This window comes from Miniopterus natalensis, chromosome 4, assembly GCF_054644295.1.
Source record: "Miniopterus natalensis isolate mMinNat1 chromosome 4, mMinNat1.hap1, whole genome shotgun sequence".
NCBI lineage: Eukaryota > Metazoa > Chordata > Mammalia > Chiroptera > Miniopteridae > Miniopterus > Miniopterus natalensis.
Window position 1 is genome coordinate 21,074,918 of NC_142084.1, and position 70,607 is coordinate 21,145,524.

General features: G+C 53.1%; 1 protein-coding gene across 1 annotated transcript; it reads right to left on the reverse strand.

Moving 5' to 3' along the window:
- Positions 1-1,761: 1,761 nt before the first annotated feature.
- On the reverse strand, positions 1,762-48,888 carry JADE2 (jade family PHD finger 2). The gene is made up of 12 exons (XM_016197549.2): positions 48,515-48,888; positions 39,614-39,671; positions 37,508-37,596; positions 26,179-26,336; positions 21,499-21,659; positions 20,600-20,811; positions 19,245-19,412; positions 17,679-17,795; positions 16,040-16,504; positions 10,159-10,276; positions 7,484-7,612; positions 1,762-6,409 (listed from the first exon to the last, which is right to left on the reverse strand). The coding sequence occupies exons 2-12, from the start codon at positions 39,669-39,671 to the stop codon at positions 5,595-5,597; spliced, it is 2,490 nt and encodes an 829-aa protein (XP_016053035.1). The 5' UTR covers positions 48,515-48,888; the 3' UTR covers positions 1,762-5,594.
- Positions 48,889-70,607: the final 21,719 nt, after the last annotated feature.

Genomic DNA, 70,607 nt, shown 5'->3' on the forward strand with positions numbered 1-70,607 from the left:
CTCCACTGGGGCTTGAGGTCATCCCAGTGGCCTCAGGGCCCAGTAGGTGCTCAGTGAGTGCTGAATCAAGGCAGGCATGACTGAAGTGTGGATGAGTGGGCTCTCCCCTCCTGGGAGAGGCTGGCAGAGAACTGTCCTTCCATGGGAAGCTGTAACCAGGTCAGCCTACGCTTGTCCCGTCCTCAGGGGCTCTCAGAAGACAGGGATGGCAGGGGCAGTGACAGGAGTGAAGGCCTAGGAGCACTGATCAGATATGAGGCTAAGGCAATCCAAGGTACAGGTGACTAACTCCGGGGCTGCACCGCCCAATGGAGTAGCTGTTAGCCACATGGATATTGAGCTTGAAATGTGGCCAGTCCTTGCTGTAAGTGTAAAATACACACTCAGCACAAAAAGAATGTAAAATATTTCATTAATAACTTTTATATTAATTACATGGTTAAGCGATCTTATTTTGGATACAATGGATTAAATAAAATTATTAAAATTCATTTTCCTGTACTTTTAAAATGTGTGGCTACTATTATTATGGGTGCTATATTCCTATTGAACATTGCTGCTTCCAACCCACAGGTGCCCCACAGCTAACAGCTGGGTGCACTGTCAGGTGTGGGTCTTGCAGGAGTGTGGGGGGACCTTGCATGGCTCTTCTGGCCGTGGGAAAAGGGAGGCTACAGTGCTGAGCCCAGGGCAGCTGGCTGAGTGCTGCTCCAAACCACAGCGAGGTGGGCTGGCCTCCCAGGAGCCCCCAGGCTTATTTCCAATGCTTGTGGAGTCACAAAACTTTGAATCTGGAAGTGCCTTTGGGGACCTGCCACCTACTGCACTAGTGAGAAAATGGGGCAAATTTGCTGTCTTAAACAACGAAGTCAGTGGCTCCAGAAGCTAGATTCCCAATTCAATCCCCTTTCTACATAGCCTCCCCTTGGGCTCTGAGGTTTAAGACCCCCTCTGCCCATAGCTTGACCTACCTTTGCCTGTGCCAAGCCCTCTACCAGGAATGCTTCTTGCCCCTTTCTTCTGTCCAGCTTCCTTTGGGCAAGCAGCTTTTATTTTTCAGGTCTCCATTGTCTGGAAGCTCTAGGAGGGCAGGGTCCTGATGACATGCACAGTATACAACCCAGCACACTGGCAGAAACAGGTGTGTGGTCAATAGATTCATTGTTGATGAATGAATGGTGTTACTTCCTGCATGCCCCCTGCATCAGCCCAGGCCTCCATGACTCCCAGCTCCCTCATCTGTGTCCCTGCTGGACTGTGAGCTGCCCTGGGCAGGAACGGTGACATTTCCCACAGTTTCCAGAGCCTGGAGCAGAGTCGGTGCTCAGAAAATAATGAAACACAAACCTGGGCAAAATCCTTACTGATGTAGGGACAGGTGCCAAGCTTCCTCCCAAACCTTCCCACTGTCCCTGGCAGGTGGCTCATGGGGGTGGCAAGAATCCAGCAGTCTTGCCTGTGATCCAGGACTTCACCTCTTACCAGAGGTGTGGCTTTGGGTATATTGGGTGTATCCTTCATCTGCTCTGAACCCCAGGGGGCGACAACGGTGAGGAGCAAAAGAAATCCAGCCCTTAAGCACAGCCCCTGGCGCATAGAGTGGTCCCTACGACTATCATTATTATGACTCCTTAGGAGGTAGCAGCAGGTCCCTTGAGACACCCAGGGAACACTGCTATTTCACTGAGCCCAGTCGGGTGCATGCACAGGATTCTTGGACCCTGTGCCCCATTCAATGCCACGAAGCCTCACACCAACCAGCACAGAAAACATTGCTTTATTAACTGCATTTGCCAACACATGAGGAGTGCAAAGGGCTCCTTGAGACACAGGCCTGGTGGGGGCCAGGTCTGGAAAGCCCCATGAGTGAGCAGGACAGGATGGGGCTGAAAGCTACGTAGCAGCGGCAACACAGAGTCATGCAGGGCACGGTGGGCGCTGGCCACAGCAGGGCGGCCATACATTCTATTGCTCATTAAGGGTAGCGAACACAGACAATGTACAAAAAGGAGAAATAGGTCTTTGCGTTAATGAAAAATACATTTTTTCTCTACAAAGGAATCTTTTCTAATACAAGAAAATAAATATTGCAACATAAGCCAAAAATAATTTAAGATTGCTCTTTTCAATATATTTTCAATATTTCTCTTGTATATTAACAAATGGCACATCACTTTCTTTGAAACAAAGACAGAAGGTGTCTCCTCCTGTGACATTCATATCATCTCCCCACCCCGAGCCGACGTGGAGCACAGTGTTGTGCATCTGAGGGACAAGGTGGCAGGAAGTGCCCTAAAGAACAACCAAAAGTCCCGGACTCCGGCCCTGGCTCTTTGACCAATGTGGCCAGCAGGGCCAGGGGCATGGGAAGTGGCCTCCCCGAGGGCCTTGCTACAGGCATCCAGACCATCCTGCAGAGCTTTGGACATGGGCAGAGGTTGGCCACATCTGGCAGTGAGCAAGGAAACGCCAAGTCCAGCTGGTGCCAAAGTCTGTTAGAGTTGGGCAGTTGGTTCTCTAGGAATTGCCCCAGAAAGTCCCACAGTGTGCCCATCCACCACACACAGAGACGCGTAAACACGGACACACGAGACGTGCCCTGGCACACACACATTCACATACCAACAGTCCAACCCCCGTGTGGAAACCTGGGTGGCGTCTCCAAGGACGCCGAGATCCTTACAAATGCTCACACACTGTCACCAAGTCAGAGCTCATTTAATAAAATAAAATAAAATAAACCCTTCTACCTTTCTCCTCATTTGCTGTAAAATACATTTATGATCCATAAAAATACTTTCCTTGACAATATCTTTTCTCACTGTGATGAGGGGAAGGTGACCGTGGGCAGCTGGGACTGGGAAAAATGAGGGTGACAGACAGAACGAGTCACAGAGCAGCTTCTCCCTCCCTGAGGGCCAGTGACCGAGGGCCGTTGTGGTCAAGTACAAGCTCTGCCCAGCCTCTGGGCCGGGAAGGCCTCTTTTCTTCTGCTCTCTTCCCACCTCACCCTCAGGGGCGGCAAAGCCGTCAACACAGTGGACAGGAGGCCGGAAAAAGAGTGAAGGGGCTGCGGCTAATGGTGAAAAGGAAAGGAGGGGAATCGGCACCCTGGTCCTCCTTGCAGCCTGGTGGGCATCCTAAAGGTGGATGCTGCCCGATGAGGAAAGGTTAGGGCCTGGCCTGGGAGGGAAGGGGCCCCCACCAGCCATCCTAACAAGACCCCTGGGCTCTGTGCAGGACACGGCCCCAGGGACAATCCAGTCCAATCAAAGCAAGAGCCAAGAGAGAAGAGGGTCAGAATCTAGAGGCCAACTTGAGCAGAGGCCCCCCGAGTGCTGGCTGCCCCGCCTGGGCCAGCCCCACTGCACTCCCTCCCTGCTGCTCTCCTGCCTCCAGGGGGCCCAGACTCGGCCTCGGGACAGACGAAGGGGCCAGGGGCCGAGTGCTAAGTCTACTGGACCTGAGCCATTCCTGGCACCCCGACCCCTGCGCCCCACGAAAGTTTGGTTGTTCTTTTAAGCTCATCCCTTTGCTTCCTGCGAGGTCAGACTGAGCATCCAGCACAGACAGGGCTGGGACCCGAAGCACGGGGAAGGAAGGTCTGTTCAAAGGCAGTAAACAGAATGGGGTCGGGACGCTGCTGCGGACACTGCCCTGGCCGCTGCCACTGAGGCGGCAGACAGACTAAACTGCACGGCAGCTCGTGGCACCCCAACACCCAGAATCCTCGAAGCCGGCTGCGTCCATCCCAACTGGACACACTTGTCCGATCCCCTGAACTTAAGTCATTATCTCTGTTTTCCGTTTTGCTAAAATTCACATAAAACTGAGTGTCGATGACAACGCCACTGTCGTACCTTGATCGTTTTGGAGTCGGGGGTGAGTGGTCAGCTGCTCCCCATCCCACTGATTTGCGCTCTGCGTCTGCGCGGGGGGAACCTCGCAGTCAAGGCGCTGGCCCTGCTGGTTTCGCCGCATGTTCCTCCCCCGCCCCGCGAGTCTGAGTTTCTGAGAGCTCACGGCGGCCCGTCCGGGATGTGAAATCCAACCCCGATCCGGTTCCCGCAGTCGCAGAACGGCATCCTCTCCAGGAGCTCAGGCTCGTCTCCTTGGGTGTGTGCAATGAGCATGTTTCTGTACTTTGTTGCTAAAGAACTCCATTAAAAAAAGTCCAAGTGACAGGTTGTTAGGTCCAGGCTGTGCTGTGTTATGGTCAAGATATTCTTTGGCATCCATAGAATGATTCGACTGATTCACTGGACTTTTGCAAGGTTCTTGTTGGAGAAGTTCTGGCTTTACCAGTGGCAGAAGTGACCCAGGAGTAATTCACAAATGTAAAAAAACCTTGTTTTCACTGAATTCCTTTTGTGTTTGTTCCCTGAGCTATCACCCTGGGGCCACTCCACTAAAACTCTTCAGGGCAACTACCTGGGACCTAGAGGGTGGGGTAGGAAAGGCGGGTAGGTGGCGGAGAGGGAGGGCACGGCTGGGAAAGGGGGTTAAGGCTCGGAGGGAGAGGAACCAGGAGCCTCCAGCAAGACTTAAAACAGCCCCAGCAGCCAGCATGGCCGCCTGGGCCCCGGGATCCCACTGCTAGTTGGAAGTAAGAGTTTCCAAAAGGAAACCGAGGAAGCAGCTCATCTCTTAGCAAGACTGGGAAACTTGAAAAGGCAAACGGTCTGGTCAGCTGTCTGGGAGTGACCAGACTTTGGCCAAGACTGGCCCCTAAGGAAGAAAGGAAGTTGGAGCCCCAGAGGGATTCTCTGCAGCAGGCTAGTCTGAGCCCCACGCCCCCATCTGGGCACTGGCCCTCCCTGGCAGCCCTCCACTGGCACTGGTGGCTGGCTGCTTGGGAGTCCCCTGAGTAAGTGGCACAGCTCAGGAAGGATTCTGGAAACCCCTTCCCAGAGCTGCAGGGCTGGGCGCTGGCAGGGGCAGAGCAGCAAGGGAGTGGAGGGTCACGGGGTGGGCAGGCAGGCCTTAGATGTGGGTTGATAGGAACGGCTGTGGTTCCCCTGGAACCAGCGGGGCCCTCTGCGCCCCCTCAGTGCTTTCTCATATAAGCTCGTTGTGCTTGTGACAGTGAGTAGACTCTGGCTGCGAATCACTTACTACATACTTCCTTGGGGATCAGTGGAGTGCAGCAGGACCCCCCAAATGGACTCCAGTGGAATTCAAGGGCAGGGTGGGGCTCGCCCATCTGCCATGAAATAATGCCCAAACGACAGTCTGTGTCACCCAGTGGCAGCGGGCTGGCGTCCTGAGCTCCTTACCACCTTGCCTGCATCTAGCTGGGAGCCCAGCAACGCCACATGGAACAGGTGGGGATGCTGCTGCAACGGGGGTGCTGCACAGGACCTGGCCTGGTCCTTGCAGCCAGAGCTGTGGAAGGAATCCTAATGTCCTAGGCCAGCACAGAGGAAAGACAACAGTGTGGAATTCACAACTCTCTCTATATTAAAAATAAAACCACAACGGAGTGGCAGCCTTGAGGGTCTGGGACACTCAGCAGATTGGAAATGGCAGTTGTGACTGGGCTGAGGCCTCATGGGGGAGACTAGGGCAGGGCCTGAGAGAGGGCCAGAGGTGATTTAGGAGGCCAAAACCCCCATGCGGACCACCTCCTCAGCCCCTGCTTCCCGGGGACCCCGCTGCACCCCGCCGTCCTCCGCCTCCACATCTGAGTCGCTCATCTCCCCATCAGAGAAGAAGCCATCAGTCTCAGGGTCAAAGTGTAGGCTGACCTTTGGCCTCTCGGCCACAGCAGGAGGAGGTCCTGTCCCGGCATCAGGCCTGGCACCCGATGATCTCCGGGTTGCCTTGCTCTCGCGGGCCGGCCGCAGCCGGCCTGAGGGCTTGGGGCTCGCCGTTGGGCCAGGCACTTGGACATTCGAGTCGGCAGCCATTGGGGCTGCCTCATCGGGGGTGTCAGGGGCCAGCGGTGGGGGGCTCCTGGGGGCTGCTGGGATGGGACAGTCCCCAGCTGTAGGACTGGACGGCAGGTGAGAAGGCGTTCGCCGTGGTGGTTTCCTGGGTGGTCCTTGACCTTGACCCCCCTTGCCGCCACCAGCATCCTGGCCCCAGGGCTTCTTGGGGGGCTTGTCCAGAGTGGTCCGTGAACCAGGCCCATCCTGTGGTGGTTTCTTCTTAGCAGGTAGGCGGGTGGTGCGGCCACGGGCCTTCCTGGCAGGGTCGCCGGGGCGGAGTGAGGGGTCCCGCATGAAGCTTAGCAGCGTCTCCTCGTCTTGCAGCAGCTCCTCTGACAGTAGCCCCGGAGCGGGGTCCTCACGGTGCCCGTTATTTAGTGACCACTCGCTCATGGCCATGTTCTCTGCTGTGATCTGCACTGACTGTGCCAGCCAGCTGTTGAAGAAGGTGCCATCGATGGGGAATGAGGTGGACAGGCCTGGTGGAGGGGAGAGAGGAGGAAGGTGAGATACCAGTAGGTGTAAGTGCCACCCTCTTTCAGGAATCCCTCCGTCCCTCCTCAACATGCTACTGCAGGCTTCCTGTTAAAAAATTATTAAGAATTTCAAAGTGGCTACAGTAGAACATTAAAACAAGTATGAGCCTTTGACACTGCACAGGTGCACACCCTTGAGGCAGGCCCTGCCCACCTGCCCCCATCCTGGGCATGCAGGGAACGGAGGGAGGAAAATGCCCGAAGGCCACCAGGGGGCGCTGGATTTCTATGCACGTTTCCTCCCAGAGCTTCCAAAACAAGGAACCTGGGTCTCGGTGCCTGGCATGAATAGGGTGGCAATGTATCAGCCTATAAGGTTCCTCTTGGATGCCAGGGTCTGCTCTAGCTATGCGCCATCCCTCCTTTACTCAGGTCTTGGGACAGATAATTAGAGACCCAAGTTGTCCCCTTCCTAGACTGAGGGACATAAAAAATGACCTGGGGCTTCTGTGCTAGAGGTGAGGTCTAGAAGGAGACCCAAGGGGGCTCCCCCACGATCCCTGAGAAGTGCTCTAGGGGAAGCATGTGACATCCTGGGAGATAAAGCCCACTGCTGAGGTCCCCTCAGGGCTGCTTGGCTTAAGGGGGCAGCAGTAAGAAGGTCTGTGACAGTGAAGATGGGTTGGGCCAGTGCCTTCAGCCAGTCCGTTGGGTCTCTCTGTCATGAATGTTCGCTGGGCTCCTAGAAGGGCCCAGATGGCCTAGAGGTCCCTTCAGGGCGTCCAGGGAAATCTACTACCCAGGACGCTGGTGAGTAGAATGAGCAGTTAGTTCCTGAGCTCCTGGGCACAGCCTACAGGTCTACAAAAGGGGAATTTCTGGGGGTGGCAGCCAGGGCTCTGAAACCCTAGTCTGCTTCATGGCTGGGAGGTGTGAGTGCCTGGGCAAAGGAGGGCCTGGCTACCCCTTGTGGGCCTCCGGCTCTGTGCGGGGGGAGTACTGGCCTTACATGGAGGGCTGGCAAGCAGAGCCACTGTGTGAGCCCGGCCAGTCTGCCAGGCCAGCATGGCCACTTACCCAGCTGCCCCAGGACTGAGTCGGGCCCTGCCTTCAGTTTCTCTTTTTTCTCAGGGCTCCCCCTTGGGCCCTCGCGGCCTTTCCTTTTTGAGTCGCTCTTCTTGCCCTTTGCTCTTCTCCCAGACCGCTCTGCGCCAGGGAAAGAGAAAGCAGGTGGTTACCCCAAACCGCCTCAGCCAGAGCCCAGGCCACTGCACATCACCCCAAGGGTCCTCCCTCGCCTGGTGCCTCACCATCCAGGTCACCTTGCCTTGCCTCTGTACCCCAGGCTCAGAGCCCCCGGGGGCTTGGGATAATTGGGGTTCCCGTGAGTCAAGGGACAAGCGGTGTGGGGGGCTGTGTGATAACTGCCCACTGCTGCTCTGGCAGGGCTTGGGGAGGGCACAGGGCCACAAAGAGGGTGGAGGACCACCTTGCAGGATCTGGACCACAGCCTGATCTACATGGCCCACAGATCCTGGGAGAGTCCTGGTGGCTGGAAGGCTGGCTGGAGGTGAATGGACAGGGGAGGGCATGAATGCCAGGCCGAGGAGCTGGACATGAAGGTGGGCAAAACACTATCTGAGGAGTCATGAGGTTTTGGTTACAGTCCTCACACTGGTTAGTCCCCTTGAGCAAGTCTCCTGGTCCGCTTTTGAGGTCAGACAGATGGGAGACTGGCTGCACACCTGGCCTTCATATTCCTTCAGTCCACAATCACAAGGGTCTAGGGAGCCACAGAGAACACTGAGCAGGGAGGGACATATGGGGGGGGGGGACAGCTGCCAGGAATATTCTCCCAGCTTCTCTGGTGCAGGCTGGAGGGCTTCCTGAGTAAGGGTTTAAGGGTGTTAGGGGTGTGGTCCCAGCTCTGCTGCTGACTCCCTGTGCAACCTCACACTGGGCCTCAGAGGTCCCCACTGTTCTCAGCATAGTCTGAGCTCCTTCTGAGGGTCACAAGACCTTGCATAGCCGGCCTTGGCAACCCCTGAACCTCACGTTAGACATCTTCCTTCTGCCCAAATTGCACCGATGCCAGCCTCCTTCCAGTTTCTCTAACAAGGCAAGATCTGGCCTCTAGGTCTCCAAAAATGCTCCTTCCTTGTCCCGTCCTTCACCTGGTTCAGCTCAAAGCAAATACCACTGCCACTGGGAAGTCTTCTCAAGCCCTCTGGCCAGACAGGCCTTGGCAACATGCCTGTAGCCCACGTCCCACCCCAGGGGTCAAGTGCACAACACCGAGGGTGTGAGCTTTGGGCAGAGGCAAACCGGTTTCTGCCCTGAACAAGGGCTGCCTGTTGTAGCCACTCAGGGCTAGGAGCTGCAAATGTTCCAACTCGAACATGTTTCTGGAATCCTGTGCCTCAGGGAACTGCTGCCTCGGTTGTGTCTCTCCTGCAGCTGGGTGTGTGGTCACAGTGAGGTCCTAGGAAGCCTGAGACATTGTTCCAGAACCTGCTGCCATAAAGCCATCCTCACACCTCTGTCCCTGAACCAGCACCACCGCAGTCCCCTGGGCACCACTTCCCTTTATCTCTCCAGGTGGCGAGCTCCACAAGGGTAGGAACCTTGTCCATTCAGTCTATAGCAGTGTGCCCCGCAGTGCCCAGCACAGGGCCCGGCATCCTGTCCACCGTCATTTAGTGCTCATGGAACCAATCAACAGATGAGAGGGAGCCTGGGAAAACTCTGGAAGCCAGGAAGCTGCCATAGTCCTGGGGTGCATGGTGAACTCTGAGCTCTGCATGACTGTGACCCACCATCTTTACTTGACATTCCTGGTTTCTTGGGCCAGAGTGGGTGGTGATCCCAAAGTACAGACAAGGCAGCTTGGCTCTCAGGCAGGGGTGGGCAGTACCAGGTCCTCAGTCATCGGCTCTAGTGGTGGCCTGCCAACTCTCTTCTCTGTCCACTCCAGGCCTAGCCTGACCCAGAGGCTGAACTGGCAGTGGCAGACCCTGGCTCAAAATCTCTCTCCACCCAGCTATTTCTGCCGCATATAATCCAACACGAGAGCATCATTTTTGGGTCAAACATTGCTCTCCTTAACATGTGAACCAGGAACTCCAGGAAGGGCCCCGTGTCTGGCAATATCCCCACAACCAACAGATGAGATCAATGCCAGAGCTTCTCTGGCCTTTGATTTCCAGATCAAAGTGCACATGATGCAGGAGAATACGAAGAAAACAGAGGAAAAGCGGCCGGCACAGGGCCTGAACCCCCTGAGGTCAGAGCGAAAGAGCGCACAGGACTTCTCACTGGGCAGCCGCTTTCTTCAGATCAACACGCAGGCACCAGGTCAGGGAAGCTGGCCGGCTCCCGGCCCTTCCTGCCCCAGGGCCAGCACAGAGCCGCTAGGACCTCTGGTCCACCCGTTTACATGCAGCTTACTCCTGAACCACTGTGGTCCTGGCACTACCTGGGTGTCTTCAGGGAACTAGAAAGCTCTCTGAGGACAGGCCTGATGCCCACATTCCAATCGCTAGCTCCCCGCCTAACAATACATACATGGGACCCTGGGGAGGTCCCCTTCTCGGCCCAGTTATTGAATGACGGAGGGTAGGGGTAGGGGCTGGTGGCCCCGGACCCCATGCACATGCCCCCAAACCAGGCCCCACAGACACACCCTCCTTGGGACCCAGCCCCTTGAGAGTGTGCGCACGAGGTGGCCGGCGTCAGGCAGGGCAAGCGCCTACCTCGACACAGATCCTGTTCAATAAGTTTCATCTGCAGGTGGAATATCTGCTCCTGGAGTTTGCAGAGGGCGTGTTTCGTTCTCTCGCGCCTCGTCACCATGTAGCACAGATTTCTAACCTGAGGAAACACAAGAGACAGTTTCCACCTTACTCCAGGGCAACCACCCCTGACTGGATCGGGGGGGGGGACACACCACTGCCTAACCTGCCCAGGACATCTGGGAATCAATTCCCAGACCCTGAGTGTCCTTAGCCCTAAGCCACAATTCTCTGATCCAAAACACAGGGCTGAGCACAGCCTTGACCGTGTGGCCCCGGCTGAGCCACAGTGAGCAGAGAGAGCATCTGGTTAGCTCAGGCTGGTGATTCCGCCTTCCTGGCTGAGTCGGCCACGCTGCTGCCCAAGGCCCTTCTAACACGGCTGCTCTCCTCTACAAACAGTGCACCACGGCTCATCGGGGCCTCGCGAGGTCCCCAAGTCCACCCCTCTGCCTCCTGTCCGAGGCCTCTTTCCCACCAAAGAAACTCTTCAGCCATGGGAAAACCCACCTCCTATCCTCACACACAAAAGGCGATGGTGCATAGAGCGAGATTCCAGCACAGCAGATTCGTGCAGACAGGGATTCTCCAACCCACTTGGGTCTACCTGCTGCTCTGGGGCCTGAGCCAGGCCCACCCCTAAGCTGGCCCAGGCCCCCATGTCCACATGGCCATGTGCGCTCAGCCAGAGACAGAGCTCCTCACAGGGAAGGGCAGGGGCCTCTGACCCCCTGAGGCCAGCTAGCAAGAGCCTCTTAGGGCCTGGGAGACAGACACTCCCTGCAGCTAATCTGGAAGCACCTGAAGGACGGGCCATGTTGCTGTCTGTCCAGGTGGCAACTTCCTCCAGCGTTCCCACCCTCACCGGCTGCTCTCTGGGCCAAGACCAGACCCCCTTCCTTGAAACACTTTCTTGTTCTGATGTCACCTTCGGTTTAGGTCAGAACCTGTTGTAACAGGGACAGCTGGCCAGGAGCTGCTGAGCTGAAATCCTGGGCCCCACCAGGGTCTTTCCAGCTGAAACCAGTACTCTGTCTCCAGCTGGGTTTTCTCTTTAAGGGCGAGTTCAGGCTTCATGTCCTTAAGCTGCCTGGGAGTGATCTCTGGGTTTTAGAGCCCCTGGCCTGCTGTCATGAGCACCATTCCCTCTGGCCCGGGAGTGGCCGCGATTGGACCTCTCTGTAGGCACGAGTATCCTCACCTCCTTCCTGGGCCTTGTGAAGGAGGTCCCAGAACGCCTGCTCCAGTCCTGACCTTGCAGGACAGACTCTCATGGCACTGCCACCTGTGTGTGCACCCAGGCTAGACCATGGGTGCACACCCTACGACCCAGCCTGACTTCCTCACCTCCTCCCATACGTCCCTGTGGTTCTGTGAAATCCCATTGTGTTGGGGCCTGGGTGCAGCAGTGAGCAAGGCCATCTGGGTCCCTTTCTTCTCAGGACTTGCTGCCCACTTGGGCAGACAGATGCTGACCAAGTACTGACAGGACCAGGCAACTCTGCACCAGGCTTGGGGGTGATGAGGAAGGCTTCCTGGAGGAAGGGGCAGCTAAGCCAAGAGGGAGTTGATCACAGAGAGGGGGACAGGCTGGGGACAGGAATCCAGAATAAGGCCAGGCAGGGGAGAGGCAGAGTGAAGCTTGTGGCTAGAGTGTGAGGCTTTGAGGCCTGGCTGAGCCAGGCCAAGCAGAGCTGTGCAGAGATTTTGATGGGGGTGGGTGTAAGTGCTGAGACCCCAGAGTGATCCTTAATGTCCTAGGTCCTCCTCATCTGCCTCATAGCTGCCCCGTCAGCATGCCCATCAGTCCTTCCCAGGGAACACGACTCCTTGCCATCAGCTCCCTCACCTCTTAGTCACCCCCCCATCATCTTCAGCTGGACAACCAGCCATTTGGACCCTCTGCTATCCCAGAGCAATCTTCTTAAAATGTAAACGTAAACCTTCTGGAAATGTAAATCATCCAATGGCTTCTGTGTGGGGTTGAAGAGTGTCTCCCGCCTAAGTGTATGTCCATTTGGAACCTCAGGAGTAATTAGTTAGCATTCATGGAGATGGAGGTCGTGGGAGGAGCGGCTTTGGGCCTGTGGGCATGCTGGGCATGAGATGCTGGAGCTCAGGAGGGACGTGTGGGCTGGAGCCGTCCCACTGATGGGGAGCAAAGCTGTGGAGCTGATGCAGCTTTGAGAGGTCAGGCTGAGTGTGGCAAATGCTCACTAGACCGAGGAGAACCCAGAAAGGGAGAGAGAACGGGAGGATTAAGGGAGGATCTGGTCAGAGCATCAACAGGAGAAGTTATTCAAGAGCAAGGGCATCACTGACTGTGGCAACCACTGCTGAGAGGGCTAGGGGACAGGATGGAGAAGTGGCTACTGGACACGGGGAGATGGACGCTGTTGGCCCTGGTTCTGCAGTGCTGTGGTGGCAGGAGCTGGCCAGAGGGGGAAGCGAGGAAGTACGAGCAGTGAGGGATTATGGGAAAGGACAGAAGGGGATGGGAATGGGGGAACCCACGGCTAGAGGGAGATGGGGAGGGAGGATTAGCTTTTGAAGATGGGAGATGGTAAAGTAGATTCATATCCTGGTGGAATCCTGGAGACGAAGGGGGGAGAGACTCCTGTGCTGCAGGGTGGGGGCTGAAAAGGGACCCTTGGGGTGGGAGAGACGGGAGGAGATGGGAGGAGATGGGAGGAAAGCCAGCGAATGGGCACAGAGGGATCTCTTGGCATGAAGTTGGAGGGTTCTGGTCTGGGGAATGGGAGATGAGGTTTCTGTTGGCAGATGGGGGCCCTGAGTGAGGTGGGTAGGAGTGGAGATAGGTGGGAGTTGGGGAGCCCAGAATGTTGCTGCCTTGGGTCCTGCCGAGGCTTGGGGGCAAGCACCTTGAGGAGCCACCTCTTCACTGCTGTGGGATTGTTCCTCTGGGCAGAGAGTGGCTCCTACTGGGGGAGACTCTGCCAGGGGTGTAGCCTCTATACAGGGGCAGGGGCCCGGGCAGTGAGCTAATGCCAATGAAGAAGAGACAGTGAAGGGGAGAGGGCCTGGGAGGCGAGTGAGCAGGAAGAACCCGAGGCTGTGGTTAAGGAGGGGAATGTGGGGATCTGGGGAGCAGGGGGTGTGGGGACTTGGAGGTGGTGACAGGGTTTGAGTGGGGTGGGGCACTAATGGGTTGGAAAGTCCCAGAGATGGGAGCCATAGGGATTGAGGAGCCAGAGTGCTGGAGGCCAAGGCTGCTTCAGTGGGAGGTCAAGCAGACTGCAATCCAGGCACTGAGGACACAGTGAACGGGGAGTGAGCAACGGAAGGGACGCAGGTGCAGGATCTTCCTCTCTCGGGAGAGCTGTGGAAATGAGGCCTGGGGGAGCCCCCACACTGCCAGCCTCCGCTGAGGTGTGTGTCTGAGGGCTGCCCCTGCCCTCTGGGCCCCACCCGGCCAGGTCAGGCTCTGGCATACACCCCTGTAACCAGACCCAGGCCCCCAGCAGCGAGCCCCGCGCCTCTGGTTGCTAGGGGACACCCGCGGCCGAGCTGCTCGTCAGCACTGCAATTTTTCTGTCAGCTGAGAATAACTCCGGGAGGCTGCAGTGGCCACGCCTTCCCGAGCTGCCTACCAGGGCCGAGGCCTATGGCTAAACTGTTAGAAAAGCACATCTTGGAGGCTGACCATAAAATGAGATTTCATGGTAGCGGCAGCATGGCCTCGGTTCTTGCTTCTTTCAGCAAAACTCCTGCCTGGCCTTGGGGACAGATCAGTCAGGGAGGGTGTCCTGTGGTCCCAGGCGCTGGGCCTGCCTTTCAACTCTCCGTGGAGCCCACCCTGAGAGCCGGCCACCCTTCCACAAGCCAGAGCAGCAGTGATAACCACCACTAACAACGGGGGGCGCTGTGCTGAGCTCTGTCCCCCATCTTCACTGGGACCCCAAGCTTAGCGCCATCCTTATTCCCACTCTAAAGACCAGGAAACTGAAACCCAGGGAAGTGGAAACTGAAACTCAGAACACACAGAACTAAGAGCTGAACCGAAGGCAAACCCTGGCTACCCAAGGTCTCAATCTCAACTCCTACCCTGCATCCCCCAATGGGTCCAGCCCAAGCTGGCTCACTGCCCAGTCGTGGGCTGGATACTCTCAGCCACTGGTACTGAGCCATGGCCAGAGACTAGGCCTGCTGGCCAGGCCTGGATCTTTGCAGAAAGCCTCCTCAGTGGCACAGTTCTCAGCTCTATTCACTTACTCAGGTCACCCACACAGGGCTGTGAAAGATCCTGAGGCTGGACCTGGAGGGGTTCGACCTGGCACATGGCCGTGCACACCCACACTTTGCTCCCAGCTGGTGCCAGCAGCCCAGCTCCATGGCTGCTGGAGAAGCAGCATTTTGACAGGGCCTCCTGAGCCCTAAGAAGCTGCACAGATTAAAGCCGGGTGGCACCCTCTTCCTGGAGGAGTAAGTGGGCTAGCTCACACCTGACTCTGAAGGACTCTGTCCCCGACCGGAGGGATCTGTGCGGCAGCTCTGGTTGCTCCAGAGCTGGCATCCTAACCCTTGGCAACCTTGACCCTGGGAGCACCTATACCAGCTAACAAGGGGGGTGGGGAGGTTCAGGGACTGATAAGCTAAGGACAGGTACAGAATAGAGACTAAGCCAACAGTCCTTCTAACAACCCCCTTCCCCATTCAGGTCTAAATCCATCTCTTAGAACACACACTGTCCTCTGAAGCTTCCTGTCACTTCACCTCTCAGAACCCCAGGTTCCTCATCTGCTCATTAGGACTGAGTATCCACCTCTCACCTCTCGTTCTAGGGTGATGATTAAATCAGTGAGCCTGCCCCCTGGCCTCCCCACACAGCCTAGCCTAGGGTTGCCCCCAACTCGGGGGTTGTACTTTATCAGCTGGAGGTGGCAGAGGACGGGTGCCAAAAAAGCCAAGTTCAAGGGCACACCCCAGAGAAGGCAGGACCCCCTCACCTTCTTTCTGGGGGAATAGGAGGGGTTAGAGGTTTGGGGGCCTCCATGCTCTAGGAAAGCAACTCTTGCTGCTCCCCAACCTCCATAGCTCAGCCCAAAACCATGGAGTCTGCACTCCTTCCTCATCTTGGGTTCCTGGACCAACCCAAGATCTCCAGTCTCTCAGCTCACAGCTGGGGGTTTTGGCCAACCCGCCAGGCCCTGTGATTCCCCCCTCGGGGTGAGTGTCTGGAAGTGGCAGTCACAGCAGGACAGTGCTCCTTAAAATTCTTCCTCAGCTTCTAGAGCACTATGGTTCACTTACCCAGCTCCATCCTTTCATGCCATACAGACCGCTGCGGGTCTCCAATCCACCCTCACCCCTCTGCTCACACCATTTCCTCTGTCCAGCAGCCCTGGCAGCTGCGTTCACACCTGTCTTCCCTGCCCTGGCCTAGCAAATACTTATTGGCTGATTCAACTCACTCGTCATTCCCATTTTCTCTCCTGCCTCTGACTCTAAGCAGGAGCTCACGTGTTGGGATCAGGCAGGGCCCACAGAGGCCACAAATGGGGCTGGAAGCCACAAGGAGGTAGAAGCCTAGGTCCATGCCCCAGCTCTGTTATCTCCCAGCTTCATGACCCTGGCAGGGCCTCCACCCTTCACCAGGCCTTCAAAAGGGCTGGGACAAGAGGGACTCAGACCCAAGAGCTGGATCCTTCCCTGTTCTGCAAAGTCAGTAACCTCCACCCTGCCTGAGACCTGGAGGCCCTCAGCCCCCGGGCCAGAGCGCAGGGTGAGTCCTGGTGAGCCACAGCTGCTCCAGAGCAGTGAGCGAGGGGTGGAAAGGCCTCCTGGGCTGGCGGCCGGGCAGGCGGGCCACGGGTGCACTCACCCTCTCCAAGTCCTGCCGCAGGTGTGTGAAGAGCTTCAGGCGGCGGTACAGGACGTCCTGCTCCTGCTGGGCCAGGTTGTCCACCTCGTCAGTCTTGGGAGTCAGCAGCGGCTGGTTGGCATTGGCTTTCCTCTTCAGCTTCCAGTACTGGTAGATGAAGTCGACCAGCGCCTCGGCCAGGTCCAGGCGCTCGGCCACCTCAGCCGGCTCCACCAGCTCATAGAAGTCTTCCTCCAGCTGCTGCAGCCGCTGCTTGCGGAGGGTCACCTTCTCCAGGTCCTCACCAGCTGAGCTGGGCTCCACCGGCTCAGATGTGGGCTCAACCCTTGGGCCCCCGTCACTGTGCTCCTGGCAGAATGATTTGAACTTGACCTCATCGTTGTCTGCTAATATAGTCCGCATTTCCAGACCATGGTCAAAGGCGCATGTGACGTGGAACGCCGTAATGCAGGAAGGCATGGAACACTGGAGGGACAGGAAGGGCAGTGTCAGGCAACGGAGGGAGCCCTGATGGGAGGTAAGGAGCATGTGGGCATCCCCCAGGGTTCCGAGAACGAAGGATGCGGTGAGACCCTAAATAAAATGGCATGAGCTCCTAACATTCTTCAGGGAATGGAGGGAGCTATGGCAGGTGGGAAGGGGGTGCTGGAAAGGAAACAGGGTTCAGCACCTTACACCCTGGGGAAGAAAACAAGCAGACGACTGGACAACCCCTTTGGGGGCAAGCTGCATGCCTGTGGGCAAAATGACCTTGGAATCAGAGGCATGGAAAGAGACTGGTGATGGGTCTCTGCTTCCTCTGCTCCTGCAACGTTATCTAAGATGGGGAGCTGTGCCCCTCCTTTGTCCTCAGGGAAGAGAAGCTGGACTTGGATCCCTTTCTTCTCCTCTTGCCCAGGCAGCTAGGGCCAACTCAGGACCTGCCCAGGGCCAACTCGGGACCTGCCCCTCCCCCCTAGCCTCGGACGATGGCCGTGGGCAGCTGATAACTGTGTCAGCAACAATCCACCCAACTGTAGTGACCATTTCCGCTGCACTCACAAGCCATTCTGAGAGCCTTACAACCGGGTGGAGGCACAGCTAGTGTTTGCAATGACAACTGTTCCTGGAGAGACGAATGAGAGACAGGATACTCCCTACGTCCCAGCCTGTAGTCCAGCAGCAGCATTATCACCTGGGAACTTGCTGGAAATGCAAATTCTCAGGTCTACCAAATGAGGACCTATGCGGGTCGGCCCAGCCATCTGTGATCACAACTGCTGTCCGTGGAGTAGTGCAGCCCTGCCCTGTGTGGCAAGAGCCTAAGTTGGATTCCTATCCCTGCCACATGTCATGTTTGATGACAGAAGTCAGGTCAATGTATTTATTAAGCATCAAGACATTTGGTCTTGAGCTTAATATGTCAAGGCCCCTAGCACTGCAACGGGGTGGTGGGCCTTGGCTTCCCAGGCCTGTACCCCGTGCCTAGGGGCACTGAGGACGGAGAAATGCCCCACAGTGGGGTTCTGGCTGGTCCCAGCCTCAGGCTTCCTTGGCCCATCAGTGGCTCTGTCTGCAGCACCATGGGGCGGGCGGAGGGTGGCGGCACCTGGCTCCTGCATGGGCTCCCGGGCGGCAGCGGGGTGAAGCGGCCATGTACCTGGATGCAGGTGCCCGTGCACTCCTTGCACAGGCTGCAGGACAGAGCCCAGCGGCTGGCTGGGATATGGGAGATCTTGGTGATGGGCTCCATCTTCTCGGGGCAGCCGATGCTGACCTGGGCAGGACACAGGGAGCTACATCAGGCCTCTTGTCCTCAGCCTGCCCCAAGGATCCCCAAACGGGGGGCTGTCTGCTGAAACCAGGCGGGGGGCAGACAGGGCGGTGGGAGATCCCCAGGATCCCAAATCCTTCCTGACTGTCCCAAGCTGACCACTGGGTGAGTGTGAGCTCACCTGTGACAATCTTACATTGTTTGTGACTGTGTGAGACAGTGCACATCAGTAGTGTAAGTGAGTGTGTGTGCCTATGACTACGTGGCCCTCAAGACAGAGATGCTTCCGGGTGTGTGTGTCCGGATGAACATACAAGATTGCCTCTCTTCTGTACCTCAGGCCTTTGTCGATAGCAACTTCAAAGTTCTTATCATAATTTGTATTTATTTTGTTTTTCTGGGCAGCAAGTAATGGTCTCAGGGTAGCATCTCTTCTTGGAGGCCTCCAGGGCTTTCCTGGCCAATGGGGATGTGCCTTTGTTTAGACCCTTCTGTCACTCCTATGGGGACAGGTCTACACCCATGTCCACATCTCTGGGGCACAACTCGCCCCTCTCCACTGCACATGCCTAAGGATGGAAGAAGGTCCTGTCCAGAGGTCCCAAACCACAGGGCCCCCACGATGGGGTCCTTGTTGGTTCTCTCTGTCCCTGCTGTGCCCAGTCCAGGGTGTACTCAGTGGGAGTCCCAGCCTTCCAGAAGTTGATCTGGGAGCAAGTGACCATTGCTGGCACAACCACCATCATCACAGAAGACTGCAACGTGGGTCCTTCAGACTGGGAGCCCAGGAAGGTGAGGGCCACCGGCTGACAGGGCCACCTGGCTTGCTTCCAGGCACAGGCGGCATTGGAGTGAGGCCTCATTCTGGGTCAAGGCACATAGCAGGGCTGGGGCTGAAACTCCAGTGGATTTCAGCATTTCCCATTTCAAATAAAATGGGATGCCCCTGGTAGCCCAGGGCGTCTGCTACCTCACTGTGGGCCTCGTCTCTAATCCATGGCCCCTCCCCACCTAGACTCAGACCCACAGCCACAGCAGCAGGCCCACTATCCAACTTTTAATTAGGCTTGCCACCTGGCTTCCTTTTAGGGCAGTTGGCTTGCTTTTGTTTTAAAGAGGCGGCTTGACTTTGGTTGGAACAACTGCCTCGATGGGGGTGGACCCACAACCTGCCTGACTTTGTCCAGCTCTCAGACCAACCACTGGATCCCCCAGGAGCCCATAATCCCATTTTCCCATGGAAACCACCACCTGAATTCTGCCCAAGTCTATAGCAAAGCTCCCTGGGGGCCACTCCCCCGGTTTTCCCAAGCTCGACACCTGAAGTCCAATTTTATGTGGGCCCATCATCACCTTCCTTTCCCAGTGCTCTGCTACCTGAGTTCTGAGTTCCACGCAGACCCACTTCCCCATGGCTGTTCCCCAGGGCCACCTGCCCCCACACCTGCCCACCTCAGGAATCCACAGAGCGCAGCTGACGTGCACCCACTTGGTCCCACTTCTGGTGGGCTTCAAGGCTCCTCCTCGCTTGGGGCAGAGCAGGCACTTTGGCTGGACACCCAGGGCACACGTCCGGCACAGCCAGCTGCCTGTGGGCACCTTGAGGATCCCGTAGCAGGCCTGGGAAGAGAGCAGGGTGGTCACAGGTCAGGGGCATTGGTCAGTCTGCATCTGGTCAGCAGTCAGCTGTGAATGGTCCCAGCCCCAGTCCAGCTAGGAGCTACAATGCTACACTGCTACCAGGCTCTGGCAAGGAGACCTGAGGGATTGTCTGCGTTGTGCGCCTGAAATGTCATCATTTCAGTCCTCTGTGAAAGGGCTCAGGTCTGCCTTCTGCTGGGAGGACAGTCACTTTATCCAGAGGGTCCTAATCAGTGAGGGACCTCAGAAGGGTCCATGAACTGCCTTCAGTGGAGTGTAAGTTTTGGTGCGTATGCTGCCAGAGACAAGGAGCAGACCTTCCGTCTTTTGCCACAGGCACCTGTGAGGGGGCCCTCCTAGTCATGCCCAAGGTTCGTGAACCTAAGAGCTGCTGAGTGTAAGGGATGTGGGTGAATGGGGGTGCACTGCCTTCCACTCATCAGCCAGGCAAAGCCCCTCTGAGCTCCCACAGCAGTGCATGGGGGGGGGGGCTCAAAGTCAGAGCCAGAGTGGGTTCACTGTGTTCTAGTCAAGTCTGCTGCAAACAAGGCCCAGGGATGCCCAAGATCAAAAGGCGTGGGCCTGGTCAGGCCAGACCCAGTTTATAATATCAATAATGGTAACAAATACTAGAGCCCTTAACGGTACTGTTCAAAGCAAACAACTCAGACCTTACAACAACTTACTTTTATGTATAGCTGAGGACAGAGAGGTCCAGAGAGGTTAAGAAACTTGCCCAAAACCACAGAACTTGTAAAGGGCAGAGCCACAATTTGAAACTGGGCAGTCTGGCTCCAGGCTTTGCCCTCAGTCACTATACTGTGCTGCCTCTTTGTAAGTTCAGCACAGTGAGGAACAAGAGGAAAGCAGGGGGGTTGGGTGCTTAGTGGGGAGTCTGAGGGAGGCTGACAGGAGAGCACAGAAAGATCATTCGATGCGCGTTTACTCAGGTCTGGCTGATGGTGCTGAGCCAAGGGGCCCTAGGTGTCCCCGGGCACCACAGGGCACCCATGCCAGTCCCTTCCTCCCACCTTGCCCTCCTTCTTAGGGGCTATGCCCACAGTACTGCTACACTCCTACAGTCTGGATGGCCAGCCCCAGGCAGGGGCCCCCCAGGCTGCGTGTGAGGACACAATGTGGATGGGGGCAACTGGGGAGCTGGCCACCTGGTGCACGCAGACGTTGCATTTATCACAGAAGACCATCTCGTTGCCATCTTCGCCCTCGGGAGAGCGGCACACATCACAGACAACGTCCTCGTCATACTCGATGCCCAGCCCCTCCTGCGTCTCAATGGCTCTCGCCATATTCTGGTGGCACAGCGTCTCCAGCTCCTCCAGCACGCGCTCCAGTGTCAGCTCATCCAGCTCTGGCCTCTCTGTGAGGAAAACAGGGGAGGGAGTAAGAAGTCCGGCTTTTCCAGGCAGATGGATGGGAAGGTTTTCATTCATCTGATGTGGCCTGGGAAAACAGGTCGACTGTCATGAGCCTCAGCTCCATTGTCTGAAAACTGAATGGGCTGGACCATCCGATCTCACAGGCCCTGGGGCCTGTTGTGTTCTGACTCTAGACAACCTGCCTGTGACCACACACATACTATGTGTACATGCAGATAACATCTCTGGGATGTGGCTGGCTCCATGGGCAATCCACTGCTTGAGCTGTGGACCTCTGAAGGTAGTGAATATGACAGAGCTGGCCCTGATAACATGTTAGTGGACTCCAGCCAGGAAGTCCACACCAATTGTCCCTGGGCACATTTGTCATCCTACACTCACTGTGTGCTCCCTCACTCTTCCTGTAACAGTCATGCTTATTAACGCTATTCCCAAGAAGTCAATTACATGCTATTATCACCCTCACCTGACAGCTACAGAAACTGAGGCACAGAGACACCAAATAACTTCTCCAATCAGCAATGCTGCAGGGACTATCACCCCAGATCCATTCAGTACCAAAGCCCAGTCATGGCTACTGTCCTTCTGAGGGCAAGGATGCTGGGGTACAGACGAAAACCCTGCCTGGCCTGCCCCCAATCCCATTCTCAGCCTGGCAGGTCACCTACCCATCTCCTTGAGCTCCAAGTTGATGAGCTCCAGCCAGTAGGCGTCAATCTCGTCCAGGTCATAGCGGCTGCCCCCTGGCCAATCAGGCTGGGAGCCCTCGCCAAGTTCGGAGCTGCTAGGGGACACCTGGGTAGGGGGGCCTTCCAGCGGCGGGAGGATCCTAGGAAATCAAGAGGGGGTGGTGTCACGAGGGGAAAGACCCTCAGCCTGCTGCCCTGCTAGGTCTGGAGGCATCCAGTGATTTGGCCAGCCCAGCTGAGGACCTAGTGGGCAAGTGAGGTGTGAGACTTTGATCCAAATAGGGCCCACCTTTTATTCCCTTCTTATATTTCCTTCTCCCACCTGCCCACCCTGCAGTCTCAGATGACTATGAGCAAGCAGGACAGGAAAGTAAGGGCTGTGGGGCAGAGTGGAGGATGGGAGTGGGGGCTGACCCACAGCCCTTGTACATCCATCTGTACACATCCATTCCGCTCAGAGCACACCTCTACCTCCCCTCCCATCAGGGCACCTGGGCCTTAGCTATGCCCCAGGACCTGGATCTGCCCTGCCTGGCCTGTAGGAGGCATTCCAAGTGCTGTCCTAGGCAACTTCTAGTGCCAGCCACTCTGGGACAAGTGGAACAGAGCCAGGTGGACTCCAGGTCCTCAGCACACCCCTCAAGGCTATGGAGAGGCCAGGGATTGTCCCCATGCTTTGGCTCCTCCTTCACCAACAACCTGAGAACTGAGGTCAGGTTTCCTCTGGGGTTAGGAGGAGTCCTCCCAGCTATATTATTGCAGCCCAGGGTGGCCTTTCCACATAAGAATGATCTGCTGACACAGAGAACAGTGTTGTCCACACACCTTGTTCTTCCCCCGAAAAGAATGTTACCTGAGCAGCGAGCCTCTGTCTACAGTGCTCCCTCCACCCCAAGACAGAAACCATCTCCTCTGGATACTAACATGCACCTACTATAGTCCCAGATCACACTCGAGGTAAACCCTCCCTCAGGCCATGGCTCTACCTCTGAGGCAGCTTGGAAGGGCCCTGGCTGCAGAGCCCAGACTCAAAGCCCTGCTCCCCCACATAATGTGTGCCTCTGGGCAAGCCACTTAATTTCTCTGTGCCCAGTGACATCATCCAAACAACGGGCTAATAAGAATAGTATTTATCTTCTATGATTGGTGAGGAAGAAATGGATGAATGCCTGCAGAGCTCTTAGAACAGTGCCTGGCACGCAATAAGCCCTATACCTGTGAGTGTATATTTTAAGACCTCTGGATATCACTTTGCTCTTTCTGAAATGGAATAAGAGTGCTTTTGCCCTGGGAGGGCACATTTCCCCTCTTGGTTCAGCAGTGTGCTGCCCCTCAGTTCCTGGTACCAGTTCAAAATGCCAGCTCTTCCCACCCCCCGCCGGTTGCCATGGTTATTGCTGTGGAGCCTGGCCTCCATCTGGCCAGCCCTGCCGGGGCTGAGAGGCCCCTTACTTGCCCGAGAGGCCTCCTGGGGTCGGAGGCAGGGCTGCCAGGGGCTGTGACTCAGCGCGCAGACGGGAGAGAGGAGGGCAGGGCCCTGGACTCCAGGAAATGCCCCGGGTGTCAGCAAGAGAGGCAGGAAGGGTGAAGGAGACAGGGGGCAGGGTGGCCTCCAGGCCAGGAGGGAGCTGAGGGGGGCAAGGAGAAGGAGAGGGCTTGATGCCACTGTCCCCACACAGAGCCAGCCGAGATTAAGGAAGGCCTCAGGGAATGGTGATGATGATGGAATGGCTCCCCACTTCCCCCAAAGGTCATTTCAAAGAGAAGCAAGACAATATTCTTAGTCCTACAAAATTCCACCTTTCCCCATGAGGCCCTTAATTGAATTAATAGGTTCTTTTCAAGAAACAGGCTGATTCTGTCATGAGCCTGCTTTGTTTGTGCCCCCAGCATATGCTTAGCTGGGATTTTGGATAACCTTTGCCCGAATGCCCAATACCTACTGGCATTAACTGCCCACACCTGTATGAACACTCAGGCAGGTGTCACCTGGCCAGAGCTCTTTGGCCAGTATCACATTCCTTTCTCTGGGAAGCTGGGGTTAAGGTGCTCACCAGAAAGGCATTTCCTGTGCTTCCTGGGCCTCTCACCTTCTTCCGCTTGGCCCCTTCTGGCTCTGGCTATAGAGGAAACTCTTGCACCAGGCATGGACCAACCTGACCCTAGGTCAAGGCCTTAGTCTCAGCTGCAGCCAGCTGTACTGTTAGCCGGAAGGAGCTGGGTGGTTGGGCTGGGATCTGGAAGAGGGAAGGGGTCTCTACTCCAAAAGACCAGATAGACATCAGAGGTTGGTTTAGCCTTGTGCTGAGTCATTTGGACACACTGAGGGAGCAGCATAAGCCCTCATTCAATTCACGATCTAGAGCAAGACAGATAGTTGTTACCCAGATAAATTTCAGACCATGAGGGGGGCAGACCTGCCCAAGGGCCAGGGAGGCCTGGGCAAGCAGAGAGAGACAGAGGGGACCAGCTTGCAGCCAGGGAGGGCAGTCAGAGCTGACATGCAGGGTGATCAGGGCACAGGCTCTCTCTGGGCCTCACAGGGGTAACCCAGGGCTTGTTCCCATGGCCTGTGATTTCCTGGCCCCGCCCACTAAACCCTGACAGTCATGCAGGGAATTCCCCAGAATTTCCCAACTTCCTCATCTATAAAATGGGGACAGTATATGTACTTTATAGGGCTAATATGATAATTAAATGAGAAGATCAACATAAGAGGCTCAGCACAGCAAGTTCACAGAAAGATGGTTCCTGTAAAAATTCTGACTATAGTGGCTGCCATGAGGCTTCCAGACAACGGCTGGGCAAGTAAGAAGCACTGAGGAAGGTGGAGGGACTGGGTGGGAGGGAGACAGGGGCAGAGGGGCATGGAGATCTCTCCGAGAGCTCACCCCTCCCTGCCTGCAGTCTATTCTCTTCAAAGAGCATGGACAGGACAGGCTGCCTGGCTCCTGTCAGCTTACAGCAGTGTGCGTATGTGGGGAATGCACCTAGCAGAGCCAGAGCTGTCTGAACACGTGCTCTCCTCTTGATGTCAACAGATAAAGAAGACTGAAGCCAAGCTACTGGTGTGGAAGCATCTGCAATTAATTACCCAGGCCAGTGGATGCTTCCGGAACCACCTGACACTGACATCAAGGAGAGGGGACAGATTGCTGGGCCACATCTAATCAGGACTCACCTCTCTCTACCCAGCTGGTGGCCCACCCTCCCCCTCATTACCCTGGGCCCTGGGCCCATGTTTTTCATTCACCACCACACCACCAGGCAGGTACTGCTCTTAGCCCCATTTGACAGGAGAAACAGGCTCAAAAGGGCAATAACAGTTCTTCTGTCTGCAGAGGCGAGGGTGTGAAACTGGCTAGCAGCTTGACCCACATTTTTGGCCCTGGGCAGGGGATGTGGAGAATAAATTCTTTCTCCAAGTCTCATGTGTGCTCTCTCCCAGAGAATCTGGAGCGCCCTGATTCTCAAAGGGCCCAGACAAGCGCTGGTAGGCACTCGGCCCTTAGGAGCCACAGGAGGATGAGCCCTGCCCAGGACCCAATCCTGCCTGAGCACCCGAGCAGAGATTAGCCTGCTTTTCTTTGTACTCCCATGGCCAGCACAGGCCTGGCAGCAAGAGGGCATTGGGTGTCTACGAGCCAGTCATGGGTGTGGCTGCCAGGAAGCAAGAGTGCCAATGTCACAGGAGGTGATGGCTGAGATCTTCATCCCAGGCCTGGTCAAATGGGCTTAAGTGAGAGCTATGGGGCTGCTAAGGCCAGGAGTGGGCTGCCAATAACAAGCTGCCCAGCCCTGGCCGGCTGGTGGGTGGGGGAGGCCAGGACAGCAGGCCCCTCTGCCCCAAGACATGACTTGGAGGGTTTCCCAGGGTGCAGAAAGAAGCACTTGGCTGAACTCTGTTGCTGGAGGCAAGGTGCATGGCCACGAGGCCACCTCCTGACAAAAGCACCAGGGGTCTCTCTGACCCACAAGCCCAGCAGGCTATGAAGCCCAGAGAGGACTCAGCCCTGACCCAGACCTGGCAGGGCGCCTCCTAGGAGGCTGATCCCAACAGCTGCTTCCTGAGCATCTGCTGTGTGCACACGACTCCTTCCCACTAACAGCTCCTTAAAAAGGTTTAAGAAGTCAAGAGCATGGCTTATCCCTATCTTAAGGACTTGTTAAAAGTCTGCAGATTTCCCTGATTAAGATGTGCTTGTGGGACCCAGTTTGGATAGACATCAAGCTAACCCATGGCCAGATTTTACTGAATACTTGTGTGCCAGGCCCTGTGCCAAGTGCCTGTCATGCATCATTTCCCTACATCAACTCCACCACCATAGGAGGTAGGTATTATTGTTATCATTCCTATTTCACAGACAAAGAAACTGAGGCCCAGGGAGACTGCATTTCTGACCTAATGTCATACTGATTGTGAGTGGCCATCTGAACCTAGGCTGTCTGGCTCCATAGCTGAGCCCAAGCCCAAGGGCTTAGTCTCAAAGGTAAACTGCTAATATTTCTGGAATATTTCAATGGTTTATGGGCCAAAAGGATCTAAGGCAAAATAAAGCTAAGCTAGAGAGGCATCCCAGGACTAGTAGGTCCCATGCGGGGTGCCCTCGCCTCTCTTCCTCCCCTGTCTGGGCCCCTAGCCTGGGCTGCCCAGCTCACCTCACCACGGGCTCTGGAATGGCCTCTGCCCCGGCGGGCACCTGCACACCTTTCTCCCATTCTTGTCGCCATGGATCCGCCAGGATGTAGTAGTCATCCGGGCTGAGCTGGTATGAGTCTGGGATCTTCATCGCTGTGATCAAGTCTGTCCGGAAAACCTGTGGGGAACAAGGGTGGAGAGAATGGCTTCAGACTGCCTCCGGGTGGTCTGCTCCACAGGCCAGGGGAGGAAAAGGCAAATGCAACTCAAGTGGGCTTTCTGCCCACTCACTTCAAGTCCGAAGCCAACACAAATGCACTAAGTACAATAACACATCTCCGAACCCAGCAGTGCTTTGCACACAGCAGATACTCAATAAACGTGTTGAACTGAATTCACATGTGTTCTGACCTAGGAAAAGACAGAGTGATGGATGGGAGTGGACCTCAGAGGGAAGAGGAAAGGCTGGGAAAGGCCCAAAAAAGGCCTCTGTGAATGCAATACCGCCATTAAGTGACTGTTCAGGGAATCTCTTTCGAATGCTTAAAATTATGTGTGTAGTAGCAAACATAGTGCTACAGGCACAGTGGAGCTGTAGAGTGCAGGGCACCAGTCCCAGGCAAACGAAATACTAGGACCTTGTGCAAACAGCTGAGGGGAGGCGGGGTGAGGGCAGCCCCAGAGAAATATTTCCCACAGATCAGGGTCTCCAAGGTCGCTCTGAGCGAGGACACCAGGTCCCCTGCTCGGCAGGGGCTCCACATTCCATCCTCTGTGCATGAGGGAGTAAGAGGAGCATGGGTTGGATTCCTTCTCAGTCAAGCCCACCCAAGTTCCCTTAGAGCCAGGGACGCACCCTCATGCTTTGGTTTTCTTCTGGTCACTCAGGAAACTGTTAATCCCAACCTTCTGTCTGTTGCCCCCCTCATCACCCCAATACGATCTCCAAGCCCCAGGGGGACTGGCAGTGACTCTTGTGCCCTGGTTGCCTAACCTCACTGTGGCCTCCCAGGAAGGGCTGCTGCAGGACCTGGTGGCAGCTCCAGACTGTGACTTGCTTAGGTACCAACTTTCCCAGTGATCATCACATGAGAATCACAAGTTAAAAAAGTGATCGCCTCAACGAGACAAGAGAAACCACTTCAAGGAGAGCTCCAGGCTTCAGACCAAACTTCAAACCCACCACTCCCTAGAGAAGGCAGCCTCTGCTGGCCTTCCAGAGGCTCATGACAAACTCATTCATGGTAACCTCTGCCTGATGGGGGCCCAACTCACTGGGTGTGCGGGTCTCACTCGAATCTAGGGCCAGAACAGCAAGAAAGAAACTGAAATGGGTGTGCCAAGGGGGTTCGGGACAGCATCTTGCAGAAATCTAATTAACATTCACATCTAGCTAGAGAGGGCCCTGGCTTGAAAAAGGTCAAGTTTTTTGAAGACTCTATTTGCCAATATAATTTAATTGTTAAGATGAATACCCTAACATTTAATTAGGGTGCCAGTGTGAAAAAATTAAAATGAGATTACAATTAAATGCTAATTAAACAGAAGATGGAATGTGGTGAAGATTTTACAGCCCTGATAATTTGCATATCTCATTAGCAAGCAGTACGCCCGCTGATACAAGAACACAAACTCAGGCAAATAGTGCTTTTGTGGGGCCCCTTGCTAGCTGTGGCCTCAGCCAAGCCCAGCAGGTCTGGGGCTGGGTTACTTCTCTCCAGGCCCCAGTATAAGACCTGGCGGGTAAACTGAACCCACAGTGGATTCATCACTGCCTCAAAGTTCTCCCACGGCCTACGCACACCAAGGGGCTTGACAGTCAAAGTCCTGCTGCTCTGATGCCATGGGAAGCTGCCCACCTGGACAGTCCATCTTCCTGTCCCAGGTATCAACCCTTCAAGAGCCCAGTGTCACCGTGTGCCTCTCCAAAGAGGCACAGGTGAGTTTGAAAACTCTTGCTGTTCCCTCATCCTGTGCTACAGCTTAAATGCCACCTCTTCCAGGGTTCCTTCCCTGATCACCCAACTTAGGGAGTGCCAACTGCACAACAGAACCACTTTCCATCCCATTATCTTGCCTCACTCCCCATTATTTTCAATTCTGAAGACTAACTGGTGTACTCATGTTGCCTGTTTCACGTTGTCTGCCCTGCCACACCACACCCGTTCTCTGAGGCACTCTCAGTCACGGTGACTGGCACATAGTAGGTGACTGAGCAAGTGAATGAAAGGGCTTTTCTGAGGAATTATCTGATAAATCTGAGCCCCCCAGCAGTGCTTTTTGAACCCCATTAACAGGGTGAGACACCTCATGGATATACCCAAAGTTGAAATCCCCATGAACCTGAACAAAGCAACACACCACTTTTGGTCTGCAGGGTTCCAAACCTAAGGACCAGGGTGCTGCCCAAGCTGCAGTTGGAGAGGTCAGAGTGTCCAGCCACACCAGAGAGGGAGAAGTGACCCTGACCTAGGAACAGGCTTGGCACTGAGAATTCAGAGCAGGAAGGGGTCCTGGGCTCAACTCAGCCAGGCAGATTCAGGAGAGAGAGGAGTCTGGTCTCAAGAGAGTTCTGTGTCGTCCTGGTTCACTCAGGGAGCAGGCAGGTGGCAGACTGGACACCAGTGACCCGTTTGGGCAGAGGACTCATGGAAGCACAGTAAGGCAGCATTGTTATAATGGTGCCAGCCAACACTTAAAGAGCACTGTGTGCCCAGTACCAGTGTAAGGGCTGTTCTTGAGTTAATTTATTATTAGACCCTATACCAACTCTGGGTAAGAGCTACCATCATTCCTATTTTACAGCTGAGAAACCTGGACTCAGTTTAGCGAAATAACTTATACAAGGTCCCACATGTTGGGAGTGGCAAAGGGACCCAGGCCAAGACCACTCTGACACCATCCACACTCCCCAATAGGCCCTCTGGCCCTTTAGGCCACAGGGCTCACTGTCAATTCCCCAGAGTTAACCCAAGACCAAATCAAGCTCGAATATGCAAATCAGATGGAAGCTTCTGCAAGTTGTAACTGCCCTCAAAAGCTGAGCTGCAAGACATATGAGGCCTGTGCCTGCAAGGATGCAGTACCCAGAGCACTTTCTCCCTTGGCACACTGGAGGACCTGCTGAGACACTTCTCCCTGGCCAAGGTGGGGCTGGCCTGCTTCACCCTTAAGGTCTCAGTTCAGCCCACATCTGCTCTGGCAAGCCTTCCCCAATCCCGGGCTGGGTTCTGGGCTTCCTCTGAACTCCCACTGCCTCAATACAGGACTCGTCTGGTTTCTCGCCATGTGTCCCCATGAGAAGGTGATCTCCGTGAGGTCTGGCCGGGCAGCAGCCTGCAGCCCAGCAGTGCACACGGGCCTCCGCACATGCTAGGTGCTAACAAAGGCTGAAGGGCTCGAATGCCTTCCACGGATCTGCCTCCACCTTGCTGGGTTGCTGCCCAAGGCTACAGCTGGGCACCCTACCTTTCAGAGGAGCCCCTGTACATTCCTATAAAACCTGCCCACAAATACGGTAACTCTGCTGTAACCCAAATATCTTTATGTTTTGAGTTGCCAGAGGTTAGGCTTGAAAAAAGGCTCAATTATTCTCCTAAACTGCCTCTGAATTATTTATGAAAACTAAATAAAGAATAAAATGGACACCGATAAACTGTGGCAAGAAAGTTAGAAGCTGGAAAACAAGCAATTTCCTAAGAATGTGAATGTTTACTATTTTTCTCTCTTTTGGCGGAAATTGACAAATTGTTGTTAAAGGTCTGCTGCCTAGCAACCAAGTTCTGCTGAGCTGCTTAGATGTTAATTGTAGCTTCTTCAAACAGTCTGAAAAATGTTTAAAGGTCTAAAACTTTAATTTAATAACCAATCTGAGTGCCTGAGGTGCCAACGCAAACTCTGGAGGGAGCTGAAGACCCTGCCCTGTCTAGAAGTAGGGACAGTTCAAGACCTTGCCCTTCACAACCATCAAAGTCTATCTAGCTTTCTGCACCCATTTCTCCAGGGAGAACCAAAAACAGGCTCTGCCCAAAAGTATCAGTGGAGTCTGACGTGATCTCCATAAGCAAAAACTATGACAACGGGCGCTTCACTTTGTCATCCAATGAGTTCTCATATATGATCACAAGACTTGGAGATGTTATTTGAATATTTCATCCCTGGACCTTGGACTCTGCACTTCCTTTTCTCGAGGGTGAATTACTGCATCATAGTATATTTCAGACCAAGAGGCACCAAGAGGAAGTTTAGTTACTTAAGGAAAGGCTCCAGCACTTATCACAATTACAAAACATGATTATTTGTGTAATGATTTGTTTATTGTACATCTCCTCTAATAATCAAGTAGAGAGAGGCAGAGACTACATGTGTATCCTGTTTATCATTACGCCTATTTATGGCACAGTGCCTGGCACACAGCAGGTGCTCAAGAAATGTTTGTGGAACAAGTGAGTGACTGAATGAATGAGCCTCAGGATTTGTCTGAAGTATGACTAAACTCTGAAACTTCCCGTCCTGCCTAGCAGGGGGCTGGTCCAAAAGAGACTTCAGTAGACTTTAGTAATGGGTCTTGGTCACTGTCTCAAAGCCAATGAAAACGGCTCTGGCCAGGACTGCCTTTCCTTGACCTCGGTCCACATGAGGAGTCCCAATGCAGAGGGGGAGTGGCACCCTTCCCCCAGCCCTCCTAAGAATGTTTGAGAGTCTGTTCAGAAAGAGCCAAGTGAAATTTCTACCAGATACCTCATTTTAATCAATTTTTTCTGAGCACTTCATCTCGTTAGAAACTTTAGTAGTGAAAAGTAACTGTCCTGTTGTGACATAGCAGGTGCTATGCTAAATGCCTTGCATATATAATCTCACCTAATTTGTATCACCCCCACCCTACATATGTGCAGACTGAGACTCAGAAAGGTTAAATCGTTTGTTTGAGGCCTGCACTGGCCTTTAACTGCTGCAATACTACCTGCAAACCAGTCTTGTATTTCCTCTTTTAAAAAATCTCTTTTCGTTCTGGCCAGGTAGCTCAGATGGTTGGAGCATCACCCCGATACGGCAAGGTTGTGGGATTGATCCCCGGTCTGGGCACATACAAGAAGCAACCAATGAATGCATAAAAAGTGGAACAACAGCCCCGGCTGGTGTTGCTCAGTGGTTGAGAGTCGTCTCATGCACCAACAGGCCAGGTCACTGGTTCGATTCCAGTGAGGAGACATGTCCGGGTTTTCGGCTCCATCCCCAGTAGGGGGCATGCAGGAGGCAGCCAATTGGTGTTTCTCACATTGATGTTTTTCTCTCTCCCTCTCCCTTCTGCTCTCTCTAAAATCAGTAAAAACATATTTTTTAAAAAGTAAGCAGAACAAGTTGATGTTTTACTCTCTCCCACTTCCTCTCTCTCTCTAATCAATAATAATAATAAAAAAAATCTCTTTCTTGGGCTGGATCCTGATAAAGAATATTGCATACAAGAGCAAAGTTAGATACTTAAAATTAGGCATAAAACACCAGAGAAAGGCTCTGGGGAAAAGCCACTCTCTACCCAGTCCCATTCAAGCTACCACATTTGGTTACACACTTAAAACACAGACACAGACATATACTCTCTCTCTCAACATTTCTTTCTCTTTCACAAGGATAACAGCACTTCCTGCTCTTAAAGAGAATTTATTACACACATTTCTTTTGCAAGACAAGTCCCAGAGGCCAGGAGGCCTTTCCAGCTGGCGGGGAGCAGCACTGTTTCCGACTATACGAGACCCAGAGGAAGGCAGAGGGAGGCTCAGCAAGCAGGCGCTTAGCCCAGCGGAAGGGCTCTCCTCTCACTCACCGCCTGCTCCAGGGTAGCAGAGGAGCTGCTGGCTAGAAACAGGGCTGGAAACCACAGAGGCAGGCGCAAAGCCTTTTTTAGGATTCTGTTTTACCTCTCGAGTTTGTGGGTATTTTGCATATTACTACAATATGCCATCACTGTTTGAATATAAAATAGGTTACGTCAAACATCTGGATACTACCTCTGCTCCTCTAGGAAGGCATCTTATTGATCCTGTGGTTTTGCACCCCAACACAATCTGGCCACCCCTACCCTCACCCAAGGTAAAAGGGTCACATTTTTAAAAGCAATGTGTCCAACCAATGAGCTGCCTTCTCACTCTTTACTCGCTGAATTTTCACCGACAAGGGGTCCTGGGGACACCCTAATTGTGGCTGAAACTGTCCATAAGGTTCACCTCTTTCTCCTAGGCCCTGTCCCCAGGGACAAGAGGCTGAGTATTGGTGAAGGTCCCCTGCGGAACCTGCAAACAGGCCCCATTCCATCATTTAGAGATATACTAGTTTGTCACCAGGGCCTACAAAGGAGCTGATAGTTGGATCCCGAATTCCACCCATCCTGTTTGGGACCATCCAGGCTTCTGTCCCAGGGAGGCCAGTGTCACCTATACTCACTCTGGGATCACCCCCACTCCCAGGCTCCATAGGCCTCGGGAAAGGACAATCACATCTACAGAACAGAAACTCTATGGCAGGGTGCAGGGTAGGGCTCTACAGATGATGACTGTGAGGCTCAGAGAGAAACAGTCACTTGCCCAGGGTCACAGAGTTCCTCAGTGGCAAAGCTGGCTGCACCTCTCATAACGGACACTTTCCTGTGTAGCACCTGCATCCTGCTGACAGCCAGAGGACAAGCTCCCTGGGGAAAGAGTCTGCATCTTTTGTCCCTCTAGCACCAGGTGGGGTCTGTTAGGCGCTCTTGAGTGCTTGCTGAGTTTAATCAGTACCAGTAGCTCTTGGGTCCTGAAGATCCATGTCCCAGCCCACTGGTTGAGTTCTGGGGACTCCGACTTCCTAAAAACAGCTTTCTACTTCAAGACAGCCCGCCTGGGGGAAACCCCCACCATGTGGCCTGCCCTCCCACCTGCCTCTCTGCCCCAGCCAGAGGAAGACACAGCCCGAAACAGCAGCCTCCAGATCTCTTCTTGAACTGCCCTGCCAGGCGGAGGGCTTGGCAGAAACCTGTTAGTCCCCTAGCCACCCTGCAGGGTGGGGGTGAGCTGGGTGACCGCCCCACCCACACTCTCTGCCTTTTCTTAGGTCACTGATTCAGGCTAGAAAACCTCCCCTCCCCCATGCAACCTCAGGATCTTCCGGGGAGGCCCAAGCCAGAAACTCCTGTCTTACTTAGCACATTTAGGAGAAAGGTCTATGGTAGTAGTTTTTAACCTTGGCTTCCAGGGGGAAAAGCTTTTAAAAAGTACAGGTACCTGAGGCCCTACTCCAGACCATTTAAGTCACAATTCCAGGGAGCGAGGTAGGATTGGGGTGGTCTGTGTTCTCCATCAGATTCAAAGAGATATGACCCACAAAGTGTTAAGCACCAATAATGATGATGCCGTTTGGCAAGACAGGCGAGCCAGAAAACCAAGGCCTGAGCACAATGTATACACTAACACCACCTCCCCAGGCCAGGCTAATCCCTCTTCTCCTTCAGGCCTGGTCTGGTTGACTTAAGCCCCAAGTGACAGACGTCAGCTTTGTCGGGACAGTGCAGGCAGCAACCTGTGCCCTTGGGACCAGGCCCACCCCAGGACTAAGGCCTGCGCTCCCCTCACCCCTTCATTCTGGGGGAGGAAGGCCACCCACTGGTTAAGGGTGGATGAGAAGCTGGGCCTCAAGGCCTTGGCTCTGTCCAAGGTCCTGACTCTTGGTCCCAGCACTTTTTCAGCCCTGGGGTACCTCACTCTGTGTAGAGGGCAACCCTTGATTTGCACCCTCATGGTGCACTGAGAAGGGCGGGTCCCGGCAGGTCATCCCAGGGGCAGCCCCTCAGTTCTCACCTAAACCCAACCCCAGGCCTTTCTACAGCTGTTGGCTTCACTATGGGCTAGTGGTACTCCTGGTCCTCAAAACACCCCACCCCACCACTGTCGACATTCACAGATAAGCAGAGGAAGTGAACCATGTATCACCTGGGAGGGGGCTCCTGCACCAACACATCAATTTGCAAACATTTTGGCTGGGAACTTGGGCCAGACTGGGAGCAGACTCTGTGATCAGCCTGACAACCACCCCACAGGCTTCTTAGTCTGGGTGACAGAGCAGATGGGGCTCCTGGATCCCCTCTCATCAGGGGGTCCAAAGTCCTGGGCCCCTAGGCCCAGCAGACTAGAAAGGCCCTCCTGTCCCCACCATTCACAGAAAGAGAAGGGAACAGCCCAGCGAGATTTAGTGCAAACGCTCTGTGCCGCCAAATCCTCGCTTTCATCTCCGCCTTCTCATGAGCCAAATAATTTGGAGGATTTCATTGACGGTTTCCTTTCTGCCCCGAGATAGCTTGGAATTTATGGTGGCTATGGCTCAGCCTCCTCACTTAGGGGACGAGGGAAACCTCACAGGCTGCTCTCCAGCCTGCTGTGGGAGGAAAAGCTTGTCCTTGGCCCCAGTTCAAGGCGGGGAAGACTTCCTCAGCTCTCCTGGAGCCCAGGACTTGAGGGCGGGTGTCTGCCGTCAGGGCCACGTGTAGCCCATCCCAGCAGGGCCAGGCACCAACACCCTCACAATAGCTTGACTCTATTTTTAGGTGGGGAAAGGTTCAAAGGCTCTGAGCTGGAAAGCCCAAGAGGCAGGGGAATTTTCAGTCCCATGCAAATAATTTTCTCCTTGGCCTTCGTTGACACTTGTTTCCTCCCAGCCACCAGCCTGGCCAGCCTATCCTGGGTGTGGATGGCAGCCCAGCCCCTGGGATCTCTGCCCTGAGAGCTGGCCCCTCCTCCTACTGGTGCTTGGAGGGAGGAGGGAGCATCCACCCTCAGGAGCTCCCCCATCTCCACGTTTCTCCAACCAGGAAAGGGGGGGCAGGGTCCTCTCCTCCAAAATGGGCTTGACAATTGCTGCCTCCCAGGACCCCAAAGGCACAGAAAGATGGCTATTGTTTTACTAATTCAACCATAGCAATGGAAGAGCCCTAGCTTGTCTCAAGATGCCCAGGTGGGGACAGAACAGGACAGGAAAGGGGGGATAGTGGAGTTGAGGAGTGGTCCCAGGGGCTCCAGGGCCCTAGCACTCTGCCTCCTACTTCCCAGTGTACCTGGGCACATCCCACCCCCCACTGACCAGAGCTAGTCCAGGAGGGCACAAAGAGCCTCCAGAACAGGATCCTCCCATGCAGGCTTTCCTTCCAGTCCTAACTGCATTCCTGAAGATATCTCCTTCCATCTCCACCCCTCCTCCATGGGGCCAAGGGAGGACAATTGGTTGGGGATGAGGGTGGGAGGCATCAATTCTCAAAGGCTCCCCACTCCCCACAAAGGGAGAGTCCTCGGGTCAGCCAGCTCCTGGAGGAGGCAGGAAGTCCTTTTTCAAATGCAAGGTTCTGGGGAAGACCCCCCTAGGGGCTGGCTACAGACAGCTGCTCCGCAGCCAAGATTGCCAAGATTGCCCCGGTGGTGAGGGTGGGGAGAGGAGGGCCCCAGGCTCAGTACACAGATACCTTCCCCCACCCCAAGCCTAGGGCTCAGCCCCAGAACTCTGGGCCTTCCTACCCTGGGCACTGGTAGCTCCCAAACCTTCAGACCTTGCCTACATAACTTTGGGATCCTGTTTCCTTATTATAACAGGACTGAGAACTCTGGGCTACTTTTAAGGATTAAAAAACTAAAGTGTCCAGCCTAGTGTCCAGCCATTCTGTACGCTGCAGGCAATGTCTCTCTTAAGGGCCATATTCAACCCTCTAACCCGCCCCACCCCACCTTCTCAGAGATGCAATGCTCTTGCAGTCTCATCTGCGCCCAAGGCCTCATCAGTGCTGAAGACCTAGAAGGGAGCGATGAGGCCCTAGGACACAATTCACCCGCCCCCAATGCTCCTTGCTACAGCTCCAGAAGCCAAATACCTCTACTGCCACAAGAAACATCCCAGGTGAAAGTAAGGAAGGCTTAAAGTGCAGATGCATGTGAACTGGCAGAATAAGGAGCAGATGACTTCACTGGATGACTCTGAGGACCCATCTTTCACCCCTACATTAGCAATCCTGTCACCCTTGCTCAGCGGCCAAAGGGTCTTGAATACCACCGCTTCTTACTCCACTGCCACCGCCAGGCTTAAGCCACCATCATTAATCTCCTGGTCAACTGCAAAAGAATCCTTCCTGGTTCCACCTGTGTCCTCGGTATTAGGCAGACATGAGCAGAGCAAGGACGATGGACCAGGTACAGAGGCTCACCAGGGCAGAAAGCTCCGGATGCCTAGCAAGGGGCGAAACTGGGAAAACAAGAACCTTGTCCCCAGGGTAACCTGTCCTCCCCCAGCATATCACTGGTCATGCGGTTTAGACCCCCTGAGCCTTCCTCCCTAAAGATAACATCTAGGCCTTAGTTGTATTTCAGCTCCAGGCCCAGAAAAGCAGCAAAACCAGACAAGTGACAGCATGGCTGCCTCAGGACCAGCTGCCTTCACGAATGACACCCTGGCACCCACCAATCAGGGGAGACCACGACCCTGACAGAGCACACCTGGAAAGCTGATGAACATTCCACTGAGACCCTCCCCTGAGACCTCCCCTAAGATTCCCGCCTGCAAGAAAGAGATAAATAACTCAGGACAAAGGACCCAGCACTCTCCCCCCCAGGGGAGCACGCCAGCGGCATCTTCTTCTTCCCTCTGAGGGGACCCCACGAGACTTGCAACCAGGGGAGCAATGGGCAGCGGCAGCTGGTCCCGGGCTTACCCCCGAACCTGTCTCCAAGGCCCCTTCTCTCTGACTTCCCAGGGAGCCAGAGCAGCCCAGCCTAGGCTCTCCTGTTACTTCTTTCATGCGCCTTCCTTGTTTCACTGTCCCAAGTACATTCTGCTGCCATCATGGGCCCAATACCCTTTGACTCAGTGCTGTGTAGCCCTTCCCTTTGGATATCCCCATGCCCCATCCCCTTTTCTTGAAAAAAAATTCAATTTTTCTTTATCCACCATCTGAGATGGCTACTTAGCCTGCCCCACAGCACCGCCAACCTTAACCTTTCACCCGACAACCCCCTCTCCTCACAGCAGCCAGTGGGGCCTTTCATTAAAACATCAGACTACATCATTACCTTGCTTATGATCCTAGAAAGGCCTCTTCTCTCACTCAGATACTCAGGTCAATAGAAACATCTTTACAATAACCTACAAGGCTAAGAGAACTGGCATCCCCCGCCTTCATTCCCCTCAGCCACACTGGCCTAGTGTGGCCACGGCTGTGCCCTCGCCGGGAATGCTCTCTGCCACAGTGCTTCCCCCCCACATCTGCAGAGCTCACTCCCCCTAGGTCTCTGCTCCGGTAGCCTCCCCAACTTTGCTTCACCCTTCACACTGGTCACTACCCACCTCTGAGGGCTTCTTTTCGTTCTGCCGGGGCCAGCCCGACTTGGTGCTGCTGGGCAGTTTGGAGCATCTTGAGGCAGATGTAGTGTGACCTGCAGAGAGAACACAGACCATTAGGGGGTCTCCGGAAGATCAGGAACACCACCCACCCACCCACACCCAAGGATAGGAAGCCTGTGAGGAAAGCTCTGGCTTGAATGTTTAGGAGGTGGATACCTCTATGAGTGCCTGGTAGGTTGTCCCTGCTCAGGGCCTCTCCAATGATGAGTGGGGACATGACATCCTTTCCACTCACCAACCAGAAGGGGCTTGGGAAATAAAAGGCAGTGACCAGGACTCAGTATTAGCTTACTGTGTGACCCATGTTAAGTGCCTTGCCTTCTCTGGTCCTCTGCTTCCTCCTTGGTATGATACCCAGTGGGTAGACAGAGGCAGGGAAGAGCAGTGGGAAGAGTGCTGCTCTAAAGTAGACCCACAGACCAGGCTTGAGCCCTGGCTCAGCCACTTACTAGCTTGTCATCCTGGGCAAAAAACTAAATTTCTCAGAGACTCAGTTTGCCCTTCTATAAAATGGGGGCAAGAGGCTGTCTGCAAAGTGTTGTTGTGAGAATTTGATGATATCATGCCTATATCTTCTCAATAAACATTAGCTATTATTATGAGGGTCTAAGGCCCTTGCTGGACCACAGAGCTGTGGTCTCCATCCCTACGAGTCAAAGGAGCAGCAGCCATGGGTGGGCAGTGGAGGGGCTGCTAGGAAAGGAATATGCATCAGCCTGACCCAATTTGGATGCAGCTACAGGGCTCAGCTGCCCAGGAGCCCAACCCCTGCAGGTGCTCCGCCCTCAAGGGTTCCTTTGCACGCAATAAAGTTAGAAGTAGAGGATGCGGTTCTCCTTGGCTCTACTTAGCCAGGCCACAGGCTGTGTGGAGGCAGCCACAGAGAGCGGAACGCTGTGATCTCCTGCCACAGGGAGGAAGGGCTGGCCAAGTTAGACACCAGAGCCAAGCTGAACCAACAGACCCCCACAGGACAACGAATGAGACCTGGATGGGGCCGGGAGTGGTGGTGGTTGGGGGGCGGCGAGGACGACAGGACTGGGACCAGACCTACCAACCAAGTGCATCTGTCTCAGGCTCTTGGGGGGAAGGTGTGGAACTCTGGGAACTCTAAGGGGCCTTGGAGGTGCTCACCACATTTGTGAACAAATTGAGGTCTAGAGTTGCAGGGCTCCAGGCCCAGCCTCCCTGGCAATGCAGCCTCTTCCTCAGCCTGGGCTTCCACCAGTATACACAAGGTGGGAGCATCCTGGCGGTGTGTCTGCCCTACACAGGGCAGAATGCAACTCCTTACTCCAACCAGCTCAAGCAGGCCAGGTTCCTGGGGCAGTAGGAAGAGCTGCCTTCTACTAGTAGAGAAAAAGTCTCATCTTACATGCACCTCCCCCAAATTTCAGAAGAGGCTCCCTACGCCCTATCTTCTCCTTGACAATGTTCCCCCCACCCTCCAGACATCCAAATGGCACCTCCAGCCCATATACTAGTCTACCTCTGAGATTCTATTACTGAGATCCCGTGAAAGTCAGACTCCTGCAATCATTTCTTCGGTAAACATTTACTGAACACCTATTATGTGCTTGATCTAGCTGGGGATTAGGCAGTGAGCAAGACATGACCCCTCTTATCAAGGAGTTTACCAGTTGTTAGGTAATAATACTTATCAGGTAATTATAATAGTGACTGATTTTCTATGGAATGTGTAGCGACCTCCTATAGTGAGTGCCCTGACTCAACAGGAAAGCCACAGGGAGAGGGATATGTTCCTGGTAGCCAGGGGTTACATATGCAAAGGCCCAGAGGGGAGCAGATCTGTTCCAACCAGAGCAAAACACGTGGGGCTGAGCCCTACGGGGTAAAGGGGGGTAGGGTGCAGAGGACGGCAAGGCCCTGGGGCCAGGGCAGTGCGGGGACTTTCTTAGGAGCAGAGAGGCTGATCTGATTCATGCCTTCCTCAGCACTGAGACCGCGGGCAGCTCTCCCCATCTGGGCCTGTGGGCCTGTAATGTATCCACACGCTTTCCCCGAGGAGCCCTGAGAAGAAGGCCTTACTGTCAGTGGTGTCGGAGTTGTCGCTGCTGATGGAGTATTTTCGCCGCTTCTCTTCCATCTGCAACAAAAGGCAGAGCCCATTACACATACTGACGGCTTGGGAAATCCTCAGTCCCGCAGAAAATCATGGGGAACCTGCCCACCCACACTCTCCCTGCGGAAGAAGGGGATGGGGGAGGGAAGAGCAGGTTGCATCTCCCCTCTCCTGATCCTGGAGCCTCAGAGAAGCAGGCGTCTAAGAGGAAAGGACTGGCCCAGCCCCAGCTTCCACTCAAGGAAACTCAAGCTCACCAGGGAATTAGTCCACTCCTAAGCAAAAGTTGCAACGGGTGCCTCCCTGGGTGGCAAGGCGGGGGGGTACTAGGGCCATGCTATCTGAGTTTAAGGACAAGCAAGCCCAGCCTGCACTGAGGACACATCCTGAGAGGGGCGGTCAGGAGTGCAGATATAGGGGTGGAGGCAGGGAGGCTCCAAGCTGGGTCCCTGAGACACACCAGGCCCAGGGTGACTGGTCCTGGGCTGGGCTCCCTTCCTCCTTCACTGTCTTTTTCCAGATAAAAGTACAAACCAACTTTATAGTGACTACAGTATTTAAGGTAAGAAGGGCAGCTCGCCCAGGCTGAGCTCATTCCTCTACCCACACCATCTCAGCTATCTCTACTTCCTAACAACCTGGTGAGTTGTGAGCTGCTTGCTTCATTTATTGGGGAGGTTCAGTGCCTAGTAACTGGCTGAACTGGGACTTGAACCCCTGTGGCCTGATTCCTGAGCCCACACTGTGCTGCCTTTGTGCCCTCCTCAGCTCCTGCCTGTTGGAAGTGCTTTCCCACCCACTATTTCCTCTAATCCTGCAGAGTCCTGGGTGGCAGAGCCTGCTCTTGTCCCCTCTTGGAGGGGAGCACACCGAGTGGCTTGTTAACCTGCTCTGGAGGGGCAGGTTAGTTAGTGGCTGTTTCCTAATGTGACAACAGATCTGGGGCTTGGGGCCCAGAGCACTTTCCATCCTGCTCCTTTTAGTCTGGAACTTGGGCTCCCTCACTACCCACAGCAAATGGCAAGGAGCCAGAGTCAGCAGGGCAAAAAGCCCCGCTGCCCAGCCCAGCTGCAGGCGAACCAGGCTCCTGAACCTGCCTGCCTATGATCCTATCTGTTATCTGCCACCACTCCCAATCTGTCCTTGCCAGGCTTGGGGTTCCCCTTCTCCTGCCGGGGCCCTGCAGAGACCAGAGAGCATTAGGCAGGGGTGACTACTTAGTCCTCTGAGCTGACCAGGAGGACCCGCCTGCCTGGAACTTGACCAGAGCCAGGAGCTTCTCTCTACCTTAGTGTCCCCAACAGCATGATCAGGATGGCAGGAAGGTTCACTGGGGCTGCTTACTGCCCAGCTCTGAAGGTACACACAAGTGCTCTGCAGAGGGTGTGGAGGTACAGAAGGATGCCTGGTGGTATGACCTGCATGGATGGCAGGGAGGCAGGAACAACTCATTGTGGCAGGGAAGGGGGACACCATGGCACAAAGGGACCTTTCTAAGCCCTCAGAATAGACCTTTGGTACAGGTGGGCATGGCAGCTGCTTCCCTTTTCCAGGTGAGGAAAACAAAGCAAAGCGATTAAGTGGCTTGCCCTGGATTGCAGTGCTTTTAAGAAGTCTATCGAGACCACACTCTTGACCTTTAGACCTCCCTGCCTCGGCGCAGCATAGTGCAAGGAGGCAATAATGCTCTACCTCCCCCCAGCCGCCCATCTTTGCTGTCCTCTGGGGTCTGAGGGCAACTTTAAACAAGGCCCTGACTCTAACCTACACCTTGCCAACCCAGCGCTGTCATGGTCCGGCAGGAGTCAGGGAGAGGGGCTATAAATGCATCCACCTGTTTTTGCCTGCACTGGGCTGTCCCGGAATCGCATTTCTCTTCATTTCTAGCATCAGGGCACTTCCAAGCCAGGCTCTCCCATAACGTAAAAGCTACAGCCCTCACTAGACCAGGGACCACGGTAGACAACTAGGTCTGCATTTTTACATAAATCTCCTGAACTGAAAATGTTGGCAACTGATTCAGAATTTTAAAAACACTGTGAGAAGGCCAAACTAAACACATCTGTGGGCCAGAATCAGCTAGTAAGAATATATGAGAGCAGCATAAAGCCCTTGGCACAGTGGTTGGATCTCCGTCTAGGTTCGAGTTATTAATACCATGGCAGCCTTGGGCCCAGTGGAGAGACCTCCTTCCAGTGCCCACCTGAGGGAGCAGTGTCCTCAGAGGGAGCAGTGACCCTGTACAGTAAGGAAGGTCCTCTATAACAGGACCCCTGACTGCCGACACCCCTCAGAATGCTGTTCCCTGCTGCCCAGGGCCTGCCAGTACGCAGACCTGCACCCCACCCTCAGCCAGTTGCCCGTCCAACCTGCCCTCTGTGAAACACCCTGGAGTCCTCCTGGGCAGGGTGTTATTAAGGGAGCAGATTTTGTGGTGACTTAATTGAAATAATAACTAGGCTTCAGAGGAAAGCCACAGTTTGTGAGTGAAGCTTCTTTCCTTTGAACCAAGTCTGTTGCAAAGGCTCCCATGCCTCAGGTGAGCCTCCAATGTCAGTGGCTAATGAAGCTCCAGATGAGGCCTGGGCTCCCCTGTGGGACAGCCCTTTGCCCCATGAAAACCCCTCAATACCCCAGCAAGGAGGAGAGGGAGGATTCCTTCATCAAAGCTTAAGTCCAAGACTGCAAGTACAGGTGGGGTTTGGGGGGTGCTGAGGTTTGATCTTGGCCTCTGGGTTTTCTCTCTCCACCGGCACCTCCAAAGTCTCCCAAAGCAAGGTCAACTCTGAGAGAATGCCTCAGTGTCACAAGGCACTTTCTTTTGGGGAAAGTGCTCCTGAAACCCTACCTACAAAAGAGACTCTAGGAATGAAAGGGTCCCTTTTCCTTCCATTTGCACCTCCCACACTGTCCCCAGCATGGAGACAGATAGGAAGCTCTCCTTTGGGAGTGTGGGTGTCATAGGGTTGCCTCAATGGAGCGGCAGCCACAGCCTCTCTGTGTGTCTGCCCCACAGCCAACCCTTGGCAAGTCTAGTGGGCTCTCCCTCTAGAACACACCATGAACCCACCCACCTTCCCCCCATTTCTACTGCTACCAAAGGGGTCCAAGCCATCCCATCCTTTGCCTGGATTCCTCATTTATCTCCCAGCTTCTACTATTGCTCCCTCATAATCCAGGTACCACACAGCAGTCAGAATGACCTTTAAAAAGTATAAATCAGGCTCTGGATGGCGTGGCTCAGTTGGTTGGGCATTGCCCATGCACTGAATGGTTGCTGGTTTGATTGTTGGTCAGGGCACACACCCAGGTTGCGGGTTTGATTTCCAGTCAGGGTGCGTATGGGAGGCAACTGATTGATGTTTCTCTCTCTCTCTCTCTCCCTTCAATAAAAACATATTTAAAAATAAAACATCAATAAAATCAATAAAAACATATTTAAAAATAAAATAAAAAGTATAAATTAAATCATGTCATGCCCTATTTAAAATCTTTCAAAGGCTTCCTACTGACCAAAGGATAAAACTCAAGCTCCTGACCACAAGACCCCACATGACCTGGCCCTGCCTACCTCAACAAGTTCGTATCAACCACTAGCCTGGCCCCACCACTCTCCAGCTACACCTGCCTCCTTTCATTTCCTGAAACAAGCCTAACAGTCCATGATCTGAGACCTGCACACAGCCTGTGCCCTCTGCCTGTATTGGTCTAAGCAGCCTATGCATGTCTGACTTTTCATTTTTCAGGTTTCAGCTTAAATGTCACAGAGGTATATGCAGGGTGCCTTACCTAAAGAAAGCTCACCACCCTATTACTGTGTCTTCAGAGCATCCATCATAATTTGTGTTTGCTAATCTACCTGTTGAACAGTCTTTCCTCCAGAACATATGTTCCATGGGAGTAAGCCTGTCGGGATCCCTGCTGGAACCCCAATGCCCTCCTCGCATAGCACCCAGCACATAATAGGGGCTTGATACATGCAGAGTGCCGAGTGTATTCCTGTCCCCTCCCTCTCGAAGTGTGGGGACCATACAGCCCAGCTGGCCTGCCTGTAGTTTGCAGGAACAAACACCCCAGCTCAAAATTTCGTCCTGTTTTCACAGCCCTCTTCCCCATCTTAACCTCACACATTTTCCAGGACTCTTTATTTGGTTGGGCTCCTGGCTTATGATCAATGTCAACTCAGTAATAGGGCAGCAATTTGGTGGCAGATGTTTTCTTGGCAGCACTAGTCACTGGTCTTAGTGGGGGCCTGGGGTCTGGACTTGAAACACCAATGCCCAGTGCCAGCCCCCTTTAAAGACCTCTCTGCAAATAAACTCAAATAAACACCCTGGGCCTCCATTAACGCCCTGCCAGCTGACCCCGGGAACAGTGGGCCTTTCAGGCTGGCTACTGCAGCCGCTCCCTGGGCAGTTAAAACACCCCAACCTGGCCTCCAGCCTCTCCTCTCTGGGGGCCACCATGCCTGCCCTGACCGCCACCACACACAGCAGGATTTCGTCTTCCTCCTTAAAAAAGGGGGAGTAGGGGAGGCTTTCAAGCAGGCAATTTACCATTCCAGACACAATCTTTTAAAGAGAAACAAAAACTCTCCCTGTCTGAGGCAGACCACTAAGGCGTGTGTGTAATAAGATGCTAATACAATTTAATGATATTTCGGCTGGAAAACCTGTCCTCAGAGCCTCCTTGTGTCGGGAAGGCCAGACATTCAGAAAACAAGAACTGCATACTCTTAAATGGCTTTAAACGGGGGTCAGAGCCCCACTCTTTCCTATCTCTCATTAACTTTAATGCCTTCTCAGGGACAGTAATTGCCGTTACAAAAATGATTTTCTGCACACAGATCCTCAAACTTACTTCTCCAAGCACAGGGAAGCCTGAACACTCCTTTGACACCCGTCATTGCCTGCAATTCCAAGTGTCCCAGAGTGCACACAGCTCCCCTAGAGCATGCTGCCCGCAACCCCCCCCCCAGACCCAGTTCTGGGGACATACCAAGGGGATCCTGGGAGAATGAAAGGGGCTTTGTCTACTTTGTCCTTCAGCACCTCTCACCCTACTCTCCACCTCAGAGAGGGCAAAGCTCAGTCCACTTGCTCCCACAGATGGCTGCCCATTGGCAACTGCAGGGTCCTTCTGATCCCTTCTTCAGAGAAGGGAGTTGGCTCTTCAGCCTACCCTAAAGGGGAGAGATCAAAGGTCAAAGCTGCATTTGGACCCTGTCCAGGTCATTAATAATAATAGTAAGAATGACTAATACTAATCAAGTGCTTACCACATGCCTGGCTTTGGGTTTAGTCTTCTTTATGCAATATTGCTTAATCCACGCACCCACCGTGAGGTAGGTACTGTTATCAATCCTATTTTTAGATGAAGAAACTGAGTCACAGAATAACTATCGTAACTGGTGACTGCATAGCCATCATTCAAACCTAAGCTGTCTGATTCAGGATGGTGTACCCCATCCCAATGGGCTACAATACTCAGGGTTATAACTCCTGAGTGTGGCTGGGGTACTCCAGATTCCTGGGAGTTGACTGAGAGCCTTCCTGGGTTGAGCCACATGGTAAGGGTCCTAGGTAGAGGGCAAGGAAAGCCACAACTCTGACCTGGCCTTCCCTTAGAGAACCTATAGGGAGAATTGCAAAGCCCACAAAGAGCCTGCTGGATGAACTGTGAAGAATTTGGACTAGAAGCCTCTGACTGAGTCTTGGGTATAAGACAACTACCTCCCTGTTAACCGGAACACCAGTTAACCAGGACACCCTGCCCCCAACTTCAAGGATGTGGAAGTCAGTGTCAAAGGCCTAAGCTTGACTCTGGGGCACAGCTGGGGCTGGGGACCAGCAGTCCCATTTCACCTGTCAATGAAAACTAAGTGGAGATTTATGACAGCATCTTAAATCAGTATTACTGGTTGTTTAGCCAGGCAAGTTAGGCAAAGGAAAAGCATGTTGGATGGGAAATGTGCTGGAAATACTTGCTGCATCTCAAGCCCAAACTACTTTATCCTTAAACACTTCATCTCCAAAAGTGCTGGGGAGACCCTTGGCCAAACAGTTTCAAATCCAACATTCACTGCAAGTCCTGCTGCCTGGGGCGAAGACTTCCCCCTGCGAGGCATTTGCTGTGGAACCAAATGCTTTTCCACTCTAAACAACAGCCAACAGCACTTGGGACAACTGAGAGGGCTCCAGATCAAACAAACATCCCTTTTTTTCTACCATGCAAACTTTCTCAATAAATTATTCGCCCACTTCGGATCAAAGCCTGTTTTTGCAGCCTGTGACCTAAAAAGCAAATAGCAACTCTTAAACATGAAAGCCCTCCTCCCTGCCTGGGTCGGCTTTATTACTCATTCCTTCCTCTTACAGTTATTCTGTTGTTATTTTCCTCCTCTGCTTGTAAGATAGCTCTGCCAGTCCCAACCTGCCCCAGGAAGATGGGACAGAAGGGATGGTAACTTCACTTGGGGCCCTAAGGTGAGTGAGGAAGTCAGGGTAGGGGAGAAGCCAGCACCCTGGGAACCCAGGAAGCAGGGCCAGGCCTGGTTGGCAGCTCCCTGGTCGGCCCTTTTGCCAAATGTCCTACTAGGAATTTTACCAGCGAAGGGAGTTAATGCCACCCTGGGAGGAGGGGCCAGGTGGCCTTACCACCACCAGGGTCCAGGACTCAGTTTGCAAACAGAACCGTTAAGGGGACCTCCTGACAGCTTGGCTGGGCTCAAAGCTCAGGGCTCCTGCCCTATCAACAAAAGTGAGATGGCAGGTCAGGCACGCCCACTCAGCCCCCTCTCCATCCCCTTTGACAATGCTAAGTGCAAACTTGATGCCTCCTGGTGACTCCCTGCAAACTCAGCCTCTGGGTGAAACTTTCTCTCAGAACCCTGCAGAGGAGGGGGGTTGAGGGATGTGCTAAGAGCAGCAGCAAGGTTTGGAAATCTGCAGACCAGAGTGACCAGGTGCAGCGTATCCTTGGCACTGGGCAATGGGAAACATGGCCCTTCCCGCCCCCACGAGCCCTGGGCATGAGCCTTGCGGTGAAGATGGTTAAAAAAAAAAGTCAAGTGCCCCGGCGGGTGGCAGAGGCTAGGAGGTTGGGGGTGGTGGGGAGGCTGGCACGCGCCTCCAGTCTGCCCCTGGAGGCGGTCCGCGGGACCGCAGGCTGGAGGCGCGCCGGCGTGATTCGGACCGCGGGAGCCGGGAGGAGGAGCCGGAGGTGGCTGCGGGGGGCTCTGGCCCAGGCGAAGGAAGGGCAAGAGGCGGTTCACGCGGGGGGCGGCGACGGGAGGTGCACAGGACACCCGGGCTGCGGGGAGGGCTTAGGTGAAGCGGGTAAGGGCCCCGCGCCCCTTGGGGAGTGGACAGTTGTATATATGGTGGGGAACTGGGTGTGTGTGGGGGGGAGGGGGTGTCCTGGGCCTCTGAAAGGTAGAGGGAAGCCTTCCTGCCTGTCTTGCAGACATCCCCATCTTCTGACAAAACAGCGACTAATCGCCAAGCTGATCCCCTCTCATCCCTTGGCCTGGAGAAGGGGGTGTCTCAGGGCCCAGGGAGAGGCGGGAAGGGACCGGAGGGAGCCACAAGTCTGCACACTGGCGGGGAGGAGGCGGGAGGGAGCCGCTCTGCAGGCGCAGGCGAGTGGGTGGGAAGGAGGGAGGGAGAGAGGGAGGAAGAGAGGAAGGAGGTGAGGCCGGGAAGATGCCACTGCCGGGGGCGGGGCCGGGCCGGGGAACCGGGAGAGGGACTGCAGCGGTGCTTGGTGGGGGCGGGGGCTGCAGTGTCACTCATTTGGGGGTCGGGTGTGTAAGTCCAGGCTGGGGCCGCCACTTGCCTATGTCTTCCTGGTACCACTCAGGGCGCAGGGGCGGAGGCGGAGAGCCGGGGACTGCAGAACCGTCCCCGGAGCGGGACGCGAACCGGCTGAGTTGGGAGAAGGTAAACAAGGGCCACGCCCCCTGCCGTCGCCCCGCGGGCGCGCACCCGCGGCTCTGGCCGCCGCGGGTACATTTCCACTCTCTCAGCGCTTCTCCCCCGCCGGACTCCCGCGCAGCCCTGGAGGGGGGAGCTGCCGCCGACCCAGCCAGCACACCCCGCGCCGGGGCTGCCCACCCTCTATACTCACCTGGAAAGGGTGTCCCCCACCCCTCCAAAAAAACTGTGTTTAATTTGTGCAGCCTCGGCACTCGGGAGCTGAGCATGCTGCCCCCGCGTGCAGCGCCCGCGTGCACCCAGCCTAGAGAGGGGGCGACAGGGCGGAGGCGGTGGCCCCCGGAAGGTGTCTGGGACCTGGCCGGCTGCACGTGAGCCCAGCGCGGGGTCATGTGCACCGGCTCAGCCCGGTTCGTGGCCCGGACGTGCTGCGTATCAACAAAATGAAACTCGGGGCGACAGGAGGGCAGTTAACTCTGCGTCCTCCGAACCCTGGTCCTCGGCCGCGCGACCTCCCCCCGGCACAGGTCTCCCGCCGCAGCCCCTCCGCCCGCCTGGGGCCGCGGGGCAAGTTGCAGCCCCGGCGCGCCCCCGCCCGCCCGCGCCCCCTTGCCGGCCCGGGGGCGCTTTGCCGCAGTCATTAATAAAGAAGGTCGCCAAACTCACCCTTCCAAAAGTTGTTGTTGCATGCGCCCCTCTCAGCCTCCCCGCAATGTACTCTTTAAAACACGGCTGACCAACATGCGCAATCTCCCCTGTGCTGTGCATCCCCCCTCCCCCCGCGCGCTGGCTTCCTAGAACAGGCAGCCAGCAGGAGAGAGAGGGAGCGAGCGAGCTAGAGAGAGAGAGCGAGGAGCGCGGCAGATCTGTTGCAAAAACACAAAATAACGCTGTGGAGATGCGCAGGGCCCATCGCCCGGGGCTGGATCTTACCTTGCTCCGTGGTGCCCTTCCGAGGGGCACTGCCCTCGGCTACGCGTCGCGGCGGGGGCCGGCGCGGGAAGGATGCTCCTGAAATCCGGAGCTCCTGGGGCCGGCGCGGGCGGGCGGGGGGCGCGCATCCATCCGGGGTCGCGGTGAGGGAGGCGACGGGGCCCGCGGCGTCCCCGGCCCCGCACCCCTGCCGGGGACGGTTCAGCCCGGGGGACCCAAGCCCTTGCCTCCTAGGAGTGGGCGCAAAGTAACTCCATGGACGCTATTCACCCCCCCGAAAAATAGCCTCCAACTGCGATGGCCGCGGTCGGGACCATTCACCAACCCCCCTGTGTATGTTTCTGTTTCTTTTTAAACCAAGACTTCCTTGTGATCTCTTTAGAAAAAAAAAAAATGTGGTGGGGTGGGGGTGGGGTGGGGGCGGGCGGGAGGAGCAAGGGAGGGGGAGTAGCCACTTTTTTCTTATTCAGTCGGATCTCCACTCCTGACAACCCCCCCGCCGCCCGTCCCCCGCCCCCCACGCCCCCCCCCCCCCGCCCTGCGCCCAGTTGTTTGGCTTAAGCAGCGGGTCCAGGTAGCGTTGCAGGCCTCGGGAGGGAGGGTGCCCTGCCGGGCCGCCCGCCAGCCAGCACCTCAAGCCCGGACTCCCCAAGGGCTCTGGGGCGCCCCCAGCCCGCCCTGTCCCCAGGGCCGGGCCCGAGCGGCGGCTGCGCCCGTGCAAGTCCCATCAGGTCTGCTCACACTTCACACACTCACCCACATACCCCGCCCCTCCACTCTCTCACTCACACTTTCTGCTCACACCCCGCCCCCTTCTCGCCCCAGACCCGGGCGGTGCCCCCCGTAACCTTTTTTTTTTTTTTAAAAGCTAGCTTATACTTAAAAAAATCTTTTGGCGCCATATTAATGACGTACTTAAAATTTGCCATTTCTCCCTGCGTCAAAAAGACGTTTCTTTGCAAATAGCCTGAAGGCGACACTCGCGGAGGGAACGAGGTTTGCACGGAGCACCCCGCCTCCCGGGGCTCCAGCGCTGGGAGACCCTCGCCCTAGGCCCTGCTCTTGAATCGCTGGTTTAAAATGCGAATCAAATAAATCGCGTGGCGTTTCACAGCGCCAGAAGTGAGCAGAAAGTGCTGGCAGGAGCGGAGGGGAGGGGCGCGCGCGAGTCTGGGGGAGGGGGCGCGGCCCTCCTCCCCCACCCACAGCAGATGGAAACTAACATCCCGGGCGGGGGAAACTTGAAATTGTGGGCGACCTCAAGGAAGGAGGGGCGGTCCATGGAGGGTCCCTCTTGGGTTCATCGCCCCCTCCTCCCGCCCGGGTGCCTCCTGGCACCCAGCTCTGCCCCGCATTTCCGGGGGGTGGGGAACATAGTGATGGGTGGGTGGGTGGCTGGCTGCTCGTCGGGGCCCCAGAGGAGTTTGCCCCGGGGTATCCCCTTCCCCTTGCTTGTCCTTCCCACTCCCCATAAAGGGTTAAAAACGGAGGGGCAACTTCCAAGGGCTGGCATTTGGCGAGGAAGCTGGGCGCCCCTCTCCCCACCCTTCGCCTCCTCGCCCCTCCTCCTCCGGCTCCACTTCCCGACTTGACCTTGTGGTGCACAAACAGTGCGCTCTGATCCTCGCAGTTTCTGGAAGAAGAGCTTGCGCTCGCCAGGCGGGCGGACTGTGGGGAGGCTCGCGAGCGGTGGCGGGGCCTTGGGTTCGTTCCCGGAGCCGCGGGCCACACCCACTCAACCCGTTGTGCCCGCCGCTCTCACCTTCTCTCGAGGAAGGCGCGGGGCTGGCCTCCTGGATGGGGAGGAGTGAGAGGCGAGCTGCAGTCTTGTCAGGATGCTCCCAGCTGGGGAGGAGGTGGTCTGGGCTCAGGCGGGGTTTGGGGAGGGGGACCTGGGAGCCTGACCCAACATCCCAAGAGCATCATGGCCAACTTTTTCTTACCCCTACCTTTTGGCTGCCCCTCAAAGATGATCCAATAATTTTTTTTTTCTTTCAACCCACCTTTAGCTTTGAAGGCACATGGGTGAACTATGAACTGGGGCCAGGAACCACCTTCCCTCTCCAGGACTGAAGTTTGTTTATTCTTTCTTTCCCCTCTGTCCCCTTACATGGGAAGATAAATATTCGATTTACATAAGGTGACATTTATGTCACAATTAAGATTCCCCAATGGAATGTTGTGAACACATTTCCTATAGGAGAAATAAATCTAATAATAAACAAACTCACAACAGCACAAATCTTCTGACAGGATTGATTGTCTACACAGCAAAGAAGGAGATGATGGATGCTGAAACAAGCACTTTTGCAACAAGAAAGAAATAGGAGCTCAGGGAAGTCAGTTCTACATTTCTCTTCCTGGCCTTCACTCGCAAAGCCTGGGGAGGCTTGTCTGGCAAGACTGAGGGGCTGGGTTTCATCTCTCACTTGGACCTGGCTCTGGCTCTTACTGGTCAGTTGGAAGGATGTGCCCAAGCCCAAGCTCAGTGCCTGGAGACAGTGGCAGGCTGTGAGCATGTAACCAAATGGTTAAATACTTGGGTTCTAATCCTGACCCTTCAGTTCAGAAGCTGTTCGATGTAGGCAAGTGAATTTCTCTCCCTGGTTCTCTTTTCCCTCTTCTGTGGAATGGAGTTGGAGGGTTACTAAGGCCGTGTGTACACATATACATACATGGATAGATGCGTGTATACATGCTATATGTGTAGAGCAAGGCCTGGCTCAGAGTATACTGTGCACCTTAGCACTTTCCCTGGTGCCTACATTTTAGAAGGGTGAATGTGCCCCCTGAAAGCTCTTAACGCTGAAAAACTGGGGGACAGTGATTTGTGTCTTACCCTCTGTGAGGACATATACAAGATCTCCCAGGCTGGGCAAAAGGGAAAGCCAGGAGAAGAAACTGTGATAGATGGTGGGCTTCCTGGTCAAGGTCCAGATGTCAGCCTCAGCCACACATCTGAGGTGGGAGTGAAGGCACCAGTTTACAGTGGCACAGTCCAAGGGGACTGCTCCGGATAGGTCTAATTGCAGAGGGCTTACATGCAGGAGAGGACTGGACAGGCTCCTCTTAGCTATCATGATCCCAAGAACCTTGGCAAGCAGTTAAGAAATGACCTAGAGCGATGAAAGAAGGAGGGAATTACCATTTACGCAGTATCCGCTCTGTGCTGCTCACTGTGAGAGCCATCCCGTTTCATCCTCACAAAAACCCATTTTGCCTATTCGGAAAAGTTTAGTAACTTATCAACAGTCATACAGCTAGCAGGTGGTAGTAGAATTGGCACCTAGTCCAACTGACCTTGAAACCTATGTGTTTTCCATTTTACCGCACTGCCAGAAATAAAAAGTATTAGTGTTGTTGGTTTGATTGCAGATGGGGGCCTGATTGCTGCATAGTAGGTAAGAAGGAATTTGATGGGCAGCACTTTGATTCTGAGGTGATTCCCTGAGTTTGGGTATGACCCATATCCCCTAAAAAGTCCTTGGAAGATACTTCTTGTTTAGGACTGGAAGCTCCTTCCGAATCCTTGGGTTCCTACAGCTCTCTGCTACTGTTTAAGGTTAACCTTGGAAATGTTAACAGAATGATAGCCATAAAGCTAATTATAACTCTAATGTTTATTAAAAGTCTCACAAATCATGAGCTTTTTACAGAAAAAAAAGAGAACATAAGAGTTCCTAGAGATATAATCACTCATTTTTTTCCAACAAATATTTATTGAGTGCTCCCTGTATGCCAGGTACCATTCTGGCTGCTGGGGACACAGCACAAACACGACAGACAAAATCCCTACTCTCATAGAACTCACTTTCTAGTGGAAGGAAGTGCACAGATTTTTTGGAAAGCAAAAAAATTATATATTTGAAGGTAAGTGCTAGGGAGAAAGGAGAGTAAGGGAATGTGGGGGTGCAATTTAAATAGAGTCCTCAGGGAAGAGCTCACTGGGAAGGTGGCTTCTGAGCAAAAGGAGGTGAAGAAGTGAGCTGTGAGGGTCTATGGGGAAGGAGCATTCGAAGCCTGGGGTTCTTAACCTGGAGTCCACACATACCCACCTCCAGAGGTCTGTGGGTAGAATTCAGGGGGTCTTGATCTTAGAATGGAAAAATATACATATATCTTTATTTTCACTAATTAAAATTCAGCGTGTTCTTCAATTATGAATGCAGACAGCAAATCACAGTGATAGTAGCAGCACCTGTGACATTGTTGCTAGTAGAAATCACAGGTATTTTCATATCACGTTCTAGTTGTTGGAGATATCTTAAAATATCATTATACTCATCACTACAAAACGCTGCTAGCTCTTGTAATTTAATGAGCTAACAAGAAACATATATTACTATATTACACATTTAAAAATATTTTGAGATTTGTATTTCACTGTAATTCGTTTTCTCTATTATTTATGTAACTTATTTTATGGGTTTGAAGGTATACTCAGAAGAAGTCCACAAACATCACAGACTCCCAAAGGAGTCCATGGCTCAAAATAAAAGGTTGAGAGCCATCGTGTCTACTTAGAGACCAACAAGTGCAAAGGCACTGAGGCAAGAATGTACTTAATATGTATCTGTACAAAGAAGAGTTACACAGGGCATTATTAGAAATTAGGCTTTTGCTAGGAATAATGTGGAGAGCTTTGAGCAGAAGAGCGGCATGATCTGGCACCAGATTTTATCGTTAACTCTGCTGCTAGATGGAAGACAGACTGAAGGAGGAAAAGGTGAAGCAGGAAGACCAGTTAGGAGGTCATTGAAATAAACCAGGGAAGAGCTAATGCTAACTTGGACTACGGTGGCAGCAATGGAAGTGGCCAAATCCTGTAAATATGTGAAGAGAGCTCTGACAGGATTTGTTGATGGGATGTGAGAAAACAAGAAGTCAAGGATGAGGACAAGAGTTTTGTCTTGTGCTAGTGGAAAGATGGAGTTGTCATTTACTGGGATGGGGGGAACTGTGGAAGAAGTAGGTTTGGGGGGAAGATAGGAGCTTCGTGTTGGACGTGTTAACCTTGAGGTACCTGTTAGACATCGAAGTGCAGCCGTCCTGTAGGTAGCTAGAAATTCCAGCCTCAGCTCAGGGGCAAGGTCTGGGCTGAAGGTATCATTCGAGAGTGGTCAGTAGGTGGGTGGTATTTAAAGATATAAGGCTGTTTGAGATCACTAAGGAAGTGAGTGTAGAAAGAGAAGTGGCCCAAGGATGGTGCCCTTGGGCACTGCAAGGTTAGGAGGAATCAGCAAGATGTTGTTAAAAAAGAAGTATGCAGCCCTGGCTGGTATTCTCAGTGGTTAGAGCATCAGCTCTCGCACCAAAGTGTTGCAGGCTCGATTCCCGGCCAAGGACACATACCTGGGTTGCAGATTCCATCCCTGGCCGTGGTCAGGCCCATGCGGGAGGCAATCAATCGATGTGTCTCTCTCACTTTGATGTTTCTCTCTCTCTGTCTCTCCCTTCCTCTCCCCTCCTTCCCTTCTACTGTCTCTAAAAATCAATGGAAAAAGTATCTTCAGGTGAAAATTAATAACAACAAAAAGTATCCAGACATTTCTCCAAAGAAGAGATACAAATGGCCAATAAGCACACAAAAAGAGGCTCAACCAGGGAAATGCCAATCAAAACTACAGTGAGGTACCGCCTCATACTCATTAGGATGGCTGTGATAAAACACACACACACACAGCAGAAAACAACAAGAGTTGGTGAGAATGTGGAGAAATTAGAACCCTTGTGTATTGTTGATGGGAATGTAAAATAGTACAGCCCCTCCTCAAAAAATTAAAAAATAGGATTACCATATGTCCCAGCAATTCCATTTCTGGGTATATCCCCCCCCAAATTGAAAGCAGAGTCTTAAAGAGATATCTGTACACTCATGTTCACAGCAGCATTATTCGTAATAGATAAAATGTGAAAGCAACCCAGGTGTCCACTGATGGATGAGCAAAATGTGGTGCGTACATACAATGGAATATTATTCATCTTTAGAAAGGAAGGCGATTCTGCAATGTGCTAGAGCATTAACGAAGCTTGGGGTCCTTATACTAAGTGAAATAAGCCAGACACAAAAAGATAAATACTGTATGATTCCCCATGTGTGAGATATCTGGAGTGGTGACATTCATAGAGACAGAAAGTAGAATGGTGGTTGCCAGGGGCTGGGGAGGGGGGAAATGGGGAATTAGTGTTTAATGGGGACAGTTTCAGTTTTGCAAGATGAAAGAGTTCTGGAGATGAATGGTGGTCATGATTGCACAACAATGTGGATGTACTTAATATCTCTGAACTGTACGCTTAAAAATAGTTACAGTAATAAAATTTATGTTATGTGTGTTTTACCACAGTAACAAAATTGAGGGGGAAAGGTTTAAAAAAAAAAAAAAAAAAAGGCAGCATCCAGAGAGGGAGGACAAATGGCCTGGAAGCCAAATGAAGAGGGTTTCAGGAGGAAAGAAAGCCCTATGTCCAAAGCTGCCAAAGAGTCAGGTGAGATAGGGCTGACATTTGGTCATTGGATTCATCCAAGTTGAGGTTACTGGTGACCTTGACAATAGCTATGTCAATGGAGTGACATGAATAAAAGTTTGATTGAGTGGGTTCAAGAGAAAGTAGGAAAGTTTATAGTTGTTATAGCTTGTTCCAAGATTCTACCTGAAGATGAGATGTCCTCTGTGTATCTATGTTTATAGAGATGGATGATCACGTATCTGTAGAAATTCAACGCAAACAACTTCTGTTGAGATTCTTCCAGGTGCTAGGCATGGTAATGGATGCTACAGATATTGAGGACAATAAAACACATTCACTGCCTCCCAAGATTTCACAATATAGCAAATTTTTTGGACACACAGGATACACACAAAGTGATATACACGGCTAAACATACACAGTCAGCCCAGTGTCAATTTTTCCAGCATAATAGACAATGTGCTTAAAACCATGGATTCTGGATTTGGGCAGTCTTGGGTTTGAGTCCTGTCTCCACCATTTACCAGCTCTGTGATTTTGCACAAGTCAGTTAATCTCTCAGTGCCTTAGTTTCCTTTGTAAACTAGGGATGCACTAATTTCCAAATTTTAGTGTACCTGGGATGTTTGTTAAAAATGCAGACTTCTGGGTCTCATCTCCAAAGGTTCTCAACGGACAAGTCTGGAGCAGGGCCCAGGGGATCTATATTTTTTAACAAGTACTTGGTCATGCTTGATGCCTGTGGCCTTGAACCACACTTTGTAAAAGACAGAACTTACCCACATGATGATACTGCATTGGCCTGGCACTCAGTAGTTGCTCATTTAACAGTAGCTGGTCTTCCAGGGGTCCTTTTTGAGAACAAAACACTCCTTCTAATAACTTGAAATTTATGTCTTAATTGAGAAAATAGCACAAGAATCATTCAACATTTATTCATTTAATATTTACTGAGTGCTTACTATGTTCTAGACGGTATTCAAGGGCTGGGAGACAGAAAATATCTGACTCAATAATTCGTCTGAGTCATCAAGGTAGGCAGAAGCCCCAAATGTTTGCCACATTTTCTAGCAGCCAACCTATGTGCCTAAGTTTACTCACTAGCTGCTTGAGGTCGTACTTGTCCAATGATAACATACACACGGTCACCTGGGCTCTTACTCAAGGGCAGATTCTAATTCATCAGGTCTGGGGCGAGGCTTGAGAGTCTGCATTTCTAACAAGCTCCCAGATGCTGCTGGTCCACAGATCACACTTGAAATATCACAGGTTTAGCGGGGTAGGAAAATTAGATCACTTGCTCGTAACTTTAGAGACCCTGGAGAAATCTGGGGAATCCTGAAGGGAAACCATGAAACCTGGGAAAGGTTGCGCAGATGCAGGTATGGTTTGCTCACACTCTCTTCTGTCTCCTCTGTTTCTGGAATCCAATCCTTATCTTTCACATATAGTCAATGGCATTAGGTGGCCTCCTCCAAGGGGGGAGAACATCCATTCTGCTGGTCATTCGGCAAATATTTGCTGGCTGCCTATTTTGTACCAAGCCCTGCGCAAAGCACATAATTTGGCATTCAAGAGAGGACTAATCCAGCAGCTTCTGCCTCCTAGGCTCCAGGCAGGGGCTGCAGCAGGGATTTGGGATCGAGAGAGAGGCTGCCCAGGCTGTGTCTGTGTCTGAAGACACTGCCCTGGCAAGATCCAGCTTTGGCTCTTTCTGTGAGGCACTATAAATGCATGCCTGGGAGAGGCACCCTTCTGGAGCCCTTGCCAACTGGTTTAAGATGGTACTGATCAGCACCAGGAGATGTCTGGATGACGCGCCAGCCAGGCCACCTGTCCTCCTCAGACGCTCAGACCCGGCCCAGTGGCCACAGATGGCAGAAGGCAGTGTAGATCCCTGGGGCCTCCAAATGCCTCCCCAGAAACCGGCAACAGACAGTAACTCCAGCCAAGTCAGAGGCCAGCTTGACCAGAATCTAAGTGTGAGACACCCCACTCGGAGCTGAGGGGCCTGGCCTAATCCAAGAACCACCAAGAACCAAAGGCACTGGCTCCAAGTCAAGGTGAACAGTTCAAGCAAAAGCCTTTCACCCTTCCCCAGGGTTTCCGAGAAATCAAAGCAAACCTCCCCCATCTGGCAGTCTTACAGAGACCCTTCCCATGCATTTACTGATGAGTTCATAGTAACACTGGCGGTAACTTGGATTGTTTAAAAATAGCACACATTTAAGAAGCACCTACACAAACAAGGCTCTATCTTTGGGCAGATTTGTCTTCAAGGGTCCCAGGCCCATTTAGGAAGATAAGTCCTTAAGCATATGCAGCATAGTTAAGGTAAAACAAGCCATCTTGGGAACCTGTGGGGTGGAATAGTTAAGAGAGTTTCTTGAGAAAGCCTGTAGATGGATCTGCATATAGATGGCAATTCAGGCGAGATGGGAGGGTAGAGGGTGTTCCAGAGAGATGGGTGGTGTCTGCCTGGCCCATAGCAGTGCAGTGGGACAAAGAACATGGTGCTGACAGCTGGTTCTAGGCTCCTTCCTGAGGGGAACTGCCCTTTGTACAGCAATGTGCACTAGTCAGCTGCCTGAGGGTGAGAGGGGAGCCCTGCAGCTGCCCCGCGTTGAAGGAGGAGATGAGAGCATGCAGTCTACCTCCAGGAATCTATCCCGGAGAGACCCTCTGATGTTGGCACAGGGAGATTTAAGAAGATCATTACGGCATTGTTTGTAACAGTGAAAAACTGGAAATAGCTTGAATGTCCATCACTAGAAAACGGGCTAAATAAACCACAGTGCAAAAAGCAGAAAACAAAAAGAAGAATCATTGTGTGGTTTTGTGTTTCTGATGTACAAAGAGCCCTAATAAAAGTGTTAAGTGAAAAGCAAGTTTCAGAATACACAGATATTGGATATTTTATTGTGCACCTGAAAATAAAGCAAGTTTCAGGCTAATATGCACAATATAATCCCATTCACATGAAAAAATACCTACAAAAGTCTACATTTTTATGTCAACACAGACACACAGATATATGTAATTTCACAGAAAAAACAAAGTGTTTGGAAAGATATCCATCAAATTGATGACTGGTTGCCTGTGTTGGAATTCAGGGAGTGAGGTTGGGCAGGGGTGAGGGGTTGGGGTAGGGGCTATAGAGATGTAGAGGAAGAGTTGACTCTGTGGTTACTGGAGGAGCCTCAAGAAGCCCTTTGCATTTGGACAGTGCTGGTTGCCCCACAGGTGCTTAGACTTCTCCAGGGACATAAGCAGTGTTGGGGTGCAGGGATGTGCTTCTCCAGCCCAAAGATGGGCTAGAGTGTCATCCTGGAGGGCAGGGTGAGAAGACTGCCATCTGATTTAGCCCAGTGCTGACTCTGGGGTGGCTTGGGGCCTGTTTGGCCCTCTTTGGGCTCCAGTGTCAGTGCCCCTCTGGGCTTCTCTAGCTGACTCAGCCTGAGATTCTAAATCGATTCCAGAGCCTTCCCATGGAGGCTGAGATCGAGCAGGGCATGGAAAAGCCCCACTTGGCCTTTGGTCTGCTGGGACTTGGGCATGGGCCAGGCTGGGACTGGGAACCATGTGGGAAGAGAGAAGTTTCTGAGAAGCACGGCCTCCTGTAGGGGCTCACTCCTCAGACAGGGGAGTGTCATTTCTTCCCAACACATTTGGCTTGAGGATATCTGGCCCAGCCTGGCTCCTTTAGGGAGCAAATGTGGGGATCATTTATTACTTGGTGGGCCCTAAACAATTAATGAAACTTACTGAGTGAGGACTCTGGGCTGGGTGAGAGAGATGGAGACTGCTTGAGGCCTGGGCTTGGGCTCTGGGCCTAGGGATGTTGGGATGAGCTGTGCACGGGTGCAGATCTGTTCTGCATACAGTTCCTATGGTTGCTCTGGGCTTTGGGCTACAGCGATGTGTTAGGTGAGGTCCCTGCCCTGAGGATACCACAGCACAGGAGAGGGGTATACATTGGATTTGGATGGGGCCAAGTAAGTGCATAGGATCCAGGCTCAGCGTGGAACCAGAAGCAGCAAGGCCAGCTGGCCCTGAGATGCCTCAGCCCAGGCAGGGCATCCTTAATGGTGTCCAGCCTCCCACTGCTGGGAAGTGCTCCAGGGTGCAAGGTGGTTGCCTTGGGAGCCTCCTGCAGACACTGGTGAGCAAGCTGTTCCTCCCTTAGGGCTGTGGACAAAGTGAGTTGTGAGCCTGGGCTGGCCTTGGGCACTATAACTGCTGGACATCTAGGACCTGAAGCTCTGGCAGGTGGCAAGCTGCTTCCAAATGTGCTGGATCTCCAGCCAGGCCCCGGGAAGAGGCTTGGGCAGGAACTGGTGCTGGATGCCTGTGCAATGGAGATGCTTGGAAACAAGGAAATTCTTGTTGAGCTGATCCCAAGCCACGCCAGCTCCAGGCAGATTACCTACCTAGTACAGTTCCTCTAAGAGAGTTCTACTGAGGAAGAAAATCCTGCATTACTCTGGCATCCAGCTGAAGCAAGAGAGGCAGATTTCTTGGACTGTGTTGGGCAGAAGGGGCTTCTCTGGAGAGCTCCTGTTATTGGGCATCTAACTTTTTTTTTTTAATATGTCTTTATTGATTTCAGAGAGAGGAAGGGAGAGGGAAAGATAGGAACTTCAATGATGAGAGAGTCGTCATTGGTCGGCTGCCTCCTGCATGTCCCTGACTGGGGATCGAGCCCGCAACCCAGGCATGTGCCCTGACTGGGAATCGAACCTCGATTTCCTGGATCCTAGGTCGATTTTCAACCGTTGAGCCATGCCCAGCTGGGCAGGCATCTAACTTCTTACCTTCCTGTTCCCAGTTGCCCTCAGAGTTCAAGGAAAGGCCGGCAGCTCTTAGGTGTCCAGTCCTCTGGCTGGCCAGGCTGGGAGGGCATGCCCAAGAAAGAACAGGCACCATTCTTGCCCCTGGAAGACCTCACAGCCAAGGTGGGGAGAGGAGTTTCCTAGAATAGAAACAAGGTGAGGTAGGTCCATGAGTCCATGCTGAAGTGTCTGCTTTGGCCCTGGTGGGGGGTGGGGAGGAAAGGAGGGACCCCTGAAGGAGCCACTGTGTGGAGGAAGAAGGAAAAGAGAGGGCACACATATGCTTCCATGTGCACATGTGCCTTTGTGTGTACCCACGTGCATGTGCCTGTGTGTTGTGTGTTTGCATGTGCCCAAGCATGCCTGATGTCACATCTCTGGAGTCCCCATCTTCAGTGCTATCTGCCCAGACAACATAACAATTATTTCCATTTAACTTTAAGATTTGTTACTTGGTGCAGAAGATGTGTGCCCAGCAGATACACTTTTCTACCTACACTTATTTAAGATCGAGTTAAAATGAGCCTGCATTATTATGCATACACAGGATGGCTAGTAAGCAAAAGGCACACTAGAACAGCCTGGATTTGGCTGGAAAGTCCATATAAAAATGGTCCCTATGTGGATAACAAAATTGGAAATGTGCATGGATTGACAGTGATGCCGATGATGATGATGATGATGATGATGATGATGATGATGAAGAAAAAGGGCCCAGTATGGCTACTGGGGGTGTCATCAGCCCTTTATCTCACCCCCACATGACATAGAACTGGGCACATGGCAAGTATGTAAGGAATATTTACTTATTTAACATATTTGGAGACATTGAGAAAGAATGTGACACATATGTAACACGTGCAAATGCAGAGCTAAAAGATTGATAATTGATCATGGACAGAGGACAACTAAATGACAGATTGAATTTAAAGCATCTTTTTTTTACATCTTCACCCAAGGATATGTTTTTCATTGATTCTAGAGAGAGAGAGAAAGAGAGGGAGAGAGAGAGAGAGAAACATGGATCGTTTGGCCTCATTCACAGGCCCCAACCAGCGATCGAACCTGCACCCTGGGTATGTGCCCTGACCAGGAATCAAACCCGCAACCCTTCAGTGCAGAGGATGACGCTCTAACCACTGAGCACCACCGGCCAGGATGGATATTAAATTTAAAAGTCAGTTTGTTAGATGGATGTCTGAGGGGGATGCAATTATCAGATTGAAAGATCAAAGCCATGGAGGAATAATAGATTGATAAAGAACTCATTGATTCTTGATAAAGAGGTAGGTAGGAAGAGAGATAAATTGTGGCCAGATGACAGGTCAATAGATCATATAGGTGGATAGATAGGAAAATAGAAATGTAGCAATAGTGTGTGAGAGAAAGACAAGAGAATGAGAGAGACGCTGTGGTAGGCAGAATAATGTCCCCCCAAGATATCTATGTTGTTCTCCCCAGAACCTGGAATATGTTATACTTACAGAGAGCAAAGGGGGCTTTGCAGATATGATTAATTTAAGGATGTTGAGATGGAGAGAGTATCCTGGTTATCCAGGTGGGCCCAATCTAACCACATGTCCTAACACTGACCTTTTTTTACCATGTTCCAGCCTCCCCTGCCTTCTTTTCTGTTCTTGCTCATACCAAGCTTATTCCTACCTCAGGGCCTTTGAACTCACTGTTTCCTCTGAGTTCCTTTTCCTCACTGTTCCTTTTTATCACTCAGATCTCAGTTCAAGTGAGAGGTGCCTCCCTGCTTCAGAGTTTTGTCCTGAAGCCTTGAGTACACGCTGTTCCTGGGGACTGGGTTGGGGCAATGGGATGTCCAAGCTCCTAGCCTGCTCTGGCTGGCACTATCCCCAGCCCTGGGTCCCGCCCAAGGCTGTGGGATGGAGCAGTGTGCATGAGTCATCCAGCCACAGACACAGTCCCCTTGTTGGAGGGACCTGAGCAGTTATGTTGTGGCAAACTCACAGGGCCAATGGCCCAATTGAAAGGGAAGGTTAGGAATTTTCCCAAGTCATTCAGACTCACATAGGGCCAGGAGGGGACTGGAGAGTGGGGGAGCTGGGAGTGGCCTGTGTGGAAGATGCTGTTACCTTTCTGGTCGGTCTGTGCCCACCCGAGACAGGCCAGGCTGTGGAGGACTAGATGGCTTATCCCAGTCTGAGAGGGGCTTGGCACCCCTCGACTACTCCTCCATTCACCTCACGTTGACTGAGCACCCACTGTGTACCAGGTCCATGCTGCCCTACTACAGGTCAGGCCCTGCCCTGAGGAGCTTACACTCTAGTCAGGGATATGGGCTGGCCAGCAAACCTTACAGCTCTACTGGACAAGAGCTCAGCATGGGGTCACACAGAGAAGTTGCACTCGACTCAGCAGGTGTGGGACTGGAAGGTGGTGAGAGGGCTCTCTGGAAGGGTCAAGGTAAAAGCGTATTCCGGGCAGCAGAACCAGCCTGGTGTGGTAGTCTCCTGGGGCTGCCATAACAAAGTATGTACCACAAACTGGGTGGCTTAAAACAAGAGAAATGTGTTCTCTTACAGTTCTGGAGGCTAGAAGTCCGAAATCCAGGTGTTGGCAGAGCCAAGTTCCCTCCAAAGCATCAAGGGGAGGACCCTTTCTTGCCTCTCCAGCATCGGGTTACTCTGGGCATTCCTTGGCTTGTGGCGGCAGAACTCCAGTCTCTGCCTCTATCTTCATGTGGCTGTCTTCCTTCTGTGTCTGTATGTCTCTGTGTCTTCACGTGGTGTTCTTCATGTGCACCTGTGTCTGTGTCAGAATGTCCCTCTTCTGACAAGTATGTCAGTCATGCTGGATTAGGGCCCACCCTAATGAGCTCATCTTAACTCAATTAAGCCTGCAAAGACTGTATTTCCAAATAAGGTCACATTCAAATAATTAGGACTTCGATATATCTTTTTGTAGGGACACAATTCAACCCATAACAGTTGGCAAAGACTTGGAAGGGCATGGAGCTCGGGGCCAGAGCTCTCCACCATTTGCCACCTAATAACTCACAACCTTTGTACACATTTCCCCTGCGTGGCTCACTGGTCCTTACATCTGCCTGGCATGTGCCCACCTCCAGACTCTTGCTCCCACAGTCCTCTTGTCTTGACAGCTTTTCTTTGTCACTCAGCAGGCCCCCCTCTTCAGCACATGCTCTCAAACACTGACTGGAAGTGCTGGTGCCTTCCTCCGATTTCTGAGACTCTCATGGTCTGAGGGCTCATTTAGTCTATGACACAGTGCCCAGGTGGGCATCTTTTTACCTGTCCTCTTCAGCCTTCTCCCTGTTCCATGCCAAGCCTAGGATCAGGGAGCTAGAGGCCTTGAGTCCAGCCCCTCAGCCATTTCCAAATTCCTTCCTCACCATCCCTGCCCAGCCTTCTCACTGCACCTGGATGTCCCTAGGATAGGCACTCATCACATGCAAAGCAGAGCCATCCCACACCAACAGCCCTGACTGCTAGATGGTCTCCCTTGCTCTGGCCACACTGTATGTCCCAGGAGCTCCCTAGGAGTTTTGAGGTCCCCCTGATCCCACCACTTGGGGCCTCATTGAGCCCACCGGGCCCCACCAGTGACCAACGCTACAGTGGAGCACTGCCCACTTGAGGAAATTTGAGGGGCTTGCAAAGGGCCCCCTGACCCAAATGATCTCCCTCACCCACCAGCCCTGGGTCAGAAATTCCACCATTGGCAAGTGTGAGAGCAAATGCTTCTGAGGGGAGACTCTGCCAGGAGCAGCTGGTCAGGGACTTGCCTCCAGAACCTGGCAGTCTGGTGATATTTCACTAAGTCCTATAGGAAACTTGTCACCCAGGAGCAGGAGGGGCCAAAGAAGACAGGCTATTCTGCAGAGCCTTGTCCAGAAGGGGAGGCTGCATGGCAGTGGAAGCCAAGGGCAGCCTCAGTGGCCTAGCCCTGCTCAGACAGAAATGCACTCAGGCGCCAGGATATGCACTAAGCTCAGCCTCTTCCTTCTCTCCCACCCGCCCTCCTTTGTTCTGCGCCTCCTGGGCTGAAGAACGCCCCCTCCACAAACTCCCAGCCACTGGGCTGTTAGTGGCCTTTGGACTAGGGAACGGCTGGGGCCTTGCAGGCCCCACACCTAGGCTGACACTCATAGGGAGTAGGGATAGGCCCAGAATTGTCATTCCCTGGGCACAGTCCCGCAGTGTCCTCACCCGGCCAGTCCTGTTCTGCCTTTCTCCAGTGGGAAGGAGCTTCGGGGAGGGCAGAGGCGGGGCCCATACCTGGCGGGAGGCATTGTGCTGCCCGGGCACTCGGCTCCACCTGTGCCCACGGGCCTCATGCTCTGTGCAGAGGCCCAGTGTGAGGCTGGGCTGCCTGGGCTGCTCTTCCTTTCCTGCCAGAGGGACTGGAGGGTAGGATGGGGGGTTGTGCTCACCACAAAACCCCAAGGGTCTCCAAAAGCCTCGCTTGGAAGGGAGAGCTAGCCACATCTAATAAGGAACTATTTCAGTTTTGCCATAATCAAGTCTAGCTCAGGCTGCCCAGAATAGCCAGGTAACAGAATCCAAGTGTCTGCAAGGATGGTTTGGCTCCTGAGGCCTGGGGGTCCAATGCATGCCCAGGTGGGGGTCAGGAGGGTAGCCTCAGCCACTGCACCCAGATCCCAGGCCTCCTACCTCCACCTCAAGCCTTCATTCCAGGCCTGGCCCCTAGTAGGTCTGTAGGTTAATGAAGACTTTACAATCCTCACTCTCACCAATCCAGTCAATACCAGCTTTGCAGACATGAACAGAACCCTTTTTAGATTAAGGGCTTCATGCAAAATTTCATGGTGCCAGAGAGAAGGTAAGGAGTGCTTAGGGGTTTGGCTAAGCCTGGCTTTGAACTTGCTGCTCATAGGAGAGGAGGCATCTCCAGGCCTGGCCTAAGCCTATGTTGGGGGTCCAGTCAGTGGCCTGGTTAGCTGGGTTGGCCCCTTCCCCTAGAATCGTCTCCCTGCTTGGTTACTGAGGACATCTAAGTTGGGGGTTGCCTCCACAGGGAAGCACACCCTGTTAGTGACTCCACGGGCTCTTCATGGGCTTGGTCTTCTGCCACTCATTGTCCCCTCCCTTATAGGGGAAAAGGGACACCAAGCAGGACATGGCATGGGCCCTGTGGCCCACAGTCTGACCCCTGAGTGTGGCACCAATGCTGGGCAGGAAGGAGCATACAGACACCCAGGGGAACCTTTGGAGGAGGGCTGGCTGCCTTTGTTCAAAAAAAGTGAATGCTCAGCTCCTGTTCTGCAGCAAAATCCTGCTGTGTGTCCAACTTTCCTCTTTAGGCCCTTGGAGACAATCTGCTTTATCAGGGGCATGATCCTCAAGCCCAGGGCACCATAGACTTCTAAGTATTTTCTGGAGGTCCTTGTGCAGAACCAGGAAGGAAGAACACTTTCTCCTCCACCCTATCCTTGACTTCTCTGAGGAGCTTATTCCTCCCCTGTGCCACCTGTGGGCCACAGCCCCGGAACCTCAAAGCCTCAGTCTAACAAATGGTTAATGCCTGCTCCACCACTTGGTAGCTGTTTGGCCACAGGCAAGGTACTTAACTTCTCTGGGCTTCATTTGCCTCATTTATATAATAGAAATAATAATAGGGTTTTTTTGTGTTTTTTGTTTTAAATATATCTTTATTGATTTCAGAGAGAGGAAGGGAGAGGGAGAGAGAGAAACATCAATGATGAGAGAGTAGTCATTAATCAGCTGCCTCCTGCATGCCCCCGACTGGGATCGAGCCTGCAACCTGGGCATGTGCCCTGACCAGGAATCGAACCTCGATCTCCTGGATCCTAGGTCGATGCTCAACCACTGAGCCATGCCTGGCTGGGCAATAATAGTTTTTATGTCAAAGGGTCATTGTGAGGATCAGCTGAGATCACCCAAGGGCTGGCATATAGTGAGTGCTTAATAAACAACAGTGGTACAATTGTCATTGTTATTGTCGATGACTATTTCTCTTTAACCTGCTTCTCCCCTTTCGCCTCTCTCCTCCAATCCTCTAAGTCCAGACTTGCTGCCCTTCTAAAGCTCTGCAGTCTGAACCAGGGAGGCTGGTCAGGTTCTGCTCCCTGGTGAGTGGGAGACAAGGATGTGTGTCTGAGCATCCTGCATCCCTGGCCACAAAACTAGAATGAGTCCTCCAGGGACCCAGGATGCTCTCACTTTGGTCACCATCCAAACTCTTACTTCAAGGGGATTTCAAGAATCAGCATTTCTGAGGTAGAAGCCAAACACAAGAAACAGAAAGGGTGAGGGAGTCATTGAAGGCCACACAGCAAGGCAGGATAAAGCTGGGTGAGAGCCGGGGTGGACCTGCCATCCCCTTCCCTCCCCACTTGACTCAACGGCTCTCATTTCTTCAGGAGCCTCACTGGAAGCCTCTCTCTGGAGCTTTTCTGGTCAGAAAAAGTAGCAAACAACGTGTAGAACCAGCTCCTTGGGCCTGGAGGCCTGAGCTCCCAGGGCAGACCCACAGGCTGACGGAGACGTTACCAGAGCTGATGATTCAACTTCCTGCCTTTTAAAAGCGCCCAGACCACAGAGGTTTTCTTGCCTGGAGGAGGGGGCATCTCCCTGCCGAGGGCCAGGCAGAGCAGGAGAGGCCCTACCACAAACCACAAGCACTAGGCAGTGCATGGGGCAGGCCCTTAGGGGCCACACTAGAACCCTGGCCTGAAGTCTGTCTCTTTGGGTTAATGATTACCATCTAGGCTGACCAACTGTCCTGGTTTGCCTGGAACTGTCCTGGTTGTAGCACCAACAATTCCACATCCTAGGAAACCCTTCAGTCCTGGGAAAACCAGAACGGTTTGTCACTCTGTTACCACCCATATTTCAGTATGACGTGACTTACCCCCTCAATGATTCTGGAAGACGGGGCCCCAGGACAGCATATTCTAAAACAGGGAATTGGCAAACTATGGCTTGAGGGCCTGATCTGGCCCTCTGCTTATTTTTGTACAGCCCTTAAGCTAAGAATAGTTTTTTATATTTTCTAATGGTTGAAACAAAATTAAAGAATAATATTTCATGACATGTAGAAATTATATGAAATTTAAATTTTAGTGTTCATAAACAAAGGAACACAACCATGCCCATTCATTTACATATTGTCTCTGGCTGCTTTCACATTACAAGGCAGAGTTGAGTAGCTGCAACAGAGAGCTATATGGAGCTATGGACCTCAGAGTCCAAAATATTTACTGTCTGACCCTTTATACAGTTTGCCGGCCCCTGTTCAAGAGGCAGGCGGAAGGTGGGGTGCCTGCCCTGGGCCAGGTGTCGCTGTGATGCTTTTCAGAACTGAAGGAGAGAGATGAAAGGAGAGGGCTTGACAGCACATGAGCTGTGAGGTAGGGGCAAGGCACTAATTTTTTTAAGACTCAGTTTGCCCATCTGTACAGTGGGGTGAAGTAGGCAGGCTCTGCTTTTCTCTGACTTCAGTGCCTAGTCTTCCAAGCTGACACTGTTCTCTCCAATAACTCAGCCACTCCAGGGACTTCTGTGTGGCCTAGGGCAGGCAGGTCCTGCTCCCTTTGGACCTAACCCTGAGGCTTCTCCAGTCCACAGAGTGGATACTTATCTGTTTTTAAGGCAGATCAAGATCCTGCTCCCAGGACTAGAAACTCTATACTATCCAGCCTCCCAACAAGGATCAAGAAGCACCTACTGCGTGCAAGGCACTCTTAGGGCCTCCTAACATTGGAATGGTCAATGATCTCTTTTCCTTCCATCCAGACATTTGAGGTGGGAAGCCCTCCGCCCTGAGAAAAGGTGCAGTGGGACCATTAGCTCCAAGACCCCCGCTCCTTAGTTGAATATCCCTAGAAACCTATCAGGTGCCAAGCCATGTCTTATATGCTGTTGAGCTGAGCCCGCGCCGCAGGTGGTCAACACTCTAGGAGAGCTTGAACAATGTAGAAAGACTCTAATGAAATTGGGACCCAATGCTAAGTCTAACATGGGCCTTAACTTGGCCCCTCTGCCCCTCCCCTGCCTTACCTAGCCCTACAATAAGATATACTCTCCTTTTTCTTCCAGAGAGCTAGAGGGGGGTGTGTGTGGTTATCTGAACAGTGCAGGTTCTTAGAAGGCTTGTGGGGAGCTGACCACAGTGTGGACCTTCATGAGCCCCAGCTCTGCACTTGCCTGTTTGCTTGGTTTGCTCACACGAGGCTAGGGTGAGCCCTTTAGAGGCCTCCTGTGTGCCCTCTGAGACTCTCATCTACCTCCTAAACACAGTCACCGATTAGACCACCTCCCTCTTTGCCTGTGTCCCCACAGCTCTGCTTGCTGACCTCAGTTTTAGAACTTCTGAGAACCCAGTAGCTCCAGGCTGACGTCCTCACATCTATAAATCCAGGCAAAAGAACATCTTTTTCTGAGCCACTCAAATACTTCATATTGGCTCTGACTGGATCTGATGGCTTGAAGTGGGTCACAGGCCCATTCCTAAACCAGCCACTATACAACTGTGCATAGTGCTTAATGCGCTATACAACTCTGATCCACATGTGACTCTTGAGCGGGGGATTAACTCTACCTGAACTACCTGAGCTGAAAATGACAAGAGTAGTTCCCCAGATGAAAACTGGGGTGCTATGACCTGAAGAGGAGAGATAATTACTAAGCAGGGAAACTACAATAGTTCTCTCAACAGGGAAGAGGAGCATATGGACAGGATTCCTCAGCCCTGGGTCTGTATAAGACACAGGCCCAGATACAGTGAGAATATGAGATACCACCCACCTCCAAGCAAGGGTTGGAGCTGTAGGGTTGCCTGAGAAGCCCCAGATATTACCCACCCCTCCGGGACTTAGTACTTCATAGTTAATCAGCGTACAATCTAAGTGCCCTGAAATCCACAAAGGCCTCCAGCCCCCGCCAGGAACAGGGGTCATCCAGCCCATGACTCCTACTCCCTGATGGCACTGTGCTGTCTTTGAGGACAGGGACCACAACATTCTCCACTCTCTAGCTGCAGAAACAGTTACAGAATGAATAATGTTCGGCAGGTGGGTAGAACACAATGCCTTTCAAACCCCTTTCACATCTATTACCTTATTTCATTCTCTGTTCTTCTTTTTGGCTACCCAGGATCTGAGCCTTCTTCCTGTGATGGGGAAGTCCCCTCATTCTGAGGTAGAGCCACTTCCACCATAGAGGCTGAAAGTGCCACGTGCGCATTTTCCCAGCCTCCCTGTGGCTGGCAGGGGCCCATGACCTAGGCTCTGACCATCAGACATATGGCTCCAGACTGTGACCCCAGAGCTAGTGGCCCAAAGAAGGAGGGACCACAGAGAATTCTCCTTGGTGGTTATTGTGGGTGCAGTGGGCCAGTGTTCAGAGGACGGTAGAGCTGGTGGCACTCAAGGGCATGGACAGGATGCTGCAGCCCAGGCAGCAGAGCCTCGTGCAGGGTGGTGGTAGTGACACTGACGACAAGGTCCTGACCGACCCAGTTCTGCAGTATGATCTGGGGCCTTGTTTGTGGCTGTGTGGCCTCTGGGGCTGCTTCTCTGCTCTGCCCAGAGATTCTCTGAGCTGTTCAATATCCTTATTATTTTTCTGCTTAAGTCAACTAAGTCAATCTGCTTAAATTAAGAGTCAATTTCTGTTGCTTACAGCTAGAAACTCTGTTATAATCCTTGAGAAAGGACAGCTGGGTTCCTCTTTATCAGGTGGGCAAATTGAGGCTTATAGACTGGCCCAAGCTCATGCAATTTGACAATTTCTGAGCTGAGACCAGAACCTTGGACTAGGTGAACAGACCTACAACTGGCAGATGGGAGCCCAGGCAAAGAAGTTTCTCACAAGTAGAGCTGCCTTACCAGGTCAGAAGCCCTATTACTGGAGATGTGCAAGCAGATCTGAGGAGATCGAAGGGTGAGGCCAGGCAAGATGAGCCAGCTCCCTTCTTCCTCATGGATTACACGTGTTATCATCTATGCAACTCAGATAACTCTTTGTGAACATAAACATGTGAACATGTGAACATGTTAAGGTGAAAACACAATGCCACGTGCTGCAGCTTCAAGTCCCCACAATCTCTTTTCTTTGCCAGTCAGCCTGATCCTGGCCCAAGACACAACTGCTGCTAGTCGATGTCCCAGAGCAAGGTCATGGTGTTTATTGGCCTCCGTCACTTTAATGAAAAAGACCCTATGCCAAACAAATACAAGCATGGACATTTGCAACTAATTATGGTATTGCTGATCAGTCAAATTTCGTTGCAAATTGTATGTTGAAAATGATAGTGGGTGAGTTGTCTGGAAAAGTGATGCGGGTACACAGAACTAAATTAATAATTCAATTTAGACTTGACCAGATGCTCTGAAGAAGAGGAAGAAGCAGGTTAGCACTGCCGCACGATGGCTTGTTTCCCCAGGTCCCTTCTGCCAATGTGCCTGGCTTCTAAGGGAAGCTGAGCCTCCTTTAGGATCCTCCCACTTTGCGAGACCACAGAGCACTGAGTATTCCAGCCTCTAATTCTTGGTTTGCAAAATTGCAGCCTTGAGTGGTGTGGGGAGAAGACTGCCCTGTGTCACATCTGTTGCTGAGAAGCCCCCTCAGGAGGCTTCAGTGTCCCCTGCTGCACAGAACAAGACTCTTGGCTTCCATTCATGTGTCTGGGCCCGGGTGACATAACCCACCTTCAAAGCCTATATGGGCTCCTTAGGTATGGCATGGTTCCAGAGGAGTGAGCCCAGAGAAGGTGGGAGGGGAACTTAGAGGGGTTTTACAGAGCTCCTCATTTGGCCT

Bases quoted from the DNA above. Each gene is read 5' to 3' on its own strand.
- JADE2 (XM_016197549.2), bottom strand. From the start codon at position 39,671: ATGGAAGAGAAGCGGCGAAAATACTCCATCAGCAGCGACAACTCCGAC. The intron at 37,597-39,613 runs GTAAGGCCTTCT...TTCTCTCTGCAG, and splicing joins CAACTCCGACACCACTGACA to GTCACACTACATCTGCCTCA. The intron at 21,660-26,178 runs GTGAGCTGGGCA...TTGATTTCCTAG, and splicing joins ATTCCAGAGCCCGTGGTGAG to GATCCTCCCGCCGCTGGAAG.